Below are 72,089 nucleotides of genomic sequence, written 5' to 3' on the forward strand. Positions count from 1 at the left end.
CTACACACATGTACGTGTAATACACATCTTGGTTGCAAAAAGCACTTGGTGTAATAGTTGCTCAAGAATATAAACCCAGCAACAAGAAACCTTTCAATTAATTAATGCGGGGGGGTTTGTTAAGTTTCTTTAAAAAAGAATCTGTCTTAGAGGTACAAAATAAAATACTAAATATTCACTCAACGTGATATTTCATACTTAGGTATGTATGTCATCAATTCTAACATTACAGGCTCATGCAAAACAAAATACAAATGGACATCTATTTGACCAGGGACTACGATGACCTCTTATTTTTTGAAAACTTTTTGGTTTTTTACAGTTGGACTTGATGATCTTAAAGGCCTTTTCCAACCTAAATGATTCTATGATTCTACGATTCACTTCACTTGTAACAGGTCTCTTTTTCTCTGTGTGGATATGGCCATGAGACACTTCTAAAAAAAATTAAAAAGTGGGTTCTTCATATTTGCCACTGAAAGCCTCATAAAAAAATGGGTCTTTGACTTCCTTTGACTTTAAGAGGTTGATGACTACGTTTATTCAAAACGAGTTGAGATTCTGGACTATAAGGTTGGAAGGAGTGGTAATTTGTTAGAGCAAGGCACTAGTATCTCAGCCAGCAAAGATACAAGCAGATTATGAACTTTGCACATGTGAAATCCATTTTATCAATGAAAAGACTATAGTTTGCCATGCAATAACTTCATGAAGAAATACTATGCCTATTAAGAGGGAAGATATCACTGTTTTTCCATATGGAAATTAATTCTTGGATTGTACTGCATATACAATCTTCTACCCTTTCATTTTACTGTGTACCTAGGTGTAAAGTGAAATATAAAATGGAGAACTAAAAATAAGTTTCATTCTTCTAACCCCCTGACATTGACTCACTTGCCCTTATGTGAACACCAAGAAATGTCAGCATACTGAAATTACATCTCAGATGGATTGATCATCACCAAGATGTCTGTTAACTCATCCAGGTTATCACTTCCTACTGAGAAATGTGCTGTCTTTTCAACAAATATCTGGTATTTTGATCCAATCCTATATTCTGGGCTCAGTACAGTGTTATAATCCAGATAATCCTAAATATGAAGTCCGTTTAATCAAAGCCAGTTAGGGGGAAATAAAACACTGGTTTAGTGTCTGTTATTTTACTCAATTTTGAAATTGCTTGAAATGTTTTGAGGGTAAATTAAAAAAAAAAAAAAAGTGAATGTTTTTTATCAAATCTGTGGTCTGGTGCCTCTTCTTTGTTTGACAGAACTTATCAATTTATGCCACGTGAGCAAAAAGGTGAAGCCACATGTACATTTCATAAATCAGATGACAGACCTGTAGATGCCAAACTTCAGAAATCTACAGAATCTCTGCAGTTTCTAGTCACTTAGCTGGAGAACCCAAGTCTTAAAAATAAAGAAATCTATGTTTATTATAACAAATAATACCAGGTTGTATTTCCTTTTTAAATTGACTGTTTCTCAGAGATTATAAAAATACCCATAGACAACCAGCTCATTTTCTTTCTGTTGTACTCTGTCAAAGAAATGTCCTCAGTCTGAGAATACCACACTATAGGTGATTACTCTAACCACTGATATTTTTACCTTCTTATCTTCTCTCAGCATGTAAATTTGCCAAAATAAGCACCCAACTTCAAGACAGGGCCAAAACTTGTAAATCCCAATCAGACATAGCTATCATTCTCTAACGTGGAGTTGATCACTGATGTTACAGCTATACAGTAATGAGTCTAGCTGATTAGTGTAAGGTACTGTAGGCTCAGTGTACTGATTGGTGTTAGCAGTGCAAAGAAGTGTGAAGAAATGTGAAGCCAGTCCATGCTGATGCCCCATCTACCCCTCCTCTTGTGCACACCTTGCTGCCCCAAGACCTGCCCTGTGTGATTGCAGTACATCTATGTAGCATCTAGGGTAAATTACCAACACACTTAGGTCCATCTAGTTCTTCAGTTTACCAAACTGAGAATTCTAAATGTTACAAACTTTCACTTCCCCTAGAACCAAAAAAAATGGGATCATTCATATCTAGAAGTCAATCTACCAAGGTATGTTCAGAAAGTTTCTTGCACCTTCCTTATGTGTGATCTGGAACACATACATGTTGCTGGGACATCCATGGGTGACTTCTGCACCCTCCCTCTCTGGCTTTCTGAAAGTCCTACCTATAAACCTGTCCTCCATAGCACTCAGTGTATTGGGTTCCCATATATGCAACTAACTGCTTAGGCATTTTATGTGTTAGCTTAGTCAATGTCTGCCTCGGGGTGAAAACTCCCACTGAAAAACTACAAACTAACATTCAGATTCCAAAAATTCTCAGGCTTGAATTGCCCAAGTCATTATGTAGAGTTGGACTGGAAACTTTATCTATTATCAACTTCCTGTGAGTTTCACTTTGGTGAATGCTGTGAATCACTCAGGTTTTTTTTTCCTATTTGTTGTTTTATGAAATACTGCACAGAAACTTGCAAAAGAAAAAAAATGGACAACTATTGCTGTCAAACACAAGCTGTACGTGATTAACCTTGGTCTCCTAATCCACTGTCTAGTTTGTTGGTCATTACACAACAGATTTGAGGACTTATTAGCCAGCAGTTAGGCCTGATGAATAGGTATTCCATTAAAGGTAAGCTCAGATGGCTTTTTAAGCATGGTCTGTGGTGTCAGGGACAGTAAAGGTCAATTAGCAATATGACTGCAGAGCTGAAATACTGATGATGTGAAGAGAAGTTATTACCTTGTTAGGACATGAGGGAGCCATTGCTGCTAAAGCACAGTAATCTATATAGACACGATGGTCTATGTCTGAACAAAGGCGAAGTAGTGCCTTGAAGCCTCAGGACATCATTTTCCTTGTTCTCAAACTCAGTACTAAGCACTTGAGGCAAGGTTGAAATGTTAATGCAGGGGGTAAAGAGGGTCTCCCTCATTCTCCTGCTTGTCTTTCAAGGGATCTTCTCCCAGATTTCCATTTGAATTCTAGGGAGGAGATACATCAGTACAGTCTTTCAAAAATAAATGAGGCCACAGGCACCCACTGACTGCACTCTATTTAAAACTCTCTTGTAATACTTTGGTTCAGCTAGTCTATAGGTTCTTGTACTGTACAAAATCCCTACTGAGTAACGGCAGTGCTACTTAGAGAGGTGCCAAATCAGCACTGCAGGGATCTCGCAAGTCATTGAACACCAGCAGGTGACTACAAACTACCAGTAATTATCCATAGGATACATACAGATCTAGATATGGATGATACAGATATATAGATAAGATAGAGGTAGAGATATAGAGATGATAGATAGAGATGTTAGAGACAAAGACAGATACAGAGGTGAGAGAGAGAGAGATTAATGGTGGCACTGATGGTAGAGGAAGGAGAATCAGAGAAATCAGAGCAAATATTTAAATAAGTATGTGTGAGACATTAATCTAGTGTGGAACAGCACAGAGTCTAGCTGCTCAGACACTGTTTTACAGGAACGCTGAGACAAATAACTTGCAGTAGTAAACAAATGGGTAACGAAAGCAGATTGGACAGCCTGAGATTCCTTTGAGTGCTACAGGATTTAGGAGTCCTAGGCTTAAATCTCTCCTCCAAATTAGAAAAATCCGAAAATTACTTTGGATCCAAGCTTCATGTGGGAAACCCTAGTGACCAAGAAATAAACAGCAGCTCTCCTGGCCATTTTATGTATAGTTTAGGTCTATGCATACATACAGGTATGCATTTCTGTCTGAAAGGGCATATAACTGCCTAAACACCCACAGGACTTTGTGCTGAATTAACAGGTTAGGGGCTCCAAACTCCCAACTGATGAAAAAAATCTTGCCATAACCATTACAGACAATGCTGAGTTCTACAGTTAGGCATTGCTGGAGGGACCACTCTAGTGCATGTTGCCTTGCATTCATGCCGCTATGAACTAAAGCTGCAAGGGGAATTCTTTCAGAATGGTTGAAATATTTTTCAGCTCATAACAAAAATTCTTGCCGTTTTCTAAGAAAAGATTTTTTGCATCACATTAATAGCAACAGTGATTTATGGAGACAAGTGATCAAGAAATATATGAATGAGGTGGTCATGGTTTAATAGAGAACTTTCTTCCTTCATATATATTTTACAGGTCTAGCTTGAATACAGTGGCTCACCAAGTCCCCTGAAAATGAATCTGATGAGGTGAACTAGATCTGAGATTTGGGGGGGGGGAAACAGTGCTAATTTTTGGAGTCTAGAAGCAGTTTGGGATTGCCAAAACCAAGTATGAATTTTCTTTCTTTACAAGAGCAAACTTTCTTGCCTGCATGTATGCACAGTGGAAAAGATTACCACTGCGAATTGCAGGCAATATGGGGTAAAAAACAAAGGTACTAACCAAACTAAATCAAACTCAGATAAACTATAAAAGATCATCCTAAAAATCCAACAATAAAAAAGGACCTGAGAAGAACAGGCTTTAGCCTTTGCACAAGAGATTCTGGAATTTTGAAGAGGAAAGTTCTAGAAGTAGATGTTCACCACCAATACTTAAATCACTAAAGGGAGAAGGAAACATTTCTGTTGGCAATGGAAAAAATAATGGTATTATTATAAGCTAAGTCTTTTCTAAAACTCAGTAGCTGGAATAAGTTCAATTAATGTGTTCAGAAGGAACCTGGCTAATATCACTTTCCAAGTCATAGATGCTGGATCATTCCAATGTAAAAGTGATATATATTATTTAGTCTGCAACTGCAAACGATTATAGTTTCACTCCTTCTTTTTCTGGCAACTAACATGCCAGGCCATCTTAAAGTTCAGTGTCTAGTGTAAACCTGTCATCCTTACTCAAAGATAGACACCAGAAAGAATGATTTATGCTGTTTATAGAGTGATCCTCCGAAAATCACCATATCTCCACAGCAGCTGGGGCAGGAACCAAGATTAGATGGGTGATCTTTAGAAAGTTAAACATGAGAAATCCTCTGAAGTCCTCTATCTGTATGGTCCTGACAAATTCTTTGAATTGCAGTTGAATCCCTTAGCAAAGGCTGTGTGTGGACTGTAGGAATAAAATCCTACTCTTATCAGAAAGGGGTTAACATCTTTATTTTTAATTGGAGCAAATTTTCTTTCTTTGAAGTGGCAAAACAGAATGAAAAGTGTAAAATGCAGAGGAACCTGACTCATTTACATTTTACAGCCCCAAGCAAAACCTCTTCGCATTGGAGGCTGAGTTCCTCCTTAGCAACAAGAAATGATGCCTGCCTGCAGGGGCAGGGCTGGTGGGAGATGAATCCTGTTTTCTGCCAAGGGTGACCCAGACCAATACCCTGCGGGAATTGTTTCATTGCTTCTCCAAGCAACATCGGTGCACGTACCTACTATGCCTAGGCAGAGTTCTTGCTTATGGAAGCGGCTGGATAGATGATTGGGTGAGTTACCGGAGCTGTTGTCCTGAAGGCTACACACAAAAGGGAACACAGGGCTCTTGGCCCACCTCTAGTGTCCACCTTTATGAGCTTTGAAGAGGTGCTGTCACAGACGCCACTCAGTGTTACTTGCTGGCTCAGATGACTGCCTGTGCACTTGGTTCATCTCTCTATCACAACAGTCTAAGAGGGAACTTAATACCCTGTTGATGCTTGAACCAGCTGTTGTGAAGTTCACAGTCCTGTTGTCACTGAGGCTATATCTTCCCAAGATAAAACTTTTTCTTAGCTTTCCTGTCTCCTAGGGCCAATGTGAGCTAAATCACAAACAGCTTGTCAGGCGTTTAAGCACTCCAGTTCCTCATATGGGATGAATTTTCTCTGAACATACTTATGAGTCTTTTTGTCACATTCTAAATACAAGCAGTTTACTAAATTTTAATTGTACAGTCCTTCAGCAAATGGACCATAAAAATAACTAGGAAGTATCTACTGCCAAATTTATTTATAGATGTGAGAAGTATCAAAAGGTTATCATTTCTGTTTAGTAAACCCCATACGTGCCTGGCAGACAGCAAAGCAGAGTGTGCGTACTGATGGTTTCTCAGATATGTCCTGTTTCTGAAGAGGTTGCCTGTTCTCACAAGATCGTGTGTTACTGACACTTGTCAGTCTCATTGATTTAGAAGGACTTGTCACTTGCCTCTTTTAAAGCAATGGCCAATAATTCCTAGCAATATATAGCGTAACTCTGATTATTCTCCTGCTGGTTAATTTAATTTTAATAATGTGGTTTTTTTTCAACTAGAACAAAGTCTTGCAGCTAATTTCTACACTCAGATGAAAGTCATAATGACCACATTTTGAAATTCTTTTACCTCCCCATATTTATGCATCTCCAGTCTTCATATACCTCCATGGGCACTGTGTTTGGGTAACTGAGGGGACTTCGTGGCTTGCTAATTAATGTAATAGCATTCAAAAAGTATTTCAGACAACACTCAGTGTAAAGATTTGCTGAAAACTTTTTCCCAAAACCTGTAGGGTGTTTTTTTTGATGGAGAAAATCCACTGGGACTTGGTTGCTTTTTAGTGGGGTGGGATGTAACAGGGAGTTTATTTTCTTTTTTGGAGGCAAATGAAACATGCCCTCTGTGCCCAGACTTAGCTTCTCCTGTGCCCAACACTTCTTATTTCCCCAACATGACAATTCCTTTTCTTTCTTCTTCTTCTTCTTCTTCTTCTTCTTCTTCTTCTTCTTCTTCTTCTTCTTCTTCTTCTTCTTCTTCTTCTTCTTCTTCTTCTTCTTCTTCTTCTTCTTCTTCTTCTTCTTCTTCTTCTTCTTCTTCTTCTTCTTCTTCTTCTTCTTCTTCTTCTTCTTCTTCTTCTTCTTCTTCTTCTTCTTCTTCTTCTTCTTCTTCTTCTTCTTCTTCTTCTTCCTCTTCTTCTCCTTCTTCTTCTTCCTCTTCTTCTTCTTCCTCGTCTTTTTTCTTTTTCTTTTTCTTTTTCTCTTTTTTTTCCTTTTCCTTTTCCTTTTTTTTCTCTTTCGCTTTCTTCTTCTTCTTCTCTTTTCATGGACTGCCCCTCTTTCCACTGTTTTCATTATTACATGCCTCTTACTATAATTTTGTTTCTCTTCAAAATATAGGGTTGTAAGCCTAATGATAGAAATTTTGCCAAGTATGGAGCCAGAACTCTCACTCAACCACAGATCTGATAATATGACTTGAAAATAATTTTCCTATTTATTAAAATTGGGGTCTTTTGGGGTATTTTTCTTTGGATAACATATAATACTGTGATTTTTCCTGTGCACTGGTTGAAGCAGCCCATTACCTCTGTGATCATTCAAGTAGCTTAGATTTTGTTGTTGTTGTTAAATTAAACCTTAGTTCAAAAGGGTTTACTTTATTTCTATTTGAATTCTGTGATATTTTCCAACAAACTTTCTAAAAAGATTCTTGCCAGGAGGTTGTATAATTCCCCTGTGATTCAATATGCATTCTTCCCTCTTTTCAGCCTACCTTTTAAGCTGATTTTACAAGTTCTCTAGATACTCCAAAGGGTCCATCATTTATCTATCAGTCCTTTTGAAGCATCCTCAATATTGTTCATTCTCATCTACTCTGTGTTTGCAGTTTTGCAGATAGCACAAAATTTGTTGGGTTTTAATATCTGTTATGTGTCATCTCTTCTCTCCTGCTCCAATCTCTTAAATTCTGTAACACAACAGCTCGACTTACAAACCGTTCATGCTTTATAGTAAGAAGATATTGACACCAGTCAATTTTAAATACTATTTTAAGTTTCCACAGAGATCAGGATGGCAGTCAAAACCTTGATGAGTTTTTCTATTGAATACTACATTTCTTTTAGAATCCAAACTGGATCTACTCAAACTGTCACAACACACTGTGTGACATGGACACAAAGAACACATAAGCTAATGATCACAGTGAAATTAAAGTCCCTTTAGATATCCAGTCAGATTCTTCTTGTTCTTATAGATGGTAAAGAGTGAATGTTTTGTTTGACAACAGTTGCTGCTTTGGAGAGTAAAAAAATGGGGACAGGGAAATGATTATATCAACCCATATCAATTTTCCTTCTTTAGTGGATTTTTTTGTTTGGTAGCCAAAATAAAGGTCAGTTAAGCAACATAGTCCTACTTTTAAACTTCACTTTTGCATTCTTGCAAACAGACTTCAAGTGCAAATCCAGGCAGACCGGATCGTGTGTGGCAATTTATTCCTACTAAAGATAGCTTTTAGCAGCTTCATTTACTCTTTCACTTTTTGCTTCACAGTAAATGAAGCTTCACTTTGAGATGAGGAGACAGAGTAGAAGACCTAAAGGGTAGGAACATGGGCTGGGAGATGGATGACACGGGCCTGGAAGATTTAGCTTATCTTAGTGATTGTAGACCAAAACATGGTAGTGAATAGTTCTTATTAAGACTCTTTTCATTCTTTCCATTGCAGTCCTTTCAGTCCTAAGGTAAAGATGTGTCTTTCTTTAAAAGCATGTTCAGGACACTACGTACAATGTCTTTGAAGTTCAGGTGTTGAAATCTTAATGTTGCTTTTTTATTTTTTTTTTGTAAGTCCTAGAAACAGCATTTGAAACATATATTCATATGGTTCTACCCAGGAATAAATAGATGTGATTCCTTATGTGGCTCTTACTCAAGAATACAGAATTATACACTGAGTAATTGAAGAATATTTTCAAGAAGGGAAATATACAGTCCCAGTTATCTATCTAGAAGCTCATCTAATTTGTCTCTTCAGATTCAAGGAATGAATAAAGAATTTATGATTCAACCTTGTGTCTGAGTTTTGATTCCAATTCCCTCCAGAGTGGTTTTTTTTTTCCTCACTGCTACCTAACTTTTCCTGGCAGATAGTTCCCCTGGCCTAAGGTTCTCAGCAATCATCCTGGTTTTCACTGCTTGGAGAAAAGACTGCAGGAGGAAGCTCTTAATTGCTCTTTTAACAGCAGCAGCTGGTTCTGGTAAAAGTATCAGGTCTTTAAATCCCACTGAAAATTGCAAGCTTTTTTAAAGGAGTTTGCAAAAGGGACCAAACTCAGAATGGTCTCATAATGCTGGGACAGAGACAAAAACAAGAGAGGATACTTCATCTGACTTTCCAGTATTCTGTGGGTTCTAAATTAAGAATAAAAGAAACCCACAGTCGTAGAGAGCTGACTCTGTGGGAGGTCTGAGTGAAATAGCCCATAGCAGAAGGCAGAAGCCTTTCAGGAAATGTGCCACTCCATCTGCATTAACTCTTGCCTCTCTTGAATTATTGCTATTAAGCTCTCTAGATCTGGTCACTGATAAAATGTATTTCTAAAAGATTGTCTTGTCCAGGATCGTTCCAGGAATGGCAGTGCAAGCTGCTGAAGGCTTTTGTGCATACAATGGAGCTTCTGTGAGAAATATATGGTATAACACTGATGGCATTTTAACGTGTCATTTAGGATCAGAGTAAAGGTTTACACAGCATACATAATATATAGGTCTGGTTGCTAAATGTCTGCCGTCAGTGCTTCCTGATGTCCACAATGGCTGCCATTGTTTAGTCAACTTAAAATCTTTAGAAATATAGCTGTGAAATTCTTTCCTCAAATGCAAATTGAACAGCCCTAATAAATACACCGAGCTTTCACTGACATATGAAATTCCCTTTAGGATTAGGGGAAGCTGAAGAGGTTTGTTAACATAGCACTCCATGCTATTCAGAGCTGGTGAGGGAGGAGGACATTTAAAAGTACTCGGCCTGGACTGATTGTGTTCCTGCTAAAGTCAACCTCCCATTCACCTTAATGGCCAGAACAGAAACTACTCAGTAGCACGAACTGAAGGGATGTATCTGATGGTGAAACTCCCTGAGAGTTGCTCTATAAAACTAGCCAACTTCCTTGCTTGTGGCTGTCCCTTTGCCTTCAAACCCTCGAGGTTTTCTTTTTCACACCTCTTGCTTTCCAGCACCATTACTAGACAACCCTAGAGAGAAAGCACCGTTTGGCGGGGGCGGGGGGGGGAGCGGCTGTGCTGTAAGAGCATATGATAGCAGTGCCTTAAACTTTCCATTTAAAAGGATTCCTCTGACTTGTTCTTTCAAAGCTCTCCTACATTCATTGCTTGCTGCAGGCTTTTGATATTCAGCAAAGAATATTCCCTTGAGTAACAAAACTTTTTTTTTTAACCCCCCAAATTCCTTTCAGATTTGGCCAAGATATAAAGTGAATAAATGTGATTTGGGATCCCAGTGTTGACTGGGGAGAGGATGGAAGACGGAGGAGAAAAGAGGGAGACAGGAGAGAGCATCCCATTTGCAAGAACATGTGTTTTACCTTTTCGCTTTACAATGCAAAAGAAAGCAATAAATTATACATGAACTAAGATAGCAAAAGAACAGTACTACAGTCTGCAAAAACAAGCTGAGGTTTACTGTTGGTTTTATGCTTCTTATTCTTTCCCCTTGTACAAACACATTAGACATAGTCCAAACTGATGATTTTGCTGGAAATTACTGCGAAGCGGGGGACAGAAGGAGGTTTACATGCTAAACCTCCAATCTGTCCTATTTTACGTTTTATAGGCACAGCTTTTTTTATCTAAAAAAAAATTCTTAAATCTAAATTTTGAAATATTACATTTAAATAGATTGAGAGTAGTACTCAGTAGTGTATCTTCCCTGCTATTGCTTCCCATAGAATAGACACTGTTATCACTCCCGATCAAGACTAAATCACTGTCATAATGACAGACAGTGGCCCCCAGAGTTTAGGCCCTCAAAACTTGATCATTTTATTCCCAAATCTTAATTCCTCAGGTTTTGCAGCAGCTTTTTGTACTCTGCTTCTTAATCACAGTCTGCAGCCTTTTTCTTTTCCCCAAAAAAGGTAGTGGTCTTATACTGTATTTTCTGCAAACAAGACAAGTAGAAAAGTGTACCAGAAATGTGCTGAAAAAGGACTTGGATTCTCTTCTCAAAAGGTCTCATCTCAGAGGTGAGGTCTGTCTCTTCACTGGTATTATCTTCATTGCCACATGCAACAGTCACATATTTACTGCTCATGGCTGCCACTCTGGTGCCGCTATTTGAAGTGGCAATTCCCTTCCAGTTAGCAATCACAGTGCAACCCCCAGCAGCACTGGTGTAGACAAGCCATACAGACAGCTGATAGCTGTGCTTGGGTGATGTATGTGATGCAAGAAACAAAACGGAACAGCATGGAAAAGGGTGTCTGAAGTTTAGCTTTTCACTGTTCATGTATAAGGGTGCTGGGCTTCATCTGTACAAAAGCACCATCTGTAGCTATCACGTGTGGTGCAACGCCAGTCACAGCACAAGAAAAGAAAAACTTTAAGAAATAGCTCAGTGTTGGCAAGGTCTGTGAAGCCAGTGAGCCTCGATGCTGTTCTTGCACACACACATCAGTGCTTCTGGCAGCGTTTTGCAGTTTTGGAGTAATACTGTTCTAGTTTCACATCACTGAAAGCATAATTTATCTCATCATATTTCCACAGATCTGGGCAATAACACGTTTTAAATATCATACTACATCATCTACAATTATTTCTAGTTAGATTTATACTGTTCATTTCAAACGAACCTCAGTATACGATACTCTCTAAAAGCTTTTACCAGTTTACTGGCTTTTACCAGTTAGCATTCTGGCTTTGGGGGACCAGTTTTCAATCCTTACCCTTTCTTTCTTCCCTTCTTCTTTCTTTGAAGCAAAATAATTCTGTATATCCAAATTTGGATGTATTTGCTACTGGTGGAAGTAACAATAACAACACTAAGCAATAACATATGCTTTCTTTCATGTTCAATCATATCTAAGTCATAAAATTCATCTTTCATAGTCAATTTTGGACTCATTTTCACATATTTGGAACTTAAAATATTTGTGAGTTCATGCTAACTGAAGCCCTAGTGGAAGCTGTTTATGAGTAACTTCAAAAAACTTGTTTTATTTTTAGAGTGCTTAGAGGGTAAACGTCAATAATTCTTTGTTTAGCCCATTCTGAGCACTGTGATGGTGTGTCTGAATCACTACAGCTTGTCCTTGTATTAGCATTATAATCCTCTGTTTTTGAACAGGAGGGTTATAACAAAGTGGAAAGATGTATTCCAGAATAAAAGTTAGCAAACAAGTTCTTCTCTCACCAGGAACATATTTTGTTTGTATATTTAAATGGATACTGTCAAGTTTGTTGGCTAGAGGACTGTTATACCTTAAATAGTTTCCTAGCCTTGTAACTAGAATTAATTTCCAAAAGTGAGGGCTCTGATGGAGAAATTGCTTTGGAATTTTACAGTAGAGAAAGAAGTTCTTACTAGAACAGTTCCTTAATCAACATAAAAGGAAAACATATTTCCTTAACTTTCAAAGGAAAGTATTGTGTCCTTAATAGTCAAGGAAATAGATGGTCAGTAAAAGAAAGAAAATCAGTTCCTGTATGTTTTGCTTTTCTATGCATACAAGCAAGGTATCCTATAGCTTTGGTGACAAAGTAAGAATGATTTCTCAAAAACTGAAACAAGAAAGATAAGTCAGTGTTGGAACTGCTGTAATTTCAAAAAGGAAGCAGTTGGTTAGTGTTAGAAAACAACATCCCTTCTAAAATGCCTAAAAAGTATAAACCTTCCAGGAATTCTGCCCATCAATAAAAAGGGAAAAAGACAAACAAACAGAACCAGCATCCTGTAGACAACCATTCTTTTGGCTTACATGAATTCAGTAACCTTTCACATGAAAGCGATTTGTTTGAGTCTTGCCTTGCTCAGTATTAATGATTTAAGTTCTACAACCATCTGATAGTTGTTTACAGGTTTATATGTAATTAACAGACAGTTCCTCTGATGGTAGAGTTCACAGCTGACAGATATGCATCACCCAAAACTGCTATCTGGTTTCCCAGCTGGTGAGCAGCATTTCACAGACATGAGATAAAGTCCATTTATCTATTCGGCTTCATTTGCGCTCCTTGTTTGAATAATAGCTGGTGTGGGCAGGTGTCACTCTTCTGAATCTAGAGACATGTCACCATGTCACATAGCCTGCATAGTAAACCTGTAGAGGAACTACCTGCCTGTAGAGGCAAAGGCAACAGGAATGATTCAGGTGCTAAGCAAACACCGTACTGAAATACCAATTTTTTATTTGTTTCATTGAAAACCTTTTTTATAAATGTTTCTTTAGGAACAGAATTGCCCCTGGCATGGCCGTCTTTTTAATATTCTTGGAGTCATTAGGATTACTTTTTTTAACATTATGGCAAAAAAATCTCATGTGTGTTTAGGGCTTTTGGGGTGAGTATTTTGGGGTGGTTCAGGATTAGCCTAACAAAACAGAAACTGAATTCTGTCTGCCTTGATAGTTTTGCTAAGCTAAGAACTCATGAAACTGGTGGTTAGCTGGATTTCTGTATGCTTTGCTTCAAGAGCAAAACCATTCCTTCATAAAGCACTGGGGTTTTTTTGCTGGTAGGGATCATGATCCTTTAAAGGCTCATATATTAAATCTCCTACCTTTGAAAGTAGCTGTATTTCTGTTCCTGTGGTTCGTGTGGTTGTCACTTCAGCGCATGTCTAGATGTTATCTTGCTTCAGTGAAGGAAGTAACACCACAGAGAAGGGGAGGCTGAGCGTTGCATACCAGAAATTGGTCATTAGCCATAGCAGTTCATTAATGTTTATGTAGCTATCTCTGAACTGCCTTAGCCATTAGGTATGTGGTTTTATTAGATTCACCTGCAACACATACGGAGTTGAATAATTCAACCTATTCAGCATATGAGTTTGTACCAATAACGCATGGGAACAGCATTTAGAGAGATCAATAATTCCTATATAACTATGCTGGTTTATGTGATTTCAGTCTTTACCATTTTGGTAGCCCATGACTTCTTTCTTCTTTCACCAACAGTAAAAAACAGCCTGCCATTAAGGATCTCTCACATACCTGAAAGGCTCAAAACCTTGACCATTTAGGATATTTTTAGTTTAATGAACTATCTAGAAAGGTGCTTTGTTAGTGAAGAAAGGTTAGAATGGTAAAGAAAGACCACCCTTCCTTCAGAATCTGTCTCAAGAACAGCTTTCATTTCTCCTTATCTGTTTTATTACATCCTGGCTGCTGTTAGCTATCAGTGCCAGGTGCAACACTATAGGTATAAAGAGAGAGCAGCGGACATGGGTCTTGTAGTGTTCAGCCTAGGACATAGGCTGATAAAACTGCTTCTGTGCTTTGGAACTAGGTCCTTAAAGAGAATACATAACCCTTGCAGTAAATATTTCTATCAGCTGGACACAAACTGCCTTCTTGGCTGAATAAAATGTGATGAGACCTAAAAAACTTACTCATTTCTTACATTTAAAGAACAAATAATATAGACAGTGACAGACACGATAGAAGTAACCAAAGGAGGGCACATAATGACAAGATCTTGGTATTTTTAATGCTAACAAGCACAGGGAAATACTGAAGCAACCTTTTTATTATATCCCAGGTTCCCATATGCAGCTCTAAAAGTCCTTGAGCCCTGACCAACTTCCAACAGTAAAGCTGCAAGAGTCATCATCATCATCAGGAAATCTCTGATGGAATTCTGACTTTGGTCCCCAAGGGAAGTTACAGGATAGACTAATGAAGCAGATGCAAAGTCTTATTGGTCTTGACAATGTCTTGAAACACCAGCATCCAAAAACAGAAGACAAAATATTCAATACCCATGAGCAAGCCTAATTAAGTGGGAGAAGGAGGTGGCAGGGCAGAAAGGTCACCTACCCTGGGGTAATGGTTCTATCGTTCCTGGGGCTGGATGAGTGCCAAAGCTCTGCTCTGTCTGTCTCTGCAAATGCACAAGGTCCCTCCAAAAGCAGGCTGCTGCGTCGTTACCAGACGCGCACGTGCCAGTCCCGCGCTTCCCCAGTGCAGGATGTAACTGGGGATGTGATGGGAGAGCAGGACAGTTTTCCTGCTGCAGGATGCACACGGGCACAGCCATCAATAGAGCAGCTCTGAGGTGACAAAGTGCTTTACCAGCAGCATTTGCCACTCTTCTGAGTCGCTCCAGCAGACAATAACATGGTTTCTCTGCTACATCAGTGCTCTCTCCCTGTTTCCTCGGGGAAGTCAAGTTTCCATAGGAAACCTGGCTATGGGAAGCTGATTCTTCCAGAGGTCTAACACCAGACCCCCTCAGGCAGGAAGGCGGCTTAGTGGGCCCGGTGGGAAGAAGCAGATGGATAGAAAACCGAGCTGCTTTCCAAAACTATTTAAATCTAAATGCTCCTTTGCTATGGCTCTGTAAGGGCCATATAAAATCAAGAAATATTTAATCAAAAAGAGGGGTCATGATGGAGGAGTTTGGACAAAAACTGATGCCAAAAAAAGGAAAAATGAGTCCTTTGCAAAAGTAAATATAAACCTGATAAAAGCTGAGGTAAATCGGCATCTCCCTTTTGGGAACTCTGTAGCAACACTGCTGAGAATGGTGTCTCAAGGAACAGCTAGAGGGGTAAAAGTAGACTTTTTGGTGCTGATCTTCACTCCTGGGTATGAATTTTGGCTTTTACTATGACAGCAGGACAGATTTCTAGAAGACTTGCACTTGATTCAACTGAGGACTATTACTGGATGAGAGCAGTGCTTTCAGGTAGTGCCTTCCCACCTCATAACTTCTTTGCTTTCAGGTAATCTGAAGCAAATAACCTGTTTGTATGCAGTACTCCACTGGTTTCCCCAATGGCCTGTTCTTGTATATAATGTGCCGAGGAACCTGGTCCCTTGGAGAAATCCCCACACTACTGCTAATCGTTAACTTACCTGAATACAAACATGCTTCTAACTGCCAGAAGACTTACAATGAGTCTTAACATACATTAAAGACAGGACTAGCATCATTTTAGCCCATCAGAGTAATAGTGTAGGTAATATATTGCATGCTTGTAGAATGATACACAAATGAGATAGGATGAGCTTTAGGATAGACGTTTCAATAATAATGTGCCTACAGACAAATTTCCCCAGGAAGGAAATATGCTTTAAATATTGGCAACGCAGACATACGGTCTCTGAGGTTACTCCCTCAGTGGGAAAGGTGGATGAAAAACACTTGTCATTTCATATATATATATAATTTTAAACCTGTACAACATACAGTAGAAACATAAGGAACTAGGATTTTAGACACCATTTTCAGTTAAAATAAAGGTCAGTGTTTGTCTGTGGTGTAGGTATGAGGTTATGGATACCCCAAAAATTTGCTGAGTTTTGTGTGCAAAAGAACACGAAAGTCCAAGTCAGGCTGAATAAGACAAGGGAAAGAAGTAAGAATACAAAGCTTTGCTTTGGTATTCATCTAAAAATAAAAAATAAACCTGAGTATTTTCCAAAGTGCAGGTGCACAAATAAAACTTTAGGCAGCAGAATTCAAAATTGCAGTGATTTTCAGTCTGTTGCTTGTTCTATCATATTTATTATATGCTTAGTGTTTTATGGGACTAGCAGTATGAATGCTCTGCTTAGACGTTTATTCACTGTAATTCAACACAAGCTGACTGAATGAGGACTTCTACTGGGTATTGCTCGAAGTCACATAAAAAATATGATGACCAAGACCAGATTATTTATTTGGAAAAACTTTTTAATGTTTAGATCCTTTCTTACTGATTAAGCTAATAATCACACCTTGCTAAAGGCTTTCAGAAAAGAAATCCAGTCAGTCTAAATGCCAGCAATAACACTGAATTCTCCATTACACACATTTTTGGTTGAACAACAAAGACTGTTGCAGCAACAAAGTGAACCGCATTCCCTGGATCTGGCAATTTTTCATACAACGACACTAGTGATTCACATATCTACATAGCATTAATCTTCATTACCTTCTTCAATATATCCAACAAAGATGCAAAATTTGCAATCTTTTCTCTTCACTCCTGACTCCACCTTGAAAATCATCATCTTTTGTTGAATGTCCAGTTTGTTTCAGGGCTTGGACTATGACAAGTATTTTTGCTCCATCTTACAGAAGAGAGTGTCCTATAGCTCTGTGGTAGAGCTCTGCAGTTACTTGATTCCCATAATGGCAAAGCTGACACACAAGGGACATGTCTTCCAGTGTTTCCCCTCTGACTTTTTCTATTTTAACATGAAAGGGAACAAACAAGGGATCCAACTAAGTTCATTTCAGAACTGAGGGAGAATAGATAGTGACGGAATGAGCATCAACAAATACAGCATCCAGTATCCCCATCCTAGATTTAAAGAGAAATTGTAGAACACAATATAGATGTTAAGGTATTTTATGGCACAGATTCTTAAGTGATACAGCTTAGATAATTTCAGAATCCCATTTAAGTCAAATATCAAATAGCTGAGAAAAAATGTTGAGAAGTAATTTTGATAAAAATATGTTTACGTGCCAAAAGTGAGAGAGCGTATGCAGCTTTATACAGGAAAACCAAGGCAAGCTAAGAACAGAGATCATACTAGAGAAGAGATTCATTCAGAGATCTGCAGTGACAGAAATACTTCCATGCACTTTTATTTCTTGTCAGGGTAGGTATCATCCTGCAAAACAATTTACCACATCCTTTTCAATATTTCTTCTCGCATGTTGGTTTTAGGCAGGGGTGGGCGTGTGTGTGTGGGGGGGGTGGAGTGGTGTATGTTTTTTTATGAACAGTAGATAACATATCTACACTGTCCAGACATGAATGTACCTAAAAAATGAACAAATGTGTGAGTAAAAAAAGTTGGTGGTGGATAACAACTCAGATGCAGGTCTAAATTAGCAGAGGTAACAAAACATCACAGAAGAAGGAAGGCATAGGTATCTCAGTGTTAGAGATGTCTACAAGCTACTCTAAGTTTGTGGTAAGAGCACAAAGGATAAAATAGCAATGTAAAATTAGTATCATTTAAGAAAACCTTATATGTGTCTTGACCTGCAGCTGACACTAGCTGTAAGTTATGCCAAAGAATCTACTCTGACTCTTTTATGCTACCAAAATACTTTCTCCTCAAAACAATGGAATTATCTCCTCCCACACATACCAAGATCCTCTGGAAGTTCAGTGTAACTCAGTACATACAAGGATTTGGGCAACATTCATTTCATATTTGTAAGTTGAAGTAATAACAAAAGAAGGAACTCTCTTAAGGAAAGATATGAAATGTTTCGTGTTAACAGAAAAAGGGAAAAAAAAAAAAAGAACTTGAAGATAATAAAGAAAATAGTGCAAAATGTACCAGAAGTCCTAAAGGAAAAGTACACTCTGAAAACACTCTGCAAAAACCCTCTGCTCAGCCTGGCGTCTCTTGCCTGTGCTCGTTCAGGAACCTTACTCACTAGGGAGGATTACTCACTTTTTAAAGTGATTTAAGTGTAGGCCTCCTTGGCTTGTGGGTTTCTGTACTGGCTTTAGCCTGTGCAGGTCTTATTTTAAATCCTGACTGAGATCACAGGTGTCATTAGGAGGTTTGTTCCCAAAGAATATGCCTGCTTCTCAGGTCATTTTGTATCTGAACATGCCAAGCAAGAGGGTGCCCTGGCATTACTGAGTGGGAGATTGTAAATCTGAAGTAAAGCCTCTCAAAGGCAAGGTAGTGCCTGTAATTCTTTTGCTCTTCTAATTGTCTTCACATTAAGGCAGTATGTCTTTCTAAAAGATATACTACAGCCGCACAGGAACTTCACCTTAGAGAAATATTAGTGATAAAGAGCCTATGTGCAACGTTATACAAATGGATAGACTAGATGTCACCAAGTTCTCTTTCTGACTTCAGAATGTGAACGTAGGATTGTTGTAACAAGCAACATGTATGTGCCAAAACTGAACTTCTGAATGGATTTTATAGAACAGTCACAGAAGGAAGTGTGTTGGTATAATTACTAATATCTCATAGTAACTGTAATCGTAGTAATAATGCATGTCATGCATGTCATCACTAAAAAAGTATCTGCTATGCTGTGACGTTGATGCTTAATTCACCAATTTGAATTTTGAATGTCATGTGCTTTCTGATGGCTTCATAGGAGCTCAAATCTATCTACAAATTGGTTTGGAACTTGAAAAGAAATAAACCTCTTATAAATTAATTAAAGAAAAAAGTGAATGTTTACCCAGGACATTGTGTTAAGCATATAGATTAGTCATTGAAAGAAAAAAAAAGGAAAAAATAATTGAGTGGGTTTTTATTTTTTTTATGATTCACTCACCCATGAATCTAGATGTGTCCAGCAGGCACCAGAATTTATGGTGTTAATCATAGAATGGTTAGAGTCGGAAGGGACCGTAAAGAACATCTGCTTCCAACCCCTCTTCCATGGACGGGGGCATTTTCCACTAGACGAGGTTGCTCAAAGCCCCATCCAACCCGGCCTTGAACACCTCCAGGGATGGGGCATCCACAGCTTCCCTGGGCAACCTGTTCCAGTGTCTCACCACCCTCACAGTAAAAAATTCCTTTCTAATATCTAGTCTAAATCTCCCTTCCTTCAGTTTAAAACCGTTACCCCTCATCCATCACTACACTTCCTGATAAAAACTCCTTCCCCACCTTTCTTGTGGGCCCCCTTTAGGTACTGGAAGGCCACTATAAGGTCTCCCCAGAGCCTTGTCTTCTCCAGGATGAACAATCCCAACTGTCTCAGCCTGTCTTCATAGGAAAGGTGCTCCAGCCCTCTGATCATCTTTGTGGCCCTCCTCTGGACTCGCTTCAACAGGTCCATGTCCCTCTTATGTTGAGGGCCTTAGAGCTGGATGCAGTACTCCAGGTGTGATCACAAGCAGTGAGTTAAAGCACAACTTTTTTTATTCTCCCCTCTGCATTCCATGATGGGGTATTTGCCATGACTAATCCTCAGCTGAAGGAACCAGCAGATTACATTTCTCTCAGCCTTCAGAAACATCACCATAACATATATTTGTTTGATATCAGTAATGGTCATTTTGTTTTCTAATTGGTTTTCTGCAAAACCCTACTCTTTCACCATATTTCTAATGAACTGTTTCAGAGTCTGGTACATCTGCAAAGCTCTGGACTGGGGGAGGCACTTAAAGCAAAACTTCTAATTTTCAGATACTATTTATTGGTCACTGTGTTTTTCTGCTAGAAATAAAAAAGACTCCCAGTTTAGTCATCTATATATCAGCCTAGAAATAGTGAAAATCTTTTTTTTCCCTCTCTCACTCACATTTAACAAATTTAAAACTGACTCTTCAGTTGGCGAAAGGAGAGGAAGGGGGAAGGGTGTCCCTCCAGCTGTTAGCAGCAATCTTGGCAAAGAGAAAGGCTCCCATCCAGCTGCTGCAGACTGGAAAAGTCGGACTGAGGGCAGTGAAGCAATCCCACAGCAGGTCTAGTTCCCAACCATCCCTGATTTTTTTCATCAACGATATTCATTGTTTGTCCTCTGTCTGGGGGTTTCCCTTCAGTAAGTATGTAGATTTGGAAAGACTGAAAAAATATGAGTTTTAAAACAATAGCTGAGTTCTTTTGCACATCTTTCAACTCCTTCCCTCATTCTCATTCACAGTCCCCTGCTCATATTCTTACCATTTTTACATATACTGCTGCCTTTTGCCACAGTTTCATTTTTTTGTCCTGTCACTTCCGTGTATTTTACTTTCACATCCCAATTTCCTAGTGTGATATGCATTTGAGAAGGTTTGGAGGCGATTGAGTCTTAAAAAAATGAACAATGAGTGGCAGACCATATTGACTTCTCTAGATTTACATCTCCCTCAGCATTCACAGGAGTCTAATTGATTTGTGGACCTTGTGAGCTTTCTCCCTCCAAAAAAACAATTGTGTATGCAGTCCAATTATACCCAGGGCAGTTAAGAATTACAATTTGAGTTAGAAATAATAACAGAATTCAAGACAGAAAGCAATCACCTTTTTTGGTCTGTTTCTTTTCTAAAAGAGGTCAGAGCCAACGCTTCCACTGAGTTCAAGAGGAAGACTTCTCTGCCTTTATTGTCAAGTAAACACAGTTAAAATACATAAACCAGATGTATACAGACAAAATACATGGACTGTTTCTAAGGCCAAATTTGGTAACCGATCACAATGAATTCACTGTTTCTAAATGAGGGCAGAAGTTGTCCCTACAAGACATTTTCTTTTATTTAGGATTTCAGTAAGCTCTGCTAAGTTTATAAAGACCTGCTTTTTGTTTTGCGTACACAGAGTACCTTATACAGTGGACTACTGCTCCATCTTTGAGACTGTATGACAGTTCTGTAGCACTAAAACAAACAAAATAAAAACCTCCTGGTATGCTATAAAATCCTTTCATCTGGCATCTTTCGCCAGAATACTGCTATTGTTTATGTAAAGATTGCCATTTTGAGATCAAAGTAAGGCCATCTTTCTAAATGCTTAACATTTAGATATTTTAGAACACCTGCATGCAGGTGGTGGCATAGGCCGGAAGTTTTGAAGATCTTAATAAAAAACAAAACAAACAAAAAACAAAGTAAAAACCAAACCAAAACAAAACCAAAAAAAAAAAAAACCAAACCCAAGAACAACACTGAGCTGGGTTTCAGTTTAGTTGGAAAAATCTTCAGGGTTTAGAAGCACCCTCTTGTAGAGAAGTGCACAGAACTTAAGGCTTGAATATTTTTCCAAGCAAAAAGAAAGAACCCACTGTTGCTAGTATACCATTAGCTGAAGGTTGCTTAGGCATGACAATGAAATTCAGTCCCTTGAAGAGACAGCCCAAGAGTGACCACACTAGAGCCAACTGTGCAGTCCCCCTCCAGCGCAGCTGATAAACACACCAGGGGAGGACAGCTAAGCGATCAGACCCAGGTCTAGTTGTAGCTGTGACTGCTGGAAACATTATATTCCAAAACTAAACTATCAGCTGAAGCAGGGGGCTGACTACACCCAGAACGATAAATATTTTCATGTGTAAGGAGCTGAAGGAAAGTTCCCAGACTCTGCTAACATCAACTGCTTCTTATGACTGATAATATCAGGAACACCAAGTGCAGGAAATTAAGGAATTGGTCCCACGCAGCCAACATGTACGCACCTTTGCCCACTTCATTTGTGTGAAACTTCTTAAAAAGCTGCTGTTGCTATTAAGGTAAAAGCGGTCCATAGAAGGCTCTGCTGTTCGCTTGGTGTATCCTACATAACCACAGGCTCTCTTCAGGGGAGATTTTCTGAGGTACAGATGGGAGTTACATGCCCAATTCCCATTATCTCCCAAAGACAATTACATGCTTAACTGCCCTTTGTGCCTTTTATAACCTTCCCTTTCAGAGTCAGATGTTCATGATTACATAGATTATCTACAACAGATTTCACAACAGCAGTACTTTGAGGTACTTCTTTAAAGTGCTATTGGAAGGTTTGACAACATACACAAAATATAGAATAATGATCATGTAGTCTATGGATTGTTTGTTTTAAGAAGCTGAGATTTTCATGCTAAAATAGGACACATTTTTAAGGAAACATACCCTCAGTCTAAAATATATGTAATTATGGTTTATTCTGTTGCTCCAGTGGATTAAAACATTCATTATACAAGCCACAGATAAGATATAATCTGGGAGGCTGATGACTTTTTGCAACATCACAGAAAATTAAAGGGGAGATTTCATTGTAAACTAGTTGAGTTTGCAGTAGAAAATTATGTCTAGTGTGTGGTAAAGGTTTGCTGTCACTTTCAGCTCTGGCCTTGCTTTATTTTATTTTTCCTAGTCTAGCTGGCTGTAAATCTTTGAAATTGCATAATGCCAATTAAGAAAAATAAAGAGCAAATTGAGATACCAGTATTCAGAGAGGAATGCTGTTGGCTGAGGCCCCAGATATTTTTTGTGTCTCCAGTGATTTGCCTGTAACTGTTCCAGGAAGTTTGGGAAAAGCTTTGCATTGACATCATGCTGCAAATGCTGGAAAAGCTTTACCCTGGGAAAGATTTGAGGCCTAGTTCAACGTCCCGGGTAACCTATCCTGTGACTTCTATGGACATTCTCAAGGTTAATGAATTTAGCAGAAATCTACCCTATCTCCTCCCCCTTTCAAAGCTGTTTTACTGAAGGCAAAGTTAACAAATTGTTTATTTTTGCCTTATTTTTCTCCTGATTTCTCTCTTCCCAGAGTCTTGGGGTTTTGTTTTTGGTTTAGGTTTTGTTTTTGTTTTTTTTTTCGTCTCAGTGCAGCTGCTCCTATGAACCACTTAAAGGGAAAGGACTTTACACTACCTTGATTTTTTTAAAAAATATTTTTAATGCCCACCGTAGATTATTCTTACTACCAAAATAAGATTAAGGATGACTCTCCTCTTCCTAATTCATGGGTTTGAGACTTGTTTCTTTATTTTTACAAATAGAAGATGATAGACAAAAAACAATAGGCACAACTAAAAAGTAATTCAGGAGAACAACAAAGCCAGTAGTCTATTTAGCATTAGTTCAGGAAGGTGGCCACTGTGGAAGGATTAGCCATGTAAGAGTTAGGGAGAAAGCATCCAATGTCGGTTAGGTTCAGTGCTTAATTCCCCAGCAGAAGATTCATTCAGTGGAATAACTAATTTGAATGGGGTTTTGTTTTCTGGGAATTATTGTATTTACTTTCACTTGTCAGCAACTGGCTAGGCTCTTCTGACCTAGGCTGAGTGACTCAGAAGCGGGGTGATCCAGGCTTTATGGAGGTACCAAAGACCCAGAAGCTGCACTGCTCTTCTCAAGCCACCTGTCTCCGATTACAAGAGGAGCTCACTGACTACTTTGAACTAGAAACCTTATTGTTAGATGACCAAAGTTAGTCAAGAAAAAGGTCAACTAAATAAATTCTAATAATTGAATTGCTCTTCATTTCCTAGTTAAATCTAGCAATATGAAAGGAGTGAAAAGCTGTAAAAAAATTGTGAGAAGCAGCAATCATTTCTTCTCGTAAATGTTGGGAAAATGAACTTCTATTGCAGTTGTTTCTAAATGTGCTAGTTTTTCTGACTTCTTATTCTTGAAGTACAGTTTCTTCATAAATATTTTGTACAGGAAAAAAATGTTTTTATAACCTCTCACATTTGGCAAATTGAAACCCCAATGTCTCATTTTGCTTTGCTGATATTTCACAGACAAGGCTAAGCAACATCTTAGAAACAATGCTAAGACTGTGTGTACTTGTTGTTTTTAATAAAACTGTCAAGTACTAAAACCCTGTGAGTGCATAGGTATATTTATAGGTTGTTTCTCTCCAAACGGATAGGAAGAATTATTTTTAAAACCACATTCCCAAATGTAAAGCTAGGGAAACAAAAATTAACTCATTGTAATGAGTTAATCAATTACAAACTTTATAAAGAAAAGAATGCAGGTCTTGGACAGAGATAGAAAAGGACATAAACTATTGAGTAGACTCGATAAAAATCCTTTTTTCAAAATTTTATTCAAAGAACCTTTAAAATGTAGTATAAAAATAATTTTATTCTAATCAAGAAAAGCAAAAAAATGAAGTATTAGGAACAATTTTGTTTTCTTTTGGTTTTGGTGTGGTTTTTTATTGTTGTACCAATGTTACTCAAGCAGACAATCTACAATTAACTTTTCAGAGTATATCATAACCCCTACTGGACTTCAAAAATACAGGTAATGTTATACATTTATGTGGGTAAGCAAACTCAGATATAGGCAGATTATGCCCAATACTTATAGTACTTGCATCTAGTGCACAAGCACTTAAAATCACTTTCAGAGGTATTGACTACAAAAATCCTAGTGAATTTAGCCAGGAGGAGAGTCCAGGGGTTAGATCTGCAAAAGTATTTAGTCCACTAAATCACGTCAGCTATTTTGGTGGAAGTTGGATGCTTAAATACATTTAAGGATATGGCTATAAAACTGCAAGAGCTTATTAAGTACTGCATTTCTTAAACGTCCAGATAACTTGTAAAAATAGCTGGTCCAAATTAGTCAGACTTACTCTATAAGCCCATAATAGTAGCAATACCTTGGGACGCATTTTAATAGATGTACAGAAGCCATCAAGTTAATCAAATATTACCTGAAGCTGAAAGTGTGAAAGAAAGGGCACCTCAGTCTTATCCTTGAAACATAATTTGGCTCATATCCTCAGATAAGATTTTAAGGTTTGCGTAATTTCGTAGAGTCAGAAACCCAAGTCAGGTTAGCCCTTTGCCTTCACATAATGAGGTTATTTTCTCCATTTATCAAATCTGAAAGCCACATCTGTACTACTATCCTTGTAGATGGCCAATAAATTTGTCCATTTTACACATAGGCATCAGAATGCCAAGACATGTTTTCTTGCTCCATGTCAACTCCACAAATGTTAAGAGATGGGGCCTAAACCACATGCTTCACTGTGGTTGTTCAGAAAGGATCAATTAATACCTCTAGGTGCCTTTCATTTTGATACTGGTGAGAAGTTGAAAATGCTCAGCTCAAGGCTGAAACTTCTCATAGACTTTAAGGACACTTCAGCTTTAAGAGTAGAAATAATCTGGCTCAGTGTAGATGTCAACACAATTAATCATCCTGGGTTCCCTTGACAGTCAATGGAGATCTATTCAGTGTAGACAGTGGAGTTCAGGTTGTGATTCATGTCATCCTAAAGTACACACTTAAAATAGGTCAGAGAAACCATGCCCTAATAAGGCCTGTTTCTCTTCATAGACTACAGATGGAGCCTAAGATGATGAACTCAACTGAAGATAGCTGAAGCTAAAATTAATCCATGCCTGTATTATGCAATACAACCTTTGTAGATATAGTCTGTCGTACCCAGTGTTCTCATTTCCAAAGAAGCAGATGAAGAAAAAGAATGTTCAAGTATAAATATTTTTAAGTCTAGAGTCTTGCAGAGTTACCTGTAAAATATATCCCAAAACTTTAATATATAAATTTTAAGGTTACTGTAAAAATGAGTGTAAAGACACCCTGAAGAATCAAGGTCTTAAAAGAAAAAAAAAAAAAAAAAAAGAAGGAAAAATTAGACATGGGATTTCAAAAGCAATGGCTTTTGAATGTCTAACGGAAATTTAGCAAACATATCCCTCGGGTTTCTTTGAAAGCCTAAATATTAGTAAAGGAAAATTAGATCAGGAAAATGTTGGCATTTCTTACAATTTTTTTTATTGAAAAGGGAATGCAGCAAAAAATAGCTAGTTCTCTTTTAGCAAATGTGTTAATGTAAAGTCGTTCTTTCATTCATTCCATCATATTTTATGTCTGGAGAAAGAAGAACATTCCAGTAGTCACATTTTATTCACTTCAGGTTTTTTTCAGTGCACATGAATCCACATTTATGGAACCTCTGGCCACTGATTTTGAAAAAAACAACTCACAGGAATCCTGTGAGCATAGATCTTTTTCAAAAGCACCATTTAAAACCTTAAAAAGAATTGCTTGTGTTCCACTCCAACTACACAATATTAAGCTCTGTCCATTAAGAAGTTTCTAAAGAGATTTTGATAGGAAGACTTATAATGAATACCTTGACTAATAAAAAACCAAAAGTGTATGTATTTATCTTTACATTAGTCTGTCTCTTTCAACAGGAAATGTTATAGAACTGTGATTACCAGGCACTGAGGGTTTTTTTAACGTGTAAAATAGAGAAGAGAGGGGACAAGCTGCGGTGAGGAAAATGCAAGCATTGTACAGCTCACCAGACCTCCTGTCCCAGAGAGATTTATTTATTGGAAATTATGGCGAGAGGAAAAAGACTAAATAACTTTAAGTCCCTAGTTATTATGTCATATGTAGCTCCATAGTACAATATAGCCACAATCTGCTGTTTTGTAAACGGAGCTGTCAAACACTTGTTATTTTAAAGCTGCAGCTTTTCAAGGTCCTCTGACAGCCAGTGGTCCCAGCTCTCAGCCTGATTCATGGCTGGCTCTGAGACAGAGGAAGTTCGCGTCTGCTGTAATCTAAACACTTTGCAAATGGAGCATTGGAACAGTGGTGAAAGAAGAAAATAGCCTAAACCCTATAACCCAGACATGAATCCTGCAAAGCTTCTGGGGAGAAGAGAAAGGAAATAAGTACAACAGCAGAGTCTGCAAGATCAGCAAATGTATTCACATGATTTTATTTCAAAAACTCTCAGAGTTTCAGGCAGGGGGAAGAAGTTGATTTTAAGCCACTTAGCTGAAAAGCAGTGAAAATTAGTCTCTGTCAAAAATATGGAAACAATGTCCCAGATGTGTACTTCTGCAACATCTGTATTTTCCATTTCAAGTGTAAATACAAAAAGGTTGGTTGTAGGAGGATTTCTCCTTCTCCCCCTCTCCCTCCAACCCCTGAGAGTTGTGTCTAGCCCTTAAATTCAAATCAGTGGAGGATTATAATGCATAAAGGGATGTGGATAAGTTCCAATGCACTGAACTCTAGATCTTCTGTTTCAGAGGCATCATGCAGAAAGTGAAGGGAAGATGCATTCTTGGGCTGTGATAATGCACCCCTATAATACCAAGATAATGAAATCAAGACATATCTACTGCTTATTCTTTCTTAAAGGAAACAAATGTCCAAATCCAGGGGAAAATATTTTGAAAGCTCCCTAATTAATTGAGCAAAGGCACATCTATGATATAATATTAGCCTAGAATTAGTCTCCCATTTTTTCCTAATTACAGTTCTCCCACATTTGCAGTCTTCCTTGTCTCCACTACACATTTGTTACGTGTCTAAGCCTCATTCTCCATTCCCCTCCTACCAACTTCCACAGAGCAACCCTCATCAAAACACTCTGCCAGGACATAAAAGAGGACTTCCATCTACCCCATTTACAGCCTGATCTGACCAAGTGTAGAAAATGCTTATTTTAATTACCTATATATAGGTTAGACATATATGTAGCCTCAGGATAGCATTCTAGCTGCAAGTTTCTCTCAACTGTCAGGAAGAAATATGTTTCTGGATGAAAACTTGGTAATTCTGTCCTACCAGACCTCACGACAACATAAATCAAATGTATTTTTGTAGTTTGTGTCTGGTGAGTTATGGCTCACTTCTTTAGCATTCATTTTATAGACAGTAACACAATACAGAAGGAATAGTTGCAAAAGTGAAGAATCTGTGAGAAGAAATAGTAGTATAATCTGTATATATGCTGTACAGAAAGACACAATGCTGAAGATTTTGGCAACTTACTTCAAATGTTTATAGCAGGCATAGTACTTGCCTTTCAAAAAAAAAAAGATTTATGGGCAGCTGGAATTTGCACACATTGCCTGGAATCTGTGGAAGAATCTATATGATGGTTCATGGCCTTCAGAAAGCTGGATGCCTTAAAGCAGAGCTCTGGAGGGTATGGAAAGTAGGCTCACAAAGTATCTGCAAACTTGTGCCAGCATTATTGCCTTTGTCATCAAGGAATGGAAAGGTTTTTCTAGTTAAACTGAAGTAATTAAATCTCCCTGCTCTCATTAAAAAAATACAAATGTCTGCTATTGGTCTGAAGAATTGCACCAAGTGAATGTAAATTTTAATTTCATGGTGCAAGTGTTAAATTATTGCCATGTAAGCTGTCTGCCAATATTACATGAAATCCCACCACATTTTAATAATTCTCCTTTTGTTTTGGATGGAAATACCACATGTGCTATGATTTGAAAGTTTTTATATGCAATTAGAGCCCTGAGAACTACCACATAGCCACATTCAGTTTACCTAATTGGACTGAGAGGAAACTGTCATTTCTGAAATGGTTTGTGTCCTTTTGCGCATCTGTGTGCGTGCGCACATTCATATAAAATGAAACTTATTTTCTCCTTCATCCCGTACTAAAATATGAGAAACTCCTTGCAATTTAAATTGAACATATAGGCAGGTGTTCTAAACTAATTTCAATTTGGAGTGCGTGTAAATACAAGTCTGTCCTTTTGGACCCCAGAATTCCTTCCTTGCATTTTCTTTGTTATCTCTTATGATACTGACATGGATTTGTTATTGATTTCCTGTCTTTACAGGGCACTGGATGATATTTTTCCTATTCCCAAACTATAAAAATCAGAACCATCCTCTGCTGTAGAAAGAAATACTGATTTTTCTTTCATGAGTCCAGGACTAATGGCAAACTCAAAAATGTTCATAAGATCACATCCCTGAGAGTTGCACTAATAAAGATAACCACATGGAGATATTTTCAGTACAAATAATTTTAAAGGTATTTATAAACTTATATAGAGAAATGGGAAAAGTTGGGAAAAGCAATAGGTGAATCTCAAATACTTATGAAACCATCAATTTCTGTTAAGGCATTTTCTGGAAAAAAAAATGTTCTAATTTCTCTTCTACAAACACCACTAAGGCCTGTTAGATAATACTGCACTGACATTTCTACATGGCCAGGGGCTCACTACCTCAGCATGGTCCCTCACCTTGGGCGATACTGGCCACCCCTAGTCAAGAAGTTACTTAGTGTATTTATGTCCCTTGTGCTTGAACAAGCAGGCCCATTCTCTCTGGCCCCACAAAATTAGCACTGGCACAAGTGTCAATGAGGTGAAATCTAGAAAAGGCAGAGAAATGCCACTAACTCTGCTCTTCTCTGACTTTATAATTTCTGTCCAGAAAGTAAGTTAAGAATTGCAAATCCAACCAAAGATATGTTCCCAGGTCCTGTTTCAGTACATAAGTTTCCATCAGAACCCATGAGCTGGGCACACAGACGAGATTTAAGAGCTCATCTATCCTTGGGAGTTTGACCTTTCCTTCAAGAAAGCAGAAATGGACCTGTGAGCTTTTCCTTTCCTTTTCCCCCCTCTTAGTGAACAGAAAAGTTACCCAGGCTGTAAAAAAGTAGGGTTCAGTACCCTCTTTTGCCAAAGGAGTTTCAATTCCCTCCCTGTATGCTAATAATATACCTTAAACCATCTGGCACAAAAGATCACCAACGGCAACACGCCCTCCTACTAGAGCTATTCCATTTTGTAAGCATCCACCATTTTTTTTCAGAGAAAAGACAGAGGCTTAGGTCTCTAACCACTATATCAGTGAGTCTGTTTCTGAAACAATATCCCCTTTGTTTCCCTGTGCAGATGTAATTATTCAGTGAGACACTGATAGCAGCTGAAACCTTGAGATTTGGAGAGTCCTCTCAGCACAGAGGAGACCATTTCATTGCAAAGCTACTGGAAAAATGTTGAGGTACCACAATCCTCTTTTCCAAATGGCTGCAGACATGGACAGTTCTGTGCATGGCTACAAGCTCGCTGTTGGAGAAATTTAATGACAGAAAATTAAACATTGTTGGGATCAGATAGAAACTAGGGAGGAATCTTGAAGATCAGGGAGACTTCAGCAAAACCCTATCCATCTTACCTAGACATCTGAGATCTCTACAAGTGTGAAAGATCTATGCCTTTAACCAAAATTGTCTTAGCGAGCCAGTGTTGTCACAATCCCTGCATTTGCTGAGGTGACTAAATATGTATCTCCTGTCTTATCTTTCTCCAGAATTCGGCTGGCCACACACAGATGCCCACTCTATGGCAAGCCAAGCACTTCTCTATACTCTTGTTAACTATTGAGTCAATACTGTTGTCTAAACTTTCATTTCTAGTGCCATTTGAAGCACACATAAAGCTGACAGAAAGAACACAGGACTCCCTCTAACTGAGATTTCCTGGTGTGGCAGCTGGAGGCTGTATCCTAGGACATTTCAAACGGTCTTGAATTTCAACAGCCCATCTGAACCCTGGATCTCCTTTGACAACAATGGGAACTAATCCACATACAGATACCCTAGAGACATACACCTAAATTTTGGGTTCAATCAGTGGCAATGAATCCTACTCATGAGTCACAGACTCTGAATCGGGGACATAACCTAGTGGAGTCCCTTGGAACCCACACAAGAGCCCTTTCTTCCCTTACAGGGGCCACTTATGGATTCAGTAACTGCAGGGAGGAGAGAATAAAATCCCAAGAGAAGATCGCTGTAAACTTGTTCCCTACTGTTGCAGTTTAACCCCAGCCAGCAACTAGGACCATGCAGCTGTTTGCTCTCTCCCCTCAATTGGGATGGGGGAGAGAATTGGAAGAGTAAAAGTGAGAAAAAACTTGCGAGTTCAGATAAAAACAGTTTGATAGGTAAAGCAAAAGCCATACACACAAGCAAAGCAGAGCAAGGATTTCATTCACTGCTTCCTATCGGCAGGCAGGTGTTCAGCCATTCCCAGGAAACCAGGGCTCCATCACACGTTACTTGGGAAGGTAAACACCATCACTCTGAACTTCTCCCCCTTCCTTCTTCTTCCCCCAGATTTATATATACTGATCATGATGTCACATGGCATGGAATATCCCTTTGGTCAGTTGGGGTCAGCTCTCCTGGCTGTGTCTCCTCCCACCTTTTTGTCCACTCCTAGCCTACACACTGGCAGGGTGGTGTGAGGAGCAGAAAAGACCTTGACTGCTTAGCAACAACCAAAAACGTCAGTGCACTACCAACACTATTCTTATCCTGAACCCAAAACATAGCCCTACACCAGCCGCTAGCAAGAAAGTTAACTCCACTCCAGCTGAAACCATGACACCTACCCAGAATACAAGAACAAAGTGGTAAAGGTAGTGGTTCTTAAGATTTTACATCAAATAAATTATTTTGTGAGATTAAATGCTTTGGAACCAGCATTGATCGTGATCATACCGTAAATCTGGGCAATCATAATGCATATTACAAACAAGGTTTCCTGGTGAAGGCCTAACCTTGTAAACAAGCCTTGTTTACACAAGAAGACAATAGGACTCTTCTTTTGTTTCGGAGTTTACATGGTCAGAGACTGAGATCATTATTTTTCAAATGTTGTGATGGGAAGACACAGTAAATACCCTTGTGAAGTTTTTACAATGAATCCTGTAAATAAAGCCCATGACAGAAATGCATAGTGTTTCCAAAGAAACAATGATGATGTATTGTGTTTGAATAATGACTCACAATGTTTTATCATCATCTGTTTACATAATAAGTCATAATAACATTTCAAAATACGGTGTATGCGTTTTTATGATTGTCTTAAGTGTACAGAGGGGAATTGACACAGCCTAGCATCATAAACTTTGTAAACTTTTCTTGGAGACTGCTTTTTTATCCCCATCCTCTTCTGCTCAAACAAAAATGCGAAGGAAACAGAACACACAAATAAAACAGCATTAAACAGTCCCGTGTGTCTGGCTAAAACAAAAGACAGGAAATTCTTAAAAGTGTGGTTATAAACTGAAAAATGCCTATAAACATGGCTTCCTAGTGTCCTAGGTTTATGTATTCATAATGATTTCACTATCAATATTTTCTTTGTTTATATATCTACAAATGGCATTGGTCTAAGTGCCAAGACCACATTCTCAGTCTGAGATCTGGAATACAAGCCCTGCTGCTGCTGGCTTCTACTTCAGCATCAAAGATGGAACTGAATGAAGTCCCTAGATTACAGCTTTTGGAGGCTTTATGATTTAAGCATATTTCTAATCTTTAGCCGTGTTCTTTTCTGGAGACTGAGGTCCAAATTCGTCTTTCAAGAATTGCATGGTAAATCTCAATGAACTCCAGAGATGTCAGGAGGACAAAAGGCACTGCAGTTCCAGCAAAAGTACTGAGCAATTTGCAAGTGCTCCAAAGGACCTTGTTACCCACAGGAAGATCCAGAAAACAGCCGAGGTGCTCACAGACCCAGGCAATGCAACATCTGCCTAGATTTCAGACACCTAACCCACAAAGTAGAATATAAACCCAAGATTAGATATTTGTTACGGAAACCATATGACAGCTTAAATATATGAGGGCACTGAATCAAAGAAAACATAAACATTGCAGAGGTATCTAACTCTAACTCACAATACTGAAACTCAAATGATGTCACTATATGGAGTTTAGGCTCTCAGTGTCACAGCTGAAAAATGTGGCTGTTCTTATCCCGTTAGGATCCGCAGACCATTAGGGGCATTCAGCTGTTCTTTCAAAGGTTCAAGCTTTTTCTGAAACTGACAAAGATGAGATCATAACAACGTTATGTAGAATTATTCCTGGTTCTACCATTTAATGAAAAATAGACATAAAACTTTTGTGGGGTTAAAACAAAGGCCAGAAACCATCTTGCTCTGTACAGTTTCCTTATCTCTGTCTTTTGCAGCTGGAGTCCATAACACCTGCGCAGCTATGTAGGCTAGCCTGTGAACCTATAGGTGTGGTGTGTTTCCTCAGAAGATGAAAGAAGATGTTAAAAAAAAAGTCTTCTACTTCTGAAATGTTCCCAGTTTTAATGGAGCATATTCATAGAATGGTTTGATTTGGAAGAGACCTTCAAAGATTATCTAGTCCAACCCCCCCTGCCACGGGCAGAAACATTTTTTACTAGATCAGGTTGCTCAAAGCCCTCTCCAAGCTGACTTTAAACACTTCCAAAGATAGGGCATCCGCAAATTCTCTGGGCTACATGTTCCAGTGTCTCACTGCTCGCTCTGTAAAAAATTTCTTCTTTATATCTACCCTCTTTCAGTTTAAAACCATTGCCCTTTGCCCTGTCATTACAGGTCCTGGTAAACAGTTTTTCTCCATCTTTCTTATAAGCCCCCTTTATATATTGAAAGGTGGCAACAAGGTGTCCCCAAAGCCTTCTGTTCTCCAGGCTAAAAAAACCCAACTCTCTCAGCCTATTAAATTACATGGGTCTGAGTGCACTTCCCAGGTCACAGCTACAAGCAAGATACCACACTTATCTTCAGGATCCCCAGAGTGCCTAATTCAGGTGGCATTACCTGCCTGGTTAGCCTGTCTGAGAATGGCCAGGAACAGAATATCACATGCCTTGGAAAAGCTTCAGAGCAAACAGGGAAGTCAATTATTTTTAAATGACACTGAGGTCAGGCAGCCAATGAATGAAAGGTTTTGAAGTCACAGTTTCAATGTGGCACCTCAAACCTCTCTGTGTCCTGTTTTAGTTAAGAAGCCTTATTGACCCTAACCTGTTGCTGATTTGTGAAACGTAAAAGTATGCAGATGTGTCCCCCACGTCTGACGTTGATTCTGCATTGCTTATGAAGGATCAAGCAATTACAATTAAATTCAACACTAAATGAACACAGCTACAGCTCAAAGTCTGTTCCAGTTCCAAAAAGGCATCTGTTTTTTTTTTTTTTTTTTTTTTAATGTGGAACACTTCTGAATTCTTTGTTATTTTTTTCAGAAAGGCTTTCTGACATGTGTCATTTGCTTTAGAGTTTATTAATTTATTTCTCATGCAGTTACATTCTTAAGGCAAAAAGATCAAAAGGATAGATAGGTTCAGAGCACAAGCTGTAAACTAGTTAAATTTCAAGATGACTGACAATATTTGAATCCTGTTCTGACAAACTATACAAATGACTAAAGAAAAAGGATTCTTCAGCTGATTCTTCTAAACAAATCACCACAGGACTAGACATATCCTATAGCAAAGGGGAGGATTTGGGCTCTGCACAGCTACACAGCCACCATCATGTCTCACAAAGTAAAAGCACATACACCGCCCTGAATATAGCTTCATTTTCTTCCCTCAGGTAACTCTAGGTGCATGGTCCTACAACTACTCTTTCATGCTAGTTCAGTTTCTATCCGCTCGACCTCTGTGTGGATTCTTTCCTTCAGTCATGTAATCTCCTGATAGTTCACCAGCACAGTTAATCTGGACAACAGGAATACCACTCATGGCCATATCAGCGGAGTCTATGCACAGTGTTGGAACACTTAATTTATGTTTCCTATATGATAGCAACTTTCTTGATATAGAACTTCCTTTTGCTGAATTATTAAAAGCCGCATAATGTGTCAAGACATGCAGCAGTTCATGAGTAAACTTTTTTTCTGTGTCTAGCAGTTACTTAGATACCTGCAGAGCATCCAGTTTATACATGAAAAGGATCTAGTTTGTCTTGTTAGGTCAACGAGTTGATCACTTCACTTGCCAGGATCTTTCATAATGGTATGTTTTATTCAGGTGATTCTGCCCCCTCTACTCCGTTCTCATGAGACCCCACCTGGAGTACTGGGCTGCTAACAAAAGAAGGACATAGACCTGTTGGAGCAGGTTCAGAGGAGGGCCACAAAGATGATCAGAGGGCTGGAGCACCTCTCCTATGAAGACAGCCTGAGAGAGTTGGGGCTGTTCAGCCTGCAGAAGAGAAACTCCTGGGAGACCTTACAGCAGCTTTCCACTAGCTAAAGGGGGCCTACAGGAAAGATTAGGAGGGATGAGTATAGTGATAGGATGAGGGGTAATGGCTTTAAACTGGAAGAGGGAAAATTTAGATTAGATATTAGGAAGAATTTCTTTACTGTGAGGGTGGTGAGACACTGGAACAGGTTGCCCAGAGAAGTTGTAGATGTCTCATCCCTGGAGGTGTTCAAGGCCAGGTTGGATGGGGCTTTGAGCAACCTGGTCTGGTGGGAGGAGTCCCTGCCCATGGCACGGGGGTTGGAACTAAGTGATCTTTAAGGTCCCTTCCAACCCAAACCATTCTATGATTTTACGATTTTCTTGTGGGAAAAGAAAAAAAAATCCGCAAAAAATAGAATCCCTCTTCAATTTAGTGCTGAGTGTGTTGTATTGTTCTATAGAATATTTTATGGTGGTTCAAAAGGTTACACAGCTCTATCATCCAGTATTAAAATCTGCAGTGGTTTTTAATAATTTCTGTGAGACACTTTTGGCTTCATGACTCTTACAATATATAAATCTTACCTTTTGGCTTCAGTTCTCCTGCAGCATATAGGTCTTTCCTGGCAACACCAAAGACAGACAATATCTGACTTTAATGTCTTAACATTTCCCCTCTTGAAATTTACCAAAATATTCATTTCCTCTCTATTCTTGGTGTTTACATGCATCAAATATTTGAAGAGAGTTATCATGTTCATTCTTATGCATCACTTACTTAACCTACGGTATACATATTTTTCTCCTTTAATCTTTCTTCATAAATCAATTTCTCTATATCCCTTAATCATGCGTGAGTCTTCTTTGAAATCCTTCCAATATCAAAACCTTTTTTTTATTCTTTCAGATGATTTGCTTTAAAAAGTTCATAATTTCAAATTTATTTAGGCTCACAAGGGAAATGCCAAAAATTATAATACCATTTGATACAAATAGATATTAATAATTAATAATTCCTGCTTTCCTGTAAGTTTCAGGATATAGCAAACATACCCAAATAAAGCTAATGTATTTTTTTTTCAATTTGTTTTGGATTTTCATAGTGCAACACAGTGTAACTTTACAGCACTAAATGTCAGAATGGCATTTATTTTACATTACATTCAGATTCTGTGATTTTCTGCAATTTTCAATACTCAGAGCCCAGTTTGCCAAATTTAGCTTGCTACCTCAGAATGAGATGAATCACGGTGTTGACTACTATGACTATGAAGAGAGCCTAAGACACTCAGAACCCAACCTCAAATGAACCTGCACTGTCAGAGGTTCAGATACACAGACTTTTGTATTTAGTCAGATGAATCTCACCCCAATGTCATCTTCGTATCACCAAAGGAAGTTCACTGCTCTACGGCATAAAATAGTTCTTCCTACAAACCAGGCTAGTCAAAGTAGTGTATTTATCTGGGGATCTCCAAGGTTTTTGGTGTAAGATGCAGCTTGGTGTCTAACAGCAGTCTAGACAATCCAGAGATGGGAAAGCTCTCAGTAATTAGATATCAAGACCCCCCAAGGCATTAGATTGTTCTCTCAAGGAACAGAGTACTTGAGAAGTTAGCATCAGAGTCAACATTTACACAGAGACACATACACACAATATAATTAGAAGATTAAGGTAAAATTAAGAGACTGCCTTTGGGAAAGTTTGTCTTTTAATTGGCAGAAAGATGATTAAACCTGCCATGTCAGATACTTTTTGCTAAATTGAAGATCTTAAGAGGATGAGAATTATAAATAGGAATTTGTTTTCTTCACTCCTAAAGAAGAGCCAGTAAACTGGTAAATTTCTCATCAAAAACATCATGATCAAAAAACCTGCTGCTTTTAATCAGTCCCTCCAAAAATCTTCAGGTAGGTTTTCTTTCTTAAGATAACACATTGTTCCTTAGGGAAATATTTACTTCCTAGGAGGTTCTGTCAAACATTTTTTTCGTAACCAACAAGCATAAGACTTCTAATTGGAAGTGATCTACAAAACGCTTACAGATGTCTTGTAATGAGTGAATGTTCATTATCTGCAATTAGCAGAGCCACCTCATTCCAACCTCAGCAGTTTGGAAGAGCTGTGCTCCTGGAAGCAAAGAAAGACTGGAGAAGTCACCAAACAACCACAAGATTCAAGAAGTAATGTTCTACTCCTGTGGAGTTAGGGGTCAATACAGCACTTCCTTGGAAGAGCTTTTGAAATATCACAGTGAGCTTCTGAGGGAGCTGCAGCAACACAGTGAAAGATATGCAAGTCGTGCCTGTGAACAGCAGGCAGTAAGCTGAGCAAACTCCTACAAGTAACCACCATTCTACATTAAAGGTAACCATCTGTCATATTTTTAGCTATATCTATGAAGTTCTGTAACTTCAGACTGAAAACATTTGAAACAGACACATATTTTCAGCAAAATAGAACCAGAGCCAGCAGTAATTTCAATTCTCTTTACCAAATATTGTTTTGGCCATGGGAGCATGTATGAAATGAATGTGGTTGTAGCCACAACGGACCAGGGATATATAGGGTTTATAGGGTCAGCAAGTTGCTGAGGAAAAGTTTGCATGTTTAAAAGATTGTGTTTTCTTCCAGCTGTAGTGTTTCCTGTAGCAAAAGTAATTCTCTCTCCTTCCTAAGCTTACTCTTTCCTAAAAATCTTAGGTTGGGAAGCAACAGGATAGCTCATAAGCCCTTAGTGAATGAAGTTCCAGTGGAGCATAAACTGCAGCAACTTTGGATCCCTGAGAAGGCGACAAGAGTTTTGGAATGTCCTCCATGCTCTGCACCTCTGCAGGAGCCCTGCTCTCTTTTGGCCTGGGCAGGAATCTCAGCTCTGCCTTCTGGCTGAAGACAGGCCAGGAGAGGCACATGGATGTTTGCTTTCTGCTTGTTGCTTGAAAACATCGTCCTTATCTCCTCTGGGGAGAGGACAGTCACGTGTACTGAGTGTGTCTCTCTTCGTCTACAAAGAGACACTGAAAGGGGTTGTCTGGAATGTGCCTGCATGCTGGCTTGGGTTATTTAATTTCACCTTTGTTCAACAAAACAGGGCTTTGAACTTTCTTATAAGCAGAGTTGCTTCAAAGAGAGATGGCTCCACCATCAATATTTCCACCAGAGAAATAACCCAAACTTCCAAACTTTTAACCAGACAATTGTATCAAGAGCAGTCCAAAAACAAAGCGTAAGGCAGTGATTACAAACAACTGCTAACATAGTAACTGTACACAGGGTCTGCCAGCTTACAGGTCAGTTTTAACCTGATGCTTGTTAAATCATTGGTATCGATCAAAATAACTTGCAAACACAATAGCAACAAAACAAATAAATACCTTAAGCATAACCCTGCGTCTACTCAGATACAAAAACTTCAAACTGTTTGTCTACAGACAGACAAGCATCATTCACAGGAAACATTGCTAAGGTAGTCAGCATGATTATTGAAATCCATTCCCAATTTAAAAATAATAATAATAAAATCAACAGTTCTACCTCCAGAACCATCTGAAGAAGACAACAAAATACTAAAAGAGCAAACAAAACTAGCATTTCCCTTTTCAGCCCATTAGCAAGTTGATCTGTAAAAAATGACTGTATGTCTAAAAATTATAGCAACTAGAACTAATAAGACAAGGGTCTATCATCAGCCTGAGGCAAAAAAAAAAAAAAAAAAAAAAAAAGAGGAGAAGCATTTCTTAATGATAAGTGCCTGAAACAAAACAAAATTAAAATCTGAAGCTATCAAAAATCCATTTTGGTATTTCTAATATTTTTTTTTTTTCTGATATACTTTTCAAGGAGAGATTCACAGGTGGTTGCCTCCTTTTACTCAGTGTGTGCCAGGAGTTACACACTCAGCTGACCAAATCCTCATGTATTGCACTCAGTTGATGCTTGAAGCTATCTCCACCTCCTTCGTCCAAATACTATCCTGTTTTCAAGAGCAAATTTCTCTGTATCTCACCCACTACGGCCAATTCATTTCATACAAATAACTAATGGAGCAGAAAGACAATGTATGTACAATAGCTTGAAAATTCACATGACCAAGAGACTGCTTGGCTTTATTCCTTGGTACAATCAGGACTTTTTGTTTCTATAGAAGGTTGCAACTTCTGCAGAGGAGCTGATACTCACTGTTTCTGCGGCAGCAAGGAGAAAATAATATTTGAGTATAACTCACCCAAACTTTATGTGAATGCCCTCATTACTGAACTGAGAGACTACTAGCTCTTCCTCCTCTTCCAGTTTGTGAAATTTGCTTCACCCCACCCCATGTTATACGCCATCTCATTGCTACCTAGTTGTCTTTTATTTAGTACAGTAGTTTCTGCTAGAATTTCACATACAGTTTGGTTTTGTTTTTTTTAATTTGCCAAAAATCTGAGAAGAAAAGACATTTTGTGTTAACCTAAAAATAATTTATGCAACTGTCAATGAACCAAAAACACAGATGCTTTGTAGAGAACTTACCTCTTCTGTATCATGCCTCTTTCTTTACCTTAATTGTTCTTCCTGTTCTACTGTAAGATTTTAGTGAAAACACTAATAATATAAAATAAGCATATTGCATTAAAAGCAGAGGTAAAAAATTGTTCAATTAGAAAACTGCTTCTTAACTCTCATGTTAACTGATGCTACTAAGTAGCTCTTCATGAACTCTTCATCCCCTGCTGAAAGGGAAGGTTGAAATTGGGAGATAGGTTGCACTTGTTAGTGTGCATTTTTGGTTTTCCATTAGTTTAAAAGCTATCTATCTGCCTAATTGTAGCTAATTAGTACCATTTGGGGCACACAGCAGAAAAGCTATGATTTTCTCCCTCACTGAATGGTCAGAGAGTGTGTGGAGGAGACCAAAGTCTGGAAGGATATTTGTGATTGTGACCCATTCTCATTATCTGTTTCCATTCTAAGTAACAACAGTACAGAGTTTTATGTTATGTGAATGAATATTTAAAGTGAAATTATAGCTTTCAGTGGCAAATTAGAACTAGATGTGACCAAGAGAGGATTAAGCCCATCATTTTACTTAAGAGCTCAGATGGTTGGAGTAATTGGATGATAGCTGTAGGGCATCCTTTTGGTCTATAATTAGGTCATTTCTTTCTCATCCCCTAACGGTGTGTATAATTACAAATTAATTTGAAATCCCACTGTGAGTAAAGAAAATCAGTTTAATATAATGGAAGTGCAAAAGCCACAGGATATTATATTTTAAAAGATTTTTAGTGTTTATGCCAAAATACTCAGTCTGGCCCAGAGCCATATCCCTATAGACTGCAGGGCTCATATTTAGTTTCTTTCTTAACTTTTATTTGGACATGGATAAATTTTCTCCCTTAAAATAAATGACAATGTCATAGCACCACACGTTGCTCCAGTATCTCTCAGCAGGTGTCAACAGCACAAAAAGTTGGGGAAAAAACCTGAAAACCAGTCACAAGAGGTTTGATAGGCAACAGTATTACCAGAGGACTTACAGGGAGCTATAAACAAGGTGATCTAGTCAGACATTTTATTCTTTAGTCCTGCCATTATTTGTTTCATGTTTAAAATGTATTTTTCTGCTTTTTCTCTGAAAGGGTTGAGCATTGCAGAGCCCCAGCTAGCATACCTGCTCCCGTGTGCTGCAGGAGCTCACCCGTTTCACCTCCTGGCTGAGGTATGCTGCTGGCAAGTTCCGCTTCCCTTCCTTTATCACAATGCTGTGGTCGGATGCGTTAGACCTCCTGCCTGCCTTAATGCTGATACAGGTAAAGACACGCACTCCTGACAAACGGATAACCCCGACCAGATCCACAGAGACAATGTTTTGACTTGCTGCACTTCCTCTTTCACTCAAGGGACAAACGTGTTTTCATCTCTCCCCAGAAATCTTGAAAGGGGTCGGTGAGAGGGTCCCAGGTGTGATCTGAGCATGGGGAATGTCGACAGCGAGCCGGGGGCCTCGCGGGGTGTGCAGTTAGGGGGAAGAGCAGAAGAAAAGACCGTCAGTGCAGAGAACAAGGGTATTGAGATTTGATCGTATTTGTAGGTGTGTTGTAAAAATTGTAGAACATCCCATGCCATTGGCATGATAAGATTAGACTTCTGGCAGAAAAAAAAAAGAAAAAAGAAAAGGCGGAAAAAAAAATATAGAAAGGAACTGCTTAGATATAAGTTCCAAAGTTCATAAAAAGGGTTCTTTATTGCATAGCTCCAAAGCTAAGATGTGCTGGGGCATGTGGAAAAATAAGGAGGTGTTAAAAAGCTACTGAGCTTCTTAGTTTTCAAAAACAGTTCAAAGTCCTAGTCTTGGATTATTCACACTGTGACCTCCAGGCCTATTTGGGATGCCATAAAAACTGTATTCAGAAAGGAAGGAAGGAAGAGATTATCAAGAAGGAAATTACTTCTTTTTAATATAATAATGTCTTGATAGCAATAATCTTTTTCTTTTACATAAAACCTTTCATTTGAGGATCTCAATATATTTTTTAGATTTAAAAAATAAATAAATAAATCACAGCAACATGGGAAAAACCTGGAGCAACCAGCTAGAAAGAAGAGCTAGAGAAAGAGACTTGGATGCACTTATCGCCCACAGGAGAGATATGAGACAATAAGGTTAACCTAGTCTTCTTATCCCAGGAAAAAGTAAAATAGACATGCTAATAGGATCACAATGTTTCTGTAGTGGTAATGTCACTCTGTAATTTTTTAATCTAGAAGTATTTTAAAATTTCCACATGAAACAGAGTAGGTAAAACATTTATTTTTACAGTTTCATTAGAATTTTTTTTTTATTCCAAGAAAAAAAAAATCTATTTTTTTCCACTAAATCTAATTTTCTACTTAGAAAAATTTTAACCTGCTCTACTAGCTTCCAGGCCAGAACGTACACATGAAGGTTATATGGAAAGGAAATAATATGTAGATGAAAGACTTATCTGCTGTAATTATAATTTTTCTTGCTGCTTTGATTAAAAAACTATATTCATTAAAAATAGATTTTACGTCTGCCAGACAAATAATATACTTGGGTGATTAGTCTTCTATAGGGAAAAATCCATCATACAGATCTGTTACTTATAGGTATTCACTCACCCTGCTACGTCTTTTAAAAGTAAATTATTCTGATTAGCTGGAGGCTGTCAGTGAGAGTTCTTATATAAAAATAAATACAAGGGCCAAACAGAATAATTATTGGGTTGTTTAAACTCAATTTCTTAAGATTTTTTAATCTCTCTAAACCACAATTAAAAAATGGGTGGTCTCAAATTAGCTTCTAGATAATAGAGTTTAAATTATGTAAGTAGTGAATTAACTCATTTCCCTCTAAGCCTTTACAACTCTTTGTTTGCTATGTAAATAATTCATGACATTTTATTTATACCAGATCAGTGGGAAATAGAAACCCATAATACGATATTTTCTTTCTTTTCTTATAATTCTCTATGCCTTAATGCTAACAACAACAAATATTCCATTGACATATGCATTTATAAGATAGAAAAACATTTATCCCTGCTGTAAAGTTGCCCTATAATCAGTCCTCTGTTTGGGAATATACTAATGCACTTAGAGCAAATAAATCCTGCTCACAGTTTGCCCACACTCCACCCCTCAGGATGCTACCAGAGCAGTGTAACATTCACCTCAAACCTCAAAACCACTTCAAGAAAACCTTGGTTTGATGTGTTCCTGACCCTCAGGCCATGCTTACAACAGTTCATGAATGCAACTTGAGGTTTTGTAGGCATCTGGGAAATCTGTGGTCTCTCAACCCTTAAAGTTTCCCAGGTGGTATTCTTCCCACTTCCTTCCACCTTTGCTTGGTTCAGATGCCTGGGGAAAAAGGATGATGATGGCAATTTAGAAATATAACTCCTAAAAATGTTCTGATGTGGTAAGGAGTAAGAGGACATTACAAAAAAGAACTGAATGGAGGATGACAATTCCACTTGAAGCACATGTGAGACATGTTAAATTCCTTTGTGTTCTACATTAGAGTTAAAAAACCTTATGAACATTTTTCCTAAAATACAGGATTGCGGTAGATATCTGTTTTCTTTTCAACACCTGATATAACTGAAAAAAGGAGGTCTAGAAGTGTGGGAGGCCCAGCTACAGATCCCTGATCTGCTTGATATGAATGGTTATCATCTTCAGTGTATATCTGTCTGAACAAGGACTTTTTCCATTCATAACACTGCTCTAACCACCCACCGTAAATCCTGGACATTGGTCCTCGCTTCAGCGGAATCTCCATCTCAGGACTATTTTATTTTTGACACGTTACTTCCCCAGCTACTCTCTATGCTGTTCTGAGGTAGATTTTCTACAGCATTTCTCGGTGGAACCATTTCAAGAAACTACTCAAAGAATTAAACCAGACTTTAAGAGAGTGAAAGTAAATTTTCCAACTTAAAAGTCACACTAGTCACCTCTGTGATGATATCCTGAAATCTCAGTAAAAGTTTGATTCCTTAGTCAGGAGTGGAACAGAATTTACTAGTCTAGCACCAAAGATGATCGAGGTCATAAAACTGTCCTGAGAGATGTGATTGGCATGGCTGGCTGAATCCTCCATCCAAGTACTGATCCAACCTGGGGTCACTGGGTAGAGCATGAGCTTTCCCTCCTGTTTGTATTCTAATGGGTTTTCCCCTCTGCTTTTCCTTCAAGCACTTGAAATTAATTTTTTCTAATCAGGCTAGGTCATGAGTTCCTGTTAGAGTATTTTATATTAAGCTTTACGTTTCATTATGGGAATGTGATTCTTTTTCAGTAACATGCCATTCATTTTTGCCATGGCCCCCTTAACTTATTATTTTATACCAGCAACACAAAGGAGGAGACCCAGTCCTTGTGTCATCTTTTTGTGTGTGGTAATATGGTAAAATGTATGTGATTCCTCACTACTCCTTACAGAAAGAAGGGTCTGTTCCTGTACCTGATCTACTTATAAGGATATTGAAAGTAGCTAATGAAGACTTGTGCATATGAGCGTAGTGTACCCTCAGACCCAATATGTATTTGGCAAAGCTAATTTCAGATAAAATTAATCTAATTTCAGGTAAAGCTACTATTCTTGACAGTGTCCCATAAGATTAATGCCCAGTCTTTGCTCTGAGATAAAATTTTAGGTATATTGTGCCAAGATGCTATAATTATTTTTAAAAGTGTGATTCAAAATTGAGACCCAGACCACCTCTGACATTTCCTCCAGGCTTGTCTATCAAAGTAGCTTTTCATAAGCACAAAAATGGCATGCTGGTGTTGCCAAGAGGAACATTTCCCTGTCTTCTATATAGAATATTCTATATAGAAGCAAAAGCTTCCACGTTCTTTTTTTATTGTGTAAAGGATTAGTAGAGTACCTAGACATTCTCGCCTTTCAACTTTAGTAATATGGTTTTGACTTCAAGCAGGAGTGACTTTAGTTTCCAGATCTTGTGGCTGCAAATGAACATACCTCAGCTGTGATCTTGGGATTAGACAAGGTTTGGGATGCAGCAAAACTTTAATTAAAAGTTTTCATAAGCATGTTCTTAAGCACCAAAGAGAAAAGAAAGAAAAAAAGAGCCTACCAGAAAAAGCAGGCTGGATTGAGTTGACCACTATTGTTTAATGAAGTCCTGTTCATAGATTTAAACTCAGAAGTGACCATCCTGTCTGACCTCAAGTATAACAAAGGCCATAGATTTTCACCCAGGAATTCCATCCTTACACTCTAACTCAGAGTAGAGTTGATTTGATCTCTTACAAAAACATGCAGTCTCTATTGAAAGCGATGAGGAGTTTATCCCTCCTCACCAGCAGCCTTACAGGTAATATTGCATACAAGCGGTTGTCACACTTCTAAGGTTACTCAGTCACTGACAGGAAAATCCATTTAAGAAACAAATCTATCCTGAACAAACAGGCCTTTAATCTCTTGCATTATCTTCATTGAAGGTGATTTTATTCTGGGATCCTGAGGAAAAAAGGCTTCTATAATTGCACTGCCTGCATATGAATGTCTGTTTAATGACTTTTTAACCCATTACTCAACCATGGGATAACAATCTCAAAGAAATGTGTTCCCCAGAAATAGATAACTAGATAGAAAGAGTCTACTTGTGTCCTAATGGACTTAAATATTAGACACTGGAAAATCTGAATAGGAAAACGAGGCTGTAAACGTTCCAAGTACAGAAAAGCTTCAGCTGAAAACTTCAATTTCATAGGCACCACAGAATCACTAACCCACAAAGTCTCTCAATCAGAGTGTATGACCATTCCTCTGAAGGACCTAGGAAAAGTGGATTGCCATCAGAGGATATTGAGGAACTAGCTCACCTTCGCTGAGTCCTTTGGTAACTGAGCTTTTGGTCAGGTTGTCTTTGCTTTGCTTCCAGTTCTGTGAATCTGCCCTTTTTTCTTTTATTTTTCCTCCAATTCTCTAAAAAACACTTCCCGATTCAGTAAATGGAAGCATGCTGCTGAATAAAATATTTTTTCTGCATTTTGTTTTAGTGTAGAAAAGTGAAAATTTTTAAGCTTGATTCCATTTCCACTGTCTTTTGTCTTTATGGCTCAGATGCTGTCCCAACACCAGTCACTGGTTGCATGGCTGTATCTCATTGAAGGCACATTCTCAGTTCCCCCGTAATGCTGGATACTGAACAAGTGCCAGAGAGGGACAATCCCTGCCTGAAATAGCTTCAAATAATAAGAAAAAATTAATCATGCACGGAACTGAAAGCATAGAGAAGTAAAGTGATATATGAAAAGCTGCTCATGGAAGAACAGGAACAAGGAAAGGGTCTTCTAAGTCCAGCTGCACCTATTTCCCCTGTAACTGGCATGCTTAGTGGTACTACAGTTGGGTGCATTCTGTAAGGGTTTATTTCAGCTAAACCAGACAAAACATGGCTCTAAATGGCAGAGTTCATTCTGCAATTGCAGGAACCCATTTGGAAGATGCAAGGCCAAGTGCTCTATCGTCAGTTGTGTGGAAATCAAACAGCAGGAGAAATTTTGCTGTTTATAAGGAAGAACAGTATACTGAATTATAAGCAGGACAGCAACAATATCGAGAGTATTCTGAGTAAATAAAAATAATTCAGGAAAGACTCTTCACCATTTATTCATGCCTAGTGAAAAGAACCAAACCTCCTGAGCACAGAGTTGCCATCACGGGGCTTCCCCTCCCCACTCCATGCCAAACCAAGACCTATACATATAAAAGAAACTGAAAATAATACTCTCTTCATGTGAGGTGATCCATACTATAGACCTATATCAAAGGTTTGAGATTTTAATGGGTAATCAGCCAGCTTGAGACATTCCCTCGAGGTGCCTGCATATTGTGATTACAGAAGAACTCAACACTACAGCTCTGCTGCTCAGGCTGAGCTCTCTGTGTCTAGTACTTTATATTATTAGACATATATTTTGTATTAATTTATACCTTGGGGAATTATGGCACATTAGTTTCCAACTTGAAGAAATCACCTGTCTGTTTAAATTGACATCAGGTGAGACTCCTACAGCCACATAGTAAAAGCTTCTTCACATACATGTATAAAAAAAAATATCTCTCAGGGACCAAATGGTGATGAAAATGGACACTTAGAAGCCTTCCATAGCTGCAGCATTGCCAGCTCTTGGCATTCAGGTCTCACAATTAAAACTTGAAAAAAGATCATGAAAATCTGCTTCTTTCTTGTTTGTCTTCTGTTCCTCTTTTTGTTTCTTTCCAACTCTTTCCCTGTCACTGTGACTGCTTGAGAACTTCAAATCCCTTAAAAGTGAACACAGTGATTTTCACTCAACCACATTACTTCAGTATACGATGTTTTAAGAAAACCATAAAATATTGCAAGGGTCACTAATAAAATCACAACAGTTGGCAACATGGTCTAGTGAATCATTCTCGTTAGGATCTTTGTACAGACCAAACATGCTGGGATGAGCAGCTATTCTCTTCAAATAGAAGAGATGGAGTCAGAAGTACTGACTACAGCGTATAAGCTGTCCTGACTAAGCTCCTTTTTATATCTGGCTTTGTTGATATCTCCTTGTTTACTCTTCTGTGAGTATAGTCAGTGTATATATGATCTTTTGCAAAAAGTCTTGCAAACAGTATTACAAATCTGCACAGACAGACAGACAGACAGATAGCCAAACGCAAACCAGCTGCAAAACAAACAGGTATTGCAATATTATGCTCAAGATAGTAAGTCTGGCTGAGAAGAGCACAAGAACCCAGGCTCAGTGCCTAGTTTACCTGTCTGTTCATCTTACTGAGATAGCAGCAAAGGCGGTTTACCTTACTGAGATTCATCTTACTGAGATAGCAGCAAAGGCATCATGTGTCCATCCATGAATAGTCATAGGTGTGTAGCCCAGTGTTAACTCTCACCATCCTCCCCCTTTCAAAATTCCATGGCTGATTTGCTCACCTTTCTTTTTTTTTTTTTTTTTTTTTTTTTTTTTATATACATGTTCCTGCTGGCCTGTGTGCCTGCCCTCCTCTCTCCTCAGAAATGGAGCCCGGCTGTGTGCTCTTGCATATCATTGCATATCATTGTGGAAGGCCATCTTCTAGTCCAAACTGCTCCACTTCACCTAACAGAGTTAAAATGAACTATTTTAACAGAGATCATCCATAGCTCAAAGTGTTCTGGTCACGACCTAAGAAAGGTGTGCATACTCCAGAAAAAAAACACATACAGTTTGAGACCCCATGCTCTCTATGGCTGAGACCCAAACAAGGGATTAGAGTAGGGCTTCCACAAAATCCAAAATGCTATGTCCAACACTGAAGTTGTCACAACTCCTAGATATTTATTCACTGTACTTAAATCAGGAGGTGTGTAGAATTTTACCATAAAAATTCCCCAGATGCCTTGAATTCTGTGTCTCTGTGTGCATACAACTCCTAAGCCCTCTCAGCCGAAGGCACCAAGGTCAGAGTTTTGCCTAAGCTCTAAATCCACAAGCGAGGACTTCCTCTACTTATGGCCTAAAGCACACAGGAGCACAGTCTGCAAACAATGCTACAAATGTCCTACCCGTTTTTAAAACATGACCAGAGTTAAGATCATACACCCACCTCTCCTATTCATTATGTGGAGGGTAAGAGCACTTATCACTAAAAACCAGCTTTAGTTTACATGAGGATACTCAGGCTACATATTCTCTTTTCAAGCGGCTACCCTAACTTCAAAGCTATACAGGTAGAGAAGAGCACACCCAAAGCCCTCCCACCGAAGATTTTCCATTTTCCGTAAAAGTATTAAAGATCTTCTAGAGAAGGAGAAAAATTAAGAAAGAATAAAATAATCCTGAACTTGTGGTTATAACACTCAGCTTGCAACAGGGCACCAAAAGTCCTGGTTGTTTTCTCAAGGCTCGTTGTGAATTAAACTGCCATGGGATGAAATACAGAAGCAGCCTGTGGTGCAGGGACTGGACAGCACCATTCCTTCTCCTAAGTGAACTCTGTTACCACCTGGAGAATGAGTGATCCTTTTCCCAGTGACTCTGTAGTCAACAGAGACCTTCACCATTAGAACCTATTGCCACTGTCTGACCACTTACCCTGGAAGAACAGGGTCTCCATTTATTTACCCTCAGCAAGCTGAGATATGCAGAGGGACTGAGCCTCCTGCAGTTTAACTACAGGACTAATGGCCAAATTACTCTTTCCACCTTCTCTATGCTATTATTAAAACGAAAAAGCATGATCTTGTTTGCATTTTCAAAAGAAAATTTACAGATGCTGACATGCAGGAGAAGCTTCCTTGCTGTGAATTCCTCGCATGAGGAAAGACACTATTTCATAGTTCTCAGCAAAAGTTCTAAAATTCAGGAAGAGGGAGCACTGGTATGTAAAACACCTCCCTCATTAGTGTATCTTTGTTACTAAATTAAGTGTTCCTGCTCACAGCTCTGTTTTAGGCATAGAGTTCTGCCCAAGTATTGCATATCCTCAGCACTATCACCAGGACATTTTTGGAAGAGCCGAGATGCAGATGCTGGGCTTTGCAACAGTCAGCAATTCAGTGTCCACATCCCCGGCCAGAGGCTATAAACTAAGCTTTCAGAAATTAAATGGCTGTCTCCATTTCTTGGAACCCCATTGAAATATTGTAAGAGTGTTTCTTAAAAAACTATATTCAGTCCTTAGATTTGAGTCCCTTTCTCAATTTAAACCTACAAATGCTTAAATATAAACCTGAAAATACAACCTTCTGTTCATGGATATTCTTGTAACATTTGCTTGACCCTAATAAATCTGTCTGTTTGGGTTGATCCAAACATTTTATTTGTAGACATTTTAATTTTTTCTTTCATTGAAGGAAAAACTGATTTTGTATAAAAGAGGTATCCTATTATTAGTGAAATATCCAGAAGTGATTGTATTTGCATTTTCTAAACATTATGAGTTGGTTCCTGATACCGAATTAAAAGTATCACGGAAGATCTAAATATTAGGAAAAAATCTTACTTCATAGGTCTAGTAGACATTTAATTTAATAATTTGGGAAAATAATATAAGCTTTTCCTATTTCAAATTAAAATTGTATTTAATTACTAAACACCTCTTGGCTATTTTGTGTCATCACCTCTAGAAAATTCATTCCAAGCTTATTAAAACACATGGGAAGATCTGAAATTCTAGACCACTGAATAGCAAAAAATTTTAAGCACACTGGGTCCTGAAGGCAGTGTTTCCTACAGGAAAAACAAAACCAATATAGAGATGAAAATAAGTTATGACAGGCTGTGCATGGACATTGCTAATGGCCTGTGCCTTAGACTCTCTGCATTTTCTGAAATGAGTTTAGCCTTCATTTGCCAACTCTTTTTGGTATATTCAAGTGGTATATTTTTCCTCTATATTGCTACAATTCTGCCAGAATTATCTAATACCTGACTTTTAAAAAATGGTTTCTGGGCAGCTGCTAATAGCTGTCTACATCGAAACCCTGTTCAAAAGCTGCCAGAGTATCTCTGCAGGCACTTCTGGGAAGGGCTAGCCCTTACAGCAGGCAGACTATAGCTGGTTTGAGAAAGCAGGCACACTCTAATTTCACTCTTTTCCCTTAATCCCGGGTAGGCAGAGGCACAGCCATGCTTCAGGCCCATGTCACGTGTAGTCACAGGGGCCTGTAGACTTCAGTGCGGTTACTGACGGTGGGTGGTGCATGTGGATGTGCTGTTCGAGCTGCAGCTAAGTCGCTCAAAGAGATTACTGCCTCTTCTGCTGCTCTTCCCCAGCATGTGGAGGGAAGCCAAACCTCCCTGTGCAGTCACTTCCTAACCTGCCAAAATGGTCTTGCTCAGCCTAACCACGTTTAAAAGCGGTGGTGCTATTTACAGAATCAGCTTAGAGAGCAAGCATGCTGGCAGAGCAAGAGGGGTGGTATAACCAGGTGTGGGGATGGTGAAGCTCTGGAGACACGGAGACTTCAATGGCTGAAAGCAGCTGAGCTGTGGTTGGAACAGCCTGTTGGACTGCAGCTGGAGAGGCCTGCAACCGCGCAGATAAATAGCAGCACAACCTTATGGAAATATTTAAAACCACCCAATTTCAAAATAATCCTAATGACCTGTGATTCCTCCTGGGGACTTCTGTGCAATTTAACTGTGGTTATAGGGGACTGGCACTGAGTAGGGGTGGCTGGTGTGTGGTAATACCTGTTTGTCTGTGGTGCGTGGTGGCGGTGATTCAGCCTGATGTCTAGCATATGCCAAATTGCATTAATCCCACAAATACGGAAGGAAAGCAACATTTGGAGAATAGGTTTAAAACAGACAGGGTAGCAATTTTCTGGAAGGAGTGTGGTAAACAGAGGAGGAAATCTGAAGAATGGAGCATGACAAAAGATAATCTGGTGAAACCATTTAATTCATAGTAGAGAGTAGTCTCAGCTACAGAGATAAGTCACACGTGGGAGAAAACACAACAGGTTGAAGAGGAAAAGAAAGGGAAGCAGGTGACAGAAAGCCTGTGGAAAGCCTTCTGACCAGAGAGGCTACTATCTCCAATTCCACCCCACAACTGCCCCATCAGCCCCACAGACTGCTGGCTCTCTGATCACACTGTCATGACCACACTAACCTATCCCATTCAAAATGAATAAAATCAGCCTAAATAGAAGATCTTTGCTGACTGGACTCATTATGACTGAAACTATTTCAGAACCTTTCACAAAAGCAGTTTGCCTCCTAATTTGGAAAAGGTTAACTTATCCCAGAAATAATAAGATAATGAGGGCAGTAATGTTATTATTTGATATAAATGCAACCACACAATGATGTGTGTCTAATCACAACTAACATCATTCAGCAGATATCCAGCCATGCCCTCTTAGTGAGGTGTGGCTGCACAGTGCTGCTCAGAAGCCCAGCCAGATGATACACCAGGTTGGCCAAGGACACGGTTTTCATGGCATTACTCAAAGCAGAAGCACATGAGTTTGAAATCTAAGTCCTTTCACTAATGTATACCTGTGGAAAGGAATGAATATGTAGAAAAGAGTGCTCCAGAAATCCTGACAGACCATCCAGAAGAATGAGAAAAATGAAGGATCACATCACTTATGCCATCCTTCCCACACATTCACTACAGACCACTTTCAGAAACAGGATCTCAGGCCAAATGAATTTTGCACATGAGCAGGATTGCAGGCTTTGAAGTACTTGAGGGTCCATATGCACTCAGATGGAAATGATCCACCATAGCAGTGTGGGCAACATCCACGAGCTCCTCATAACTCTGTGATCACAACCATTTCCACACTGAGTTTCCACACTATTTTCCTGAATAAGCTAAACAAAGACCTTTCTTTTATAATTGTTTTTGAGAATACTTTAACAATGGACACTAGACATTAACACTGGATTGGGCAGGCAGGAAAGGATCAAAAACCTGTGCAGCTAGATGAAGTTCCTGAAATGAGTAAAACCATGTACGTGTACCAGAAGGATGGTTGTCAGACAAGCAGGGGCAGTGGGAAGCCACCCAAACTGTGGGTGATATATTGTATAATACATTAAGATAAATTGCTAACACCTTCTGAGAGGATGCAGGAGACATAGCTCCTAGCATTGCTTCTGTCTGCTGCACCTCTGAACTTTTTAACTATGACTGTTCCTCTTTGAGATGGGCCATGAATTCAGCCATCAGCGTAAGTAGCTGGTACAGGCATAGAGCTGCACTGTATTAGCTCCCTTCTTTCTGCAACAAGTATGTAATGGATTTAAGGGGGAATTTCTGCCTTTGCTGATCACGAAGCAGTAGATTTCTCATATCTAAATACATTTCAGCTTTTTGGAGTTGAGAAACAAGAATTTATATAAACAAGCAAATACTCAGCTTCTGTCCAAATGTGTTATTTTCGCTGACATTATAAAAGGGATGAAAGAACAGTAGCAAGAAACTGCAAACATAAGAACACAATTAAGTCAGCAGAAATCACTGCTGAGAGGGGCTATGACTGCTGCCTATAAATACATCGGGGGTAAAGCTGTAGGAAGGAAGACCAGTACCAGGTCTCTGCAAGTGCTGACAGGCACCAGTTGGAGGGCTGTGCCGGGATGTGACCTTGCCTATGGCAAAAAAGACCCATCCTTCAACCTAGCACGATAGCATTAATATACCTCCAGCAAACAGTCTGCACTGTATACCAAACTGTGCACTGGGGTCACCAAAGTACCAGTGTGCTTTCTGCAGCATACGATGTGTGGACAGGACTCATCAGCAAAGGGTGAGGAGAAAATCTAGCTGCAGTTGCCTTAAGCATAGCAGCAAAATCCAAGTATTAGTCACTCTTACCAAAGTGTTTTGTTATGAGCATGTGGGGTGAAAAAAGGCCCGTCTGGTCCTCTTAGTTCCATCTCCTTTAGGTTTTATACACAAAGGTCATATGCTCCCTCTGTTTTAATTTTGGTGGGGTTAGCAGGAGTGTCCTCTCCCCACTAACATCTAGTGGCATCACCAGCACCAGGTTCCTCAGTGAGAAGTATTATTACAAAAAACATAGGAAAATGCAGCCTGCACACTAAAGAATATAAAACTAGGTAGTTAGGTCCATTGAGTCTAACTATACAGACATCGAAGGGGTAATAAAGCTTTAGCTAATAAATGTTAGTAACCTCTAAATGTGACTTAATAGCTTCAATTTAATGACTTTGGGCTATATCCAATGACAGAGTTAGAGTCCCAAAAGTTTTAGGTGACTAGTCTCCAGCATGGAATCTATATAGGGGTCAGTATTCCCCAAAGGGAGGGTTAGCATCTCAAAATGGGACCCAAAACAGCCAGCTTAGCGAGGAGCAGCCTGGAGCTGCTGCACTCCAAGAGGAGCTGAGGGGTGGGTTTGTGTCTTCATGAGATGCAAAGCCCACCATCTTCTTCTAAACTTAATACTTTTTTCTTTGAAGGAGCAGCATGATGTTACTCTTTGCTGTTCAGAATTGTAAAGGAAGCAGAAAAAAATATCTTAAAGTCTAGTGATTGCCATCTTCATGTAAGCGGTGAGGGTCAATTTCTTTCGAGTGACTCATTAGAGCATATAACTGCTAGGAGAATGCCTGAAACTCAAGGCAGTGGAAGAAGATGGAAAAGGTTTGCTTCAAAAACATGATTATTTTTTTTAATAATAGTTTATGTTAGAAGCAGCTAAAAATCTGACTACTAAGTAATTGGTTCTGGTGGAGACCTAGTGAGAAAGTGCAATTCAGGCAGTCAGGGGTGAATGATATGGCTCTGCAACACATTACATGGCTCTCATCACCTTATGTGATATATGTGTGAATAATTAAAAACTTGAGGCTGGTGTGTTTAGGTTAGAAACAGGGGATTTGATTCCTGATGTATAATATCTAAAAGCAGATAGTTGTCAGTCACACCAAAAATTATTGGTGTGCATTCTATGCAAATGAAAAAAATTAAGAATACAACATGTAGTTCCCAGAAGTGAAAGGCAAGTAGGCTGAAGTCAGCTCTTTTATTTCCTCTCTTCATGAGTGTAGTCGAGAATATAGTTAACTCAGTCAAGAATCTTCTCTTTTTTTCTCCTTTTTTTCTGACAGGGGCCTTCACTCCCCTCACTGAATGAAACTAAACTCAGAGAACTTTACAGGCGTTTCTATTGACTCTGTGAATAATCTTGACTCTACGGATTATCCTCAAGCAGCTGTGGAGAACACAAAAGCTTTCCCCAGAACACAGGAAAAAGAATACTGATGCAGCCTGGGGCAGATTTTTTTTTTCCTCAGCTCTCAAGTGATTTTTAAGAGCCAGCCGGTCTGGAAAACGATGAATTTGTTTGTAGGAAAGGTAAACACTGCCAAAATCAACAAGTTCCTTCCTTAGGGGTCTGTAGAGCAAATTGGTCCGCAGATTAAGACAGTTCAGTCAAGTCATGTTGGGGCTGACGTGAACCCTTCAGGCTCCCTAACTTTTACCCCAGGAAATATGAAGAGAAGTGATAAATTTCTTATGGGTGAATTGCACATTGTACGGTCAGAAAAATGAAATTAAAATTGATCTCCTCTGTAAATATCCTGGTACAGGATTTGTGGGTCTTAACTGAGATGGCTGGTAGGTTTACCAGTAGTTTCCTTTGCACTGGGTCAAATAGGCTTTGTCTTGACTCGCTAGACTGGTATCGGTGAAGGATTTAGTGGTGATTAGGGCTGTGTAAAATGACCTCATACGTTGTCACCTGCCAAAGAAATTTCAGTGGTGAAGCCTAACCCTATTCACAAGTCCTTTTTCCAACCTAAGCCAGGAAATGTGTTAAACAAGCAGAGTCACAGTGTCTTACAGAGGTGGATTTCATCTTCTTGAATGCACAGGATGTGTGTGAAAGACAAAGTGAGATGGGAAAAACACAGCATTTTACAATCTCTTTTGCAATTTCCCAGCACTTTTTGTTTCAAAGGCATTAAAGAATTAAGACAAACTGTTTTTTAATCCTGGTAAAACACAAAAACATTCATCACTCATTTCATAGATGAAGAAACAGCAGGAAATAGCAACTCAATATCGTGCCAATTGTGGTGCCATAAATTATAAGAAAATTTTATCACAAAGAGTGTAATAGGAAGGTAAGGCAAAGTTTTCAAATTACTTTACTAAACAGAGGTGTCTAAAACTTTAGCAAGCAGTTCTGAATACTTTGGCTGGCTGTAGCTGACATGGCCAGGTCACGCACAGTTCAGTCGGACTTTATTGGCATGACAACATCTTCACACACAGCTACAGGAAATCAGCAATACAGCTGGGAGGGAACCCAGGTCTCCTGACTCGCAATTCTGTGTATTAATGACAATACTCTGCTTCCTAGTCCCTTACATCCTCACAGCATTTTTCAACCATTAACTAATGCATCAGTGAGGTTTGTTTGAGATGGAGATGCAACAAGCAAGCTCCAAATGAAAAGCATGTAGGGCCACCATTTCAGTGGGAAGAGGTTAACTCACTCTAATTAAATCCCACAGAGCTGCTCTGTTCAGAAACCGCCACATTTTAAAAGCAACGAGGGCTAACATCTCATTAATGAGGAGGTTGTTTGCTATAAGGCTGCTATATAAAGACCTTTGATACTTATTTCTGCTGGAAATCAGTGTAGAGGAATATTATATTCATAAATCTTTGTCAGAAAGGCTAAAGAGCTGCAAATCACTGCAGTTACACTCTCATTTTGACCTAAATTAACATGGCTCTGCAGACTTTTCCTTTTTCTGCATGTGGGTGCGTGAGACCCTGCGTGCTGTGTGACATAACCGGAGGGAGGACATGTGTTACCAAGTCGTATTACAGACACATGCTGTCTTAGGACAGAGCTGTTCCACTTGCTGGCCCCAAGTGGGAAGCATCAAGCCTGCTCGCAGCGGGTGCAGTGATGCACTACACGGAAGCCCCTCGCCATTCAGTCTCCTGCAGACCCATTTCTCTGTCCTGCTGCAGGACTGCAGGCACAGATGTGGAGCACCAGTGGGGATAAATACCATGGAAATTCCTCAACTGCATGAGACATAGATACCACAGCGCCAGCGCAGCCTGAGCCTTGTTCACAAGGGGTGCCAAGTGTGGATCTGGCACGTAGCAATGATCTCTACCTTTTACTGAATATAAATTCCTTTGTATTGGTCCTACCATCGTAGCCACAGAGAAAAAAGTTTTCATGTGCTTGGTATATGTGCAGATAGTAAAACTTCCCCTACTCTTGGAAAGACTACTGATTTATATTAATGAAGTGCTATTTAGGTAGCAAGTGACTGAATAAGAAACATTAATCAGTTAAAGAGAGACCCAAGGATATATGCACCTCATATATGACTCGCAGCCAAGGAAGAGGAAGAACTTATGCCAGTAAGAAGAAAATAGCAAACAAACAGCGTATATGTTGTCAGCAAGTCAAAAATATTTTCCACAGCTTTACCCATTGAAGAGTAAATTTACAATGTCTCTCATGGTTAGATGAGAGAAGGGCTCATTTCTAACATAGCCATAGGTTAATAACTTTAGTTAGCTTCTCTTGCAACTGAAAAGCAGCAACAGGCATCATTGTTTTTATCGCCACGGGGTGGTAACAGAATTCAGTGAATTCCAGAGAAAAATACTTAAAATGTCAAAACATAAGCTTAACTGAATAAAAAGCTGAAGTGTAAGCCCAACCCAGAGAATGGAAAAGTACTGGATAAAACATTGGAAAATATACTGCAGGGAACAATCCCACTTTGGCAGTGGGATAGGCTAAATGACCTAATACAACTTTTCCATCCCTAATTTATACGATCCTATGATTCAACAAAAACAAACTGTGAAATTAAAAACTGAAGCAAGTCTATAACCTGGCTACCATATTTTATAAATGTATATATACACATATCTATAGGTATTTAAAATAGTGACTCTCTTGGCACTAGTTCTACAGGAGATATATGCGGACTGTCAGATTTCCTCTTAAAACATTCATCTCGCTGCCAGGCTAAACAGATGCCAGCAGCCTAAAAGATAGACCTAAGAATAACCCTGAAGACACTCTGAAAAGAAATAATCACTAAAACTGAAGAAGTCAAATATTTTGACCACCACAGGCTAAAACTCTGGTTTCATTGTGAAAATCGAGGCAAAGCCTGAAAAAAAACCCAAATGGGAACATCAGGAAAGTTGGGCCCTCAATGGGAGTAGCTTTGTTGGACAATGGATGGTCTTAGGCACTTACTGTTCTTTGAGAGGTTGTGCTTGTCCTCTGGGGAAACAGGAGCAGTGTTAAGTGCTGTAAGAAAGTCACTATAGCTCATTGTTTATAAATGCACACCTCAGACTTTTACACATAAAGTTGAACACCTGAACAGACAGTTAATGAGTAGGCTGATCAGAAGACAGAGTATTCCTCTCCTTACTGGGTAGATGCCTATCATAAAAAAAAAAAAAAAAAAAAAAAAAAAAAGTATTCCTCCCCTTACTGGGGAGATGCCTCTAAAAAAAAAAAAAAAAAAAAAAAAAAAAAAGGAATACATGCAAGGCTCTTCTCTTTTCTTTTTTTTTTAATGATCTTCTTTTAAAGGAAATCACTACTCTCAAAAGACTGCAAAGTGAGATTTATATATTTAGGCTCTCTTAGCTTGGTATAAAATTTTTCTAAATGAGAATATGCACTAACAAAGATTGTTCTGTTTTCTGAGAAGGGAAATACTGACTTTCAAATGTGCTTCCCCATGCAGATAATCCTGTGACCACAGAGGTTCCTGCAGTTGTAAATAATTTGAGACCACCTGGACATGTCTAATAGAGACAGCCCGGGGAAATAAGTCATTCAAAAAGAAAAACGAAGTCTTCTTATTTGAGTCCCTCGGTACAGATCTGTAGCTGTAAGGCTAATCAATTAACTCCCAGAAGAAGAATGGGTGGCTCTGTTCTGGAGTGACTTTCCAAATAGTGGAAGAGCCCTCTCATCCTGCTTTAAATAAGGAACAAGCTTCACCACTGAGGAGGACAAAAATACAGTTTAAACAAATACTTTATCAAAAGAGCAATTGTAAAAGAAAAGATTCATCCCTTTTTTTGAAGAGTATTTGTTCCATTTGAGAAAAATAGCTGTTGTGAATTGCTTTTCCACAGCAGTGAGTTTCCAACTATTAAAGATTTTTTTTTTCCTTAAGGAATAAAAAAACACTAGAAGTGTTGAGAAAAGCAAATGTTGGACAGACCGTATTCAAGGAGACGAGCACCACTGGAGTTGGATAAAACAAATTTACCTGGGAAGGTGGCTCAGCAGTTTCCTGTTGGTAGAATAGAAACACTAGCTCCATAAAACTGGAGGCTACTTTAGCTGCTTTTAAACCCTTTTAAAACTGCCTTATTCATTACCCTCCCACATCTCACATCTGCTTTAGCCTTTATTCTACAGCAGATGTTAACATAGCAGTCAAATCCTTACAGAATCTCACATCTCATGAGTTAAGAATATTTTCAAGAGCCTCTGAGAGATTTAGGAGCCAATACTACTGATTTGCAGTGAGGTTTGGGCTCCTGGGACAAGATTCACAAGTTGGTTTGGAGAATTTCTATTCTGAGAGTCAGAGTTCCCACTGCTCTATCCCAGTTGATGGTGGCCCTGGAGGCCACAGTCCTCACTAGCGCAGGAAGCACGAAACCAGCAGAATCCCTGAGAAGAAATTTGATGCTAAAGATGGAAATGCCATAGCTTGTCCCCTCATTTACGGTGAGCTTGGTTTGTCTCTCTGCAACCTGCTTCATTTGTTTGGCTACTGTAATAATATTCGGTTGCAGATATGTCAATACTGTAAGTTACACTTAGCTTTACAAGTTCGGTCTTCTTGACCTTCACAGATCTAAAATAGATGCTTGACTCGTGCAATTCCTTTGTGCAATTCACAGGACAGTGCATAACAGAAACACCTCCCCAGTAAATCAGCAGCCATGTAGAAGAGAAATGCTCCACAAGGCTGAGCCAGAGGACATTCTGTGGGTTTAGCTCTAACTCAGAAGCCTAGCAAAGCTCCTGGCTCCACTTGCGTTTCCAGCCATGAACTTTGCAGAGCTAGGGAGCCAAAATGTCCACAGAAAAATTGAGGGAAAGAAGGGAAAGGTAGAAGCAAATCAATTGTCCCTTGTAGTTTTATGATTAGGACATTTATTTCAAAGATCCACACTCACATCCTTTTTTGGGTGATTGAATCTGAGCCCAAGTTTCTCTATGCATATGCTTTTGGGTGTCTGGGGACAACGTTTCTCAATTCCTTAGATCTTTCGCTTTCTGTTAATTAAGTAGTCTGCACTTTAGGGTAGAGAGAGGAAAGAGAGGAATTAAGTGAAGGAAAAAGCTGAAGGAAAAAAAAAAAAAAAAACAACCTAATTTGCCAAACAGAACATTTTCCTGAGAAGCAGGACACCTGGAGCTGAAACAAAGTTGGATGCACCCCACTCTCCAGGGCTACGTTCTCTAACCAGGACATCCACCTGCAGCTAAGAGGTGCTAGAAAACACGTAGGCAATTTGAGACAGACTGAGTGCATTTACCCAGCAGGAAAAATGAGATACATTTAAGGATGAGCTACATGGACCAAAGTACTACTAGTGTGATGATTTTTAATAGGTCTATACATCAGAAGAAAAACAAGAGGGCATTTTGATAGTGATGCACAGACAGCTAAGATGGTACTTAGTCTTTGGATTTAGAAGAAACAGTCTGGTGATGTGAATCTATACTTTAATCACAAGGGTTTTAATAGCGTCCCTTTGGAAAATGAGCCTCCAAGTACACAGGTTCTTCTTGAAGTGGAACATGGGTGCTTCTGAACTTGCCTTCACTGTGCAGTAAAGTATTGTGCAGAGATATCCCAATGAGCTCTAGACCTGGAAGTGCTATTGCTGTGCTAAGTGGGACCAAGGGTCTTTGGCACCAAGAGCACTGGACTTGGTGGATGCCACAACCTGGGCCAACATGGCTCACATTCTGTTTTTCTGTTTATGATAGTTAATTACTCCTTTTTATGCCTATATTCTAAATCGAGCCCTCAGGCACCTCTTAATTATGCTTTACAGTATTGTGTATACATCTCCATTGAAAATATTAACCACAGTCCTTCTTAAGTCTTTCATACCCCTCTTCCCTATAAATTGTTTATGGTCATTTGGTGCAGTACACACAGCTAGTCTGAGTAACTGTAGCAGGAAATTTGGAGTAACATGCCATTTTCTTGCAAACAAAACATTTGATGAAAATGGGAAAAATTCTCAGTATTGCAATATCTTATTTTAAACAAAATTTTATTTATTATTGATTATTTTAAAGGCTAGAAACATAATAATAAAAACACCAACACTGAACTGATTTTTTTTTCCCCCTCAGAAAATTGTAAAACTTTGAGATCTTGGCCCCACTTGGAAAAATGCCAAATTTTTAAAAACGTTAAATATTTTATGGAATGGAATGTCAGCTTTCCTCATACTTACAGTGATATGCAATCTAGGTCCCTAGCTGCAGTGAACTATCTGGTTTTATGGGGTCTGCCCAGATAGTCTAGATTCCTTGGTCTGAATCTGCAAATGTTTTTACCCATGCTCAGCTTTCCTACTGTGTGTGGTCCCACTGAAATCAATAGGACTCCTCACAGAGGTTAAATTAAACATGGGTGTGAGTGAGTGAGAGTGTCTCATGGCCTGAGACTGCATATTCCCAAGGAAAAGAACATGTTTTCTGGGGAGAGGGAAGGTCCTCTGAATTACCTTACACACCTATCATTCTGTGATAGTAGTGTCACTTTTTCAAGCTCACACTCTAGGTCTGGAGGCTTATTGTATGATGCCAAGAATCACAATAAGTCAAGAACCTTAAAATAGGCAACGAGTGTTTCGAATTATTCCCTTATTTTCTTAAGCTGACTGGACAGGGATATTTTACATGGCTTTTAATTTATTATCTTTCATAATAAGCAATGTTACTGCAGAAATATAGCACGATGGAATATTGCTGAACATATTATTAAATCTAATCATGGTAAATGGGTTTCCTTTCCAAAATTGTATGGTCCTGTCTATCTTTCTCCAAGATATTTGGATAACTGGCAGTTTCATTCTTCATATATTTCAAGCTCCACTAATTATGCTATGAAAATATCTTTAAAAAATGGGTGCTCTTGTGGGTTAGCACTGCTTGTTCTGGATGGGGGGCAACCAGTGCTGAAGCAGAGCAACCATACCACTGCTAAGAAATTCCAATGGTCCAGGCTTTTATGTTCATTAAATGAGACAAAAAGTCTACTTTTTGAAGAATTATTAGTATTAAGAATACTGTTCCTTTTTATTAGTGTTTGGGTTTTAAATAGCACTAGTTTTAAAACAGTCATCCTTTTTATTTTACCATTTGGAAAAAAAATCACACAAAATCAAGTTTAGTACGAAGTAATGACTGGTCCCAAACCTCACATTACACAGAGGAAAATTCTGTAGTCAAATAACAGCTGCCAGCTGTGATTTTGAGCCAGAACAACAGCTTTTCTCAGCAATGTGCTGGGAGATATCTCCAAAGTGTGTGGGATGGTGCACGGCGCTCGACGGGAACAGGCTGGGTCACTTCTGCGATGAGCTGAGCACAGCAAGGGAAAGCGGAAGCAGAAAGACGAGGACAAAAATAAGTACCTGTGCCCTGGCTTGCCTCAGTGTAATCCAGAGAATGTAAATCATCTGCATTGCAGCCATTTTTAGGATTTTTGCCTTCCTTCCACTACCAGGCTGGAGCAGCAGCTTATGCAAGCATGTCTTGAGTCCGAAAGGAGAGAGGGGAGAGAGCAGGGGCAGCCATACGGGCCAGCCACTAACAAAAATGCTTCCGAAAGTCCCCATGAAATATTATCTCTCACAGGCAGCTGTTCAAGACCTCATGATGTGTGTTAGGCACTGCTTTCCTGCCAGCCTACTAGACTGCACGGCACGTTCACCTCAGCTTACTTTACTTTATTAGATTGTGAATTAAAAGGCATTATTCTCCCTGCTCAGCAGACAGCTTCCCTTCCCAGTGACTCACTGCTGCTCTCGTAACCCTCATGTACCCTCAGCACCACCCAGGCCATAATTTGTCTCAATATATCAAGCAGTGTCAAGTGCCTGTGAATGTAGTCTGATCGATTACATCCACGTAAACCAAAGTTTTGTCTTACGTATATATGTGTGTTAAACAGAGAGATCACTTCTGGAGATGACAAAGCTAAATTTATCACCATTTTGGTTGGAAATTTCTTTTGTCCAACTGCATGGAAAGTTTCTGTTTGGTGACATTGTGACATACAGGGATTTAAAGCCAAATGAAAATAAAATGATCCTGGATATCCCTGCTCATTGAGAACAAGCCCCTTGTAGCCCACCATAGCCCCACTCTGATTGTGAGCTGGTACACAAGCACACAACATGCAGAAAAGTGCAAGTCTGGCAGGATCCAAATAGCATCAACAATTGTTAATCCACTGGGGTTTTTAAAAAAATAATAAAAGAGAAACAAATCTTCCATGTGAGCAGGATGAATATACAAATAAGATCTACAAGGAATAATTCAAAGGAAGTTTGCAATAATTTTCTGCAGTTTGGATTAGTTAGTCCAAATAAAAATGTCTTTATTCACAGTCTTAAATCCAGTCTAGCACTGAAAGCTTGTTCCACAAGGCTCAATCTCCCATATAACTGAAGTTTGGAGAACGGGTTCAACAGATCTCAGAGAAAATTTTCTTGTTCACCCTTTAGTATGCAAAGTGTCATTACAGGCCAAATCTGCAAACTGTCCCCTAAGTAGCCTCTTCTTTTACTGGCTTTAATGCAGATTGTTTTCACTCAGAGAACTGAAAATAGAAGGCAGTAGTTCTTTGGATGGTGAAGCTGAAACTCTCTGAATTATTAAACAGTCATTTAGCCAAGGTCCAAGACCACCTATGAGTCTATCAAAACTTCATACATCACATGGAGGAAGGGCGTAGTTTTGGAGATCTGTGACCTCCTCCAATTTTCAGCTGCATAATGTAATAGTTACATTTACTGGTAATGGGGAAAATGAGTGTCCTGAAAACATGGACAGCAGCAGCTACTCTTGCCTGGGCTGCAGCTGCTCACCACCTCAGGGGGTCAGAAAGGAGTCCTTATTTCTGCCACAGCCGCGATGAATATGGGGAGACACATACCAGTCTCACCACTCAAGCCAAAGCATTAACCAAAAGATGACTATAATGAATGTCAGGAAGATCAAATTAGGGTCAAGATAGCTTGATGTCCTGCTTGCTTGCTGCTTACTCAGAAATAATTTCCTCTTTATGTGAATTATTCACTCAACTGAGGTTTGTAAGAGCCCTTATCTGACTCAGCCTCCAGGCAATGATGTCTGCCTTGCTGGGTCAAATCACGCGGCCGCTGAAATCAGTGGGAACATTCCCTGTGGTTTCAAACAGGGGCAAAGCCTGAGTTACCATATACTGTAGTATATATTTTCCTATACAGTTACTATGTACTAGGTGCTCCATACAAATGAAAAAAATCTGCCCATTAGCAAAAATGAAAATCAACTAAAATGATCTGAGTTGCAACTGCTATTTTCTTTGTGAAATGATCATTTGTTCTTCTGAAGAGAAGCCTATCCATACAACTAGCTTCATCTGTCCTTTTAAGTTAAAAGTCACTGTATTTCCCCATTAAGGTTAAGGACGAATATTGCACTAGCTACTAAGAAAACTATATCAAGAACTAGATGATTTACTATATTAAGAAGACTGATTCAGGTTTCCAAAGAGTTTCTGCTGAGTTTTCAAGCCCTTTTAGACTTGTATTTATCTATGAGTTTCGAGTTTTCCTGTTTGAGTTTGGAGCCATTTGCAGAAAGAGAGAAGGAATCCTGTATTTGCTATGATAAATGACATATAAATATACTTCCTTTTATATCTTAATCTCATAGATCCCCACCTTTCCATCATCCTCAAGATGCTTTTAGATTTGTTTGGTTTTATATGTCTTCCCTTTTTTGAAAAACAGTCTGCTTTTCTTTCTCCATTCCATTAATTTTTGGGTTCTCCATTAGCCTTCAGATATAAGTGCCTTATCTAATTTTATAAGACTATGGAATAAGCATTGTATGAACTTTTTGATTTTTATATATATACCATTTTCATTCATTAGTAGATGCTGACAATGTGTTCATTATTTCATAATGAAGCCTGCAGTCTTTTACCTTTGCTCACAAAAACACACAGTAGTTTCTGCAGTGAGCCTCATTGAAGCACAGTTGTGTCAGTGCCATACCGAAGTCTGCAGAACAGAGCCCCAGATGAGTACCCTGTTTTCTAGCTTGAATCTCCATTAACAAGCTTGCTTTCTCTCCCTTACTTTTCTTCTCACATTCTTGATACACACCTATCTTCCTTCCACACACAAACCTTGCTCACATCAGATTCACTCATAGCTCTTTCCTCTTCTTGAACAGATTTTGTTGATTTCATGCTGTTCTCTTCCACTGTCTATACGATCCACCTTTTGCTATTTCATGCTTTAAAAGTGCCTTGCTTTTACAGTAGTCATGCATGGTGGAATCCTTCCCTGGAAGGGACTGTACTGCTGGATCTTTGACGGCATAACAGCAGAAAGGAAAGCTGCAAGTGCTGCTACTGGAAAGATATGTGCAAAATGCAACCTAAATAAAAATTCTCCTCCTCTGGGAGAGTTTTGCATTTCTGCCAAGGCAAGGATATTAGTACCCATCCAGTTCACCTGGGCCAATCAACCTGCTGTGACTGGTTTGATGCAGTCCAATGCATATCTAAATGTTCCTTAGTAATTGTTTCTTTATCCAGAGACATAAATAATGACAGCCTATCAGAACCTCGGTCCCAAAAGTGTTAATATAGAACAGAAACCACAGAAATCTGCCTTTTTCTTTGGATTTGTTGGGGTGTTTTTTTACTCAATGACTAGCCATCACTGCATCACAACCCCAATTCCTTTTAGCCTCAGAATTTATTCACCCTATGTTCCTCAATAAATATGTTCATTTGGAGTGCTAGTTTTATCCAGCTAATACCCAACTCCTGCTGAGTTAATCAAACAGAAGCAGCAAGGAGGCAAAGGCAAAGAACAGACCTGCCACTTACATGTGTTGCAGCCAGTGATGGGCAGGCACCCAGCCTTGCTTCAGATAAACAGCTCAAAAATTAGATCCTTATCCAGACTGCGTTTCTGTCTCTCTGTCTGAAAAAGAAATAAAAAAAATAAAAGGACTGAAAAACTTGAGTAATGAGGCTGTAATGTAGTATTTTGGAAATAGAAAAAAAAAAAAAAAAGCCAACCACAAAAACAAAAACCTAGAAAACAATAAAACTATTCATCCCCAATAAGGAGATGCAAAGATGCAAGAGACACATTTTTATAAGTTTCTGCTTTGCCTCTGCCCACCTGCCCTTCATTTCTACCCAACTCCCAAATGATTTTGTTAGAGTTAGAACAAGGGGAAAGGAATTTTCCACTGAAATAGAATTTCGTAGGGAAGTGATTACTCACTGACCCAAAACATGTCACAGAAGGTCATCCCCGTGGATGAAATTCAGTCTGACTATCAGCACACTTCTGGAAGGCTTGAGGCTTCCTGGGGCTCTGCTGAGACTCGCAGGTTACAGTGTTCAAGCAGCCCTATTCAGCCTCAAGACAGAGCTGTCATATTCCCTGGTGATCTGATGTTCCATCCTGCTCAATTGCTACTGCTCTTTAGAGAAGAAAAGGGCAATATTTCATTCAACAATTGCTACAATCAGATACAGCTTAAAGAGGCAACTTCAAACAATGTTGTTGTCACTGTTGTTGAAAGTGCCTTCTTTGCAAGAGTCTTTTTTGCAATTGTCTTCCAAATAGGCCTGGAATAAGATTTCCAAATGTTGAAGCTTCCCCTGAACCATAAATTCGAATTTTTAGTCATCTCTGGGTAAAGCCGATTCATAGTCAAATGCAAAATCCATCTGTTCTAATTAAGTGATGGAGTTTGACTCTCCCAGTTTCTCACCCTTTTCTATTCAGTCCTGTGCAAGATGGAATAGAAAACTTAACTCTAGCTGTTGGAGACCAGCAAACTGAATAGCTGTTAAAGAAATCAAGCAGGCCTCCTAAAGCAACTGATTTTCCTTCTATGAGACAAAATCCTACGCAATGGAGACCCATTAAATGAATACCTGAAGAAGTCAGTCTCTGGTGCATCCAGCACAATGGATAAAAGAACACTGTTAAATTAATCTATTTTCAGCAAGTCAAACCAAAATATATTTCATATAATGTGATGGCCTGCTTAAATGAATATCCCTCACTCAAGAGAACTGCTAAAGTATTTTGGTGCAATGTGGATGTATATTTAACAGATTTATACCTCAGATGTAATAACCCTTTAGAGATTTAGCATGCTTATGGCTTCAAAATCAGGCCATAAGACTACTGACTACTAATAGGGATTTTATTAGTATCTTTTCCTGTGCAGAAGAAAAACTGTGTACTACACCAATATTGACTTTCACAGCTCTGACTACTCAATGTACGTGGGTTTTTTTGTTTTGAGGGGACTTCTGACTTCATTTTATTCTTTATGCAAAGCCAGTAGGGCTGACACCCTTTGGTGACACCACGTGGTCACCATGAAGGGACTTTGGGAAGTCAAAAGGTTATTCGCAAAAGAAACCAAAACTTTATTTAAAAAATTATTTTTTTCTCTTTTTCCTTCCTGAATGAAATTGTTTGGGATAAACGTATGATTGTACTGTGAATGGGACCTCTGTAACATTGCTGAGTTTACTAATTTTATAAAATTTTAAAATCGTAAGTTCCCTAAACTCCTCTGTGATGTCCAAAATACTTTGCATTAGTCAGCAATCAATATATCATTTAACATTCCATCCTCCATAAATTATGTGCATATCTTTTCTGAAGAAAGTTCTTCAAAATAGAGATTCCCTGAACAGGAGCACTCTCAGACCTGCTGGATAACAACATTCAGATCCTCTCCTGGAAACCCCCCATCGCAGTCATTTGTAAAGCAAATCACTCAAATGAAATAATGTCAAGTCAGCTGACCTCTACTGTCAAGAACAAATGAAAAAGAGCAGCAGTCTCTTAATTAGGAAGGCTCCAAACCGTATACAAAATCACAAATCAACAGCAGTCAGCCAGAAGCTGATAGGGAACCAGACACTTACCAGTCAATTAACGTAACTTGCTTCATTCAGCTGCCACTCTTAAACAATTTCTGTCACATATTTTGCACCAACTTTCAGGTATGAAGTGAATTGTGTGGTGCAGTTTGAAAATCCCAGGGGTATGGATAACTGTAGCATCATTACACATTGCAGGTGCCTTTCATATTCATATTAATCATTCTTTCTCCTAACCTTAGCGCAAATAAAGGACACAGCAGTCTTCAAAAGGTACATATCTCCCACAAAAAGCTTCACATTCTGAAAAAAAATAAAATAATCTGATTTAGAACAGAATTAAAAATTTAAATATTTTCACGAGAAGGAATTTCCTGAAAAAGAAATAAGAAAAAAATGTGTCTCTGCTTCCTGGTTGATAAAAGTTTTCCATCGCAAATGAAAATGGCAAAGCCTGTTCATATGGGAAGCCAGAGAATTCTGAAATACTTTTTTTTCCTGTAAAAAATTACTGATTTTGAAAAAAGAATTTTCTTTCAGACAGTCACTTCCACAGAAAATCTCTGGTCAGCCCCTGTTAAGCACAAGAAACTATCCAGATTTTCTAAAAAGATGACATAAACTGCATGAAAAGGTGCCATGAATTATTTTGTTCCTTTTGTTTTAACACAAAATGTCTTACTATCTCTGCAGTGACTAGCAGTACCTTCTTGACGTAGAGGGGAAATGCAATGGAAAAAGCAGATTCCTAGTAAAACATCTTCAGGAATTACTGATACCATGAGGCAATGTTTCCTAGATGTACTGACATAGAATTTGGTAGAAGGGTGAAATATCCCATTTCAGCAACATCAAACTTTTTCCCTCACAAAATGCTGCAATTTCGGCAAAATACATGGGATTTTTTAGTGTGTTTGAATTTCGCTTGAAAAGTAAAATGGGTAGGATGAGTGTTTCCAGAACAGTTCTGCTAAAGAGTGAAAATGGTTGGCAGAAGTCCAATTCTAAGACTGTTGCGTGTCCCTTTGGGACACACATCTACCACTGCAGAAGCAGATACTCTCCAGATCCGATCTGGGAAAGCAGTAAAAGCTCATCACAGTGAGAATAATCTGACTTTACTCCCAAAGAGAGAAAACACAGATTCACCAAGCTATATACCACCTGGAAGGGCTTTACAGGTCAAACTTCAAATACATTCAATGAGAGAAAAGTTTATTTTCTTTTCGCCTCCAAGAAGCTCCTTATTAAAACTAGCTCTGTTTGTGGGATTTATTGCACCTATGCCCATTGACAGAGTCTACACAAAGCTACTTGTTTGTTGTGAGGCTGTTAGATATGCTGTTAGTTGAAGGTACAAAGAAGAAATCACCTGTGCAAGAGATTTCCTCACCCAAGTGATAGCATTTAATTGTTTCCCTGTCTGGGGAAAGAACAAATACACCAAGGGTCTTAGGAAACAACTCTATGAGATGAGATATAAGGAAGCTTTTGCCAACTTAAGCCAATACAAGGTGTGGTGAGATTTTCCAGCTGGAAGTTGTTTTTTCTGCTTCTTGCATGTGTGTGCACTCGTAGCCGACGTGTGAATTTGTCATCAGGCTCTAACAAATTGCTATTTGTTTTGCAGACTGCCTATGTCATCCCCAGCAGGAATGAGCAGAGTGCAGAGCAGGAGGCATTGCAGCTGGTGTGGCAGCCCCCACTGACAGACATGAGACAACTGCTAGGATTTAGCACCCCCTTCTCCCCGCACAGCCTGATCCTGCATTACAAACTTACAGCCAGGTCTCTTCACGCTGTTTTACATGTACATGCATTGTAACCTCAGCTTCGGGGGAGATTCCCTGTTTGTGGCCACGATTGCTCAGTCCTAGTAGAGACCCAGGCAGTGTACCCAGATATAACCCAAGATTACCAAAAGCCTCTCAGGTAACATCATCCTGCATGCAACAGAACAGTGCTACCCTGCTGACATGCATGTAATCAATGCCAACTATTCAATTCTTTATAAGGCAGTATTAAGAGATTGTGTTACACAGGGTGCAGGGACGTTGTCATTCTTTCAGTTTCTCAGACTACAATGGGAGTAATCTCTATACAGCAGCAAATGATGATAGATCAGTAACCTAAACAAGGAGATTTCTATGGTGTTTCAGGAAGATCACTGGAAGGGCTTTCCCTAGCTATAAAAGCATAGATTGGTTTTTGCTCTTTCTCAAGGAATATATATATTTGTCCCTTATACATTTCAGGAGCATCACCACAAAGAACTCTTTCTGTCTTCTGCTGTTTACCACTCATCCGGCAGTAGTCAGCAGTTCTCTCCCCTCTCCTCTCCTCTCCTCTCCTCTCCTCTCCTCTCCTCTCTTCTTACCTCCTCCAGCTCAGTTTGCATATTTACCTAACAAGCCTCCCCATTTTTTCAGCTGAAGGGAAACTTTATCATGGAGGAATGGACAGCTGTAAAGAACTCATAAATAGGCTATTCCTCTCTCCTTTTTTGAATCACTAGCTCCTATCTCACATAGGTGAGCTATGATGATGTCTCGGTCCATTCTGTATCAGCCAGATCTCAATGCCTCACATGGTCTAAACAACACCAGATGCATCTGACACACCAAGAATGAAGTAGGTGATGCTTTATCATCTCTTTCCACATCAGAACTGCAGACCAAGCACTTCTATGACACAGCCATGAGAAGAAACACTCTGAAGGTGCCCTCCTTAAAAAAAATGTTTAAAAATTTGTTCTTATTTTCCTTAGCACTTTAGAAAATGCTAAGTCTACTGGAAAAAAATAAAAAAGCTGCAGTGAGAGTTTCCTGGTGCTTAGTACAAGCTGAAATTAAAGGATGACCCCATAAGCACAAACAAACTTCTACCAACCCTGACTATCAATGAAAATATAGGGGGAGAAGAAATTTTCTGCTGTGAAATAAAATGTCTTTTATATTTACAAAACACAGTTACGTCATAGATCATAGAATGATAGAATGGTTCAGGTTGGAAGGGACCTTAAAGATCATGTAGTTCCAAACCCCCTGCCATGGGTAGGGACACCTCCCAGTAGACCAGGTTGTTCAAAGCAAGACCAATGTTGTCTGGAATACTCCCAGGGATGGGGCATCCACAATTTTTCTGGGAAACATTTTCCAGTGTCTCACCACCCTCACAGTAAAGACATTCTTCCTAATATCTACCCTAAATCTACCCTCTTCCAGTTTAAAACCATTACCCCTCATCCTATCACTACACTTGCCCCTTCTAATCTTTCCTGTAGGCCCCCTTTAGGTAGTGGAAGGCTGCTGTGAGGTTTCGCTGGAGCGTTCTCTTCTCCAGGCTGAACAGCGCCCACTCTCTCAGCCTGTCTTCATAGCAGAGGTGCTCCAACCCCCTGATCATCTTCATGACCCTCCTCTGGACTCACTCCAACAGGTCCATGTCCGTCTTATGTTGAGGACTCCAGAACTGGACGCAGTACTCCAGATGGGGTCTAATGAGAGCAGAGTAGAGGGGTAGAATCACCTCCCTTGACCTGCTGGCCACATTTCTTTTGATGCAGCCCGGGATGCAGTTGGCTTTCTGGGCTGCAAGCATATATTGGTGGCTCATGTTGAGCTTCTCATCGCCCAACACACTCAAGTCCTTCTCCTCAGGGCTGTTCTCAATCCATTCTCCACCCAGCCTGTATTTGTGCTTGCTATTGCCCTGACCCAGGTGCAGGACCTTGCACTTGGCCTTGTTGAACTTCATGAGGTTGACATGGGCCCACCTCTCAAGCCTGTCCAGGTCCCTCTGGATGGCATCCCTCCCCTCCTGTGTGTCAAATGCACATCATCAGCAAACTTACTGAGGGTACACTCAATCCTACTGCCCAAGTCACCGACAAAGATGTTAAACATCGCCGGTCCTAGTATCAACCCCTGAGGAACGCCACTTATCACTGCTTGCCACTTGGACATCAAGCCATTGACTGCAACTCTTTGAGTGCGAGCATCCAGCCAACACCTTATCCACTGAGCTGTCCATCTGTCAAATCCATTTCTTTCCAGTTTTGAGACTAGGATGTCATTCAGGACAATGTCAAATGCTTTGCACAAGTCTGGGAGGTGATGTCAGTTGTTCTTCCCTTATCCACCAATGCTGTAACCCCATCATAGAAGGCCACCAAATTTGTCATATTATGTGGCAGACTATTTCAATGATTTCCTTAGTAATCCAGAAAGGAAAGTATTAGCTCTGTAAAATGAAATTAAAGTCTTGCATACATCCCTGAAAACAGCCCACCTTCTCTCAAGGTGTCTCTCTGCCTTGTCTCCCCAGCCCTCAAGCTAGAGAGGAAGCCTCACCTCAGTTTTGCATCACTAAGCAATGAAGCTGTATGACAGATATGGGAATTCTGAATCTCAGCTCTTAAATAACTTTCTGCAAAATGAATCCATAGGCAAACTCAACAATGTATTTTTAGAACATTCTTTATAGCAGTCTTTATCCTGAAAGGTTTCCAGGCAGACAGAAGTGAAGAAATATTATCTGAGCAGCTAAAATTACCTTTAAGAAACTACAAGGTACATAAGTAGCTTTCCTCTGGCTGTCCACAGGTACCTATGACTCCCTTGAGCCACAATACAGAGAAATGAGCAGCAACTGGACCCAGCTGGGTAAATGCTCTGTGTACGAGTAGCCTGTTTTGCATGACCAAAGTGGACAAAATGTAATGTTTAGCCTGTCTGCTCCCTAATTAAAACAGACTGTAGCCATTAGTTTTACT

The sequence above is a fragment of the Charadrius vociferus genome, unplaced genomic scaffold (genome assembly GCF_000708025.1).
Source record: "Charadrius vociferus isolate BGI_N301 unplaced genomic scaffold, ASM70802v2 scaffold61, whole genome shotgun sequence".
Taxonomy (NCBI): domain Eukaryota; kingdom Metazoa; phylum Chordata; class Aves; order Charadriiformes; family Charadriidae; genus Charadrius; species Charadrius vociferus.